A 70880-nucleotide genomic window follows, 5' to 3' on the forward strand; every position below is an offset into this window, starting at 1 on the left:
ATTAAATTATGGATCGAACAATTTAACATTTGATGATCGTTGGAATGCTTCTTGACTTCAATTCTTCTCAGTTTTGATCCTTTTTAGTCTTGAAATCACCAAAAGACTCCAAAGTCTTCTCTACGGTCCATTATCTACAAAATATGCACTAAACACATCAAACAACCAATTTCACAAGAAAACATAGCATAAAACTTAGGAAATATGGGCAATATAAATGTATAAATATTATGTTATCAAATACCCCTAAACCTATCTTTTGCTAGTCCTCGAGCAAAATTAAAACACGACACAACTAAAAACTAAAAAAATTAAAAAGAAAAAGTTATTCTAGGCCACTTTCGTAGGGAATCACGATGGCACTCAACATGTGCCACAAGCCTTTAAACCTCTAGGTGTCCCTAGTTGGAGGAGTTATGTCTCCTGAGGGTTTACCAGTTACGTTACGCACAAACGTTTTACTACAAAACAAAGTTGTTCAAGACATCACTTCCATAAATTAATGAAAACCAATGTATGCCCATCATACTTCCAAAACTAAATTTATGCCTTTAAAAGCCTGTACACCACATGGAAAAGTATGTAGCCAACATCTCAAGCACTCGAGCTTAAAAAAATCCACACTCGGTGTGTGTACAAATTCGCCTTGACTCTAATTCTCACTTGGATCTCTCTCAATTTTCTCTCAGAACCTAAGCTTTCACTCTTAACAAGCATATGTGATGAAGTTATGTAAAGGGAATCAAAATATAATCACATATGAGTAATATTAAAAAGAACGGCAATTTTTTAAAATAGATCTCATGAAAAGAATCAAATACTAAGAACATAGATATTTATCTTCACCATTAAGCAAGGTTTCCCCATAAATCCATTAGGTCTTTATTATGGTTGTAAAAGGCTAGGGTAAGGGCTATGAAAGAAGGGATAAGGAACAACTAGAACTTGAGATATACCAAGATTTTTTTCATATGTAGTTTAGCTAGCCCTCATTTGAAACTTGATGTGTGATTTTTGGCGTCCAGGACTCGTGTAATGAGAAAGGAACAACTTCTAGTCCATCTAATTTCTTTGATTTTTTTTTTTCTTTTCTCCTTTCCTTTTCTCGTTTCTTTTTTTTTTTCTTTTATTTTCTTCTTTTGAATGCTAGAAATTGCTAAATAATGATACGACACATGGTACCTCGGTACACGCCCCTTCCTTGATGTAGAGCTCAACCCTTATTTTTGTTTTCGTCATCTTTGTATCTCCCAAGCTATAGGGTATGGCTACAATCGTGCAAAATAGGTAGAGTTTAATGTGGGTGATGAGATGAAAGAATTGGCTAAGTGTTTGGCTTCAAATGGGATATTGGCACACACAAAAGGGAGGGAATAAGGCCATTTAGTGGTGGAAACATGCATAGCCTCACTTCATTTTTATAGTTCCATCTAATCCAATGGCAAGAATACCCAACATAGAGAAAAGTTCTTTAGTATCCAATGCAAATTAGTATTTATGAGATCGTAAAAATCAAAGAAAGAATTTGAAAAAGTGTTTAAGAGTAGAAACAATAAAACACTCAACAAAAGCGTAGGCTCAAAATCTCACAAGGGTAGTCTCCACTATTTCTCCACATCATCCGAACAGACACTTTATCCACCAAAACACTTGAGATATGGCATAAAGAATGAGTAAAAGTGTGATGCACAGACCTCCTAGGCAACCCTTTAGTCAAAGGTAGAATGATTTAGCACATCATATACATTGCCATTAATAAATTAAAGTGACACCTCTAACATCTCATGTTACCAATCCTTTTCTTTTTCTTCTTCTTTTTTTTTTTTTTTCGCTTTTCTTTAAACCCCACCCATGATTAATTTAATTGTAGGTCATCATCCTAAGCAATTTCTCATCTATGACTATAACAAGAAGACAACATAGAGCAATTATACAAAGGAAAATGATACACATGTCGTGGCTTCACATTGTGGAGGAATAATAGCTCCAATCTCTTTTGTATGATGGCACACACATGTAGCACAAAACCAGTAGAGTCGTAGCAACATTCCTTTGTTCTCTAACTCCAAAATAAAAAAACAAATAAAAATCAGAAAACAAATTTTTTTTCCACCCCCAAACCTAAACTAAACATTGTCCTCAATGTTTATGACAAGAAAATTATGCAATGAGCAGAGAAGGTATTGACAATATGGAAATACAAACAAATACAAAAACAAAAATAAAAGAACGAAGTTACCGAGGTGGGTTGCCTCCCATCAAGTGCTTTAGTTAATGTCTAGGCAAGACAGAATGCACGATCTAAGGCTTGATCAAGTCAAGGAAATCAACCACGTCAGCTATAGTAGTGTTGGCCAAATATGGTTTCTATCAATGGCCGTTCACCTTGAAAGTATTTCCACTCTTTGTGTTCTCAATTTCAACAGCTTCGTAAGGGAATACTTGGCTTACTTTAAAAGGTCCAAGCCACCGAGATTTCAATTTTCCTGGAAAAAGACGTAAACGTGAGTCATAAAGCAACACTTGCATACCTTGTTTGAACTCTTTCCTTTGCAGCATTTTGTCATGGTACAACTTGGTCTTTTCTTTGTAAATTTTTGCATTTTCATAAGCCTCGTTCCGAAGCTCGTCTAACTCATTTAGTTGCAACTTCCTAGCATCTCCGGCTTTACTCATGTCAAAATTTAATTTCTTAATTGCCTAGTATGCTCTATGCTCCAATTCCACTGGCAGGTGGCAAGCTTTTCCGAAAACAAACCTGTAAGGGCTCATTCCAATCGGAGTTTTGTACGTCGTTCGATATGCCCACAAGGCATCGTTCAATTTTAAGGCCCAATCTTTCCTTGTAATTTTCACATTCCTTTCCAAAATGTACTTAATTTGCCGATTACTGACCTCAACTTGTCCTGAAGTTTGAGGGTGATATGGTGTTGCTATTCGATGAGTGATGTTGTATTTCTTGAACAATGCTGCAAAAGCTTTGTTACAAAAGTGACTTCCCCCATCACTAATTATGGCTCTGGGGGTCCCAACTCTAGTAAATATCATGCCCTGCAAAAAGCCAAGCACAACCTTACTATCATTAGTTTTAGTTGCAATTGCCTCAATCCATTTAGACACATAGTCCACAGCAACAAGAATATAATTATAACCAAAAGATGTAGGAAAGGGACCCATAAAGTCTACACCCCACACATCAAATAATTCTACCACCAGATTGTTGGTTAGCGGCATCTCATTCCTTTTGCTTATATTTCTTGATCGTTGGCACCTGTCACACTTAACACAAAAATTATATGAATCTTTGAATAACATAGGCCAAAAGAAACCGGATTGCAAAACCTTAAGAGTTGTCTTTTTGGCACCAAAGTGTCCTTCGCAATTTAGTTCATGGCTGAATTGTAAGAGACTCTGCTGCTCACTTTCAGGAACACAACGCCTTATTATTTGATCAGGACAACGTTTAAATAAATAAAGGTCATCCCAAAAATAATGCTTAACCACAAACATAAATTTCTTCTTTTCCTGTGAGATTAGATTAGAACGGATAATATTACTCACTAAGTAATTAACAATATCTGCATACCAGGGCTCTTCCCCATGGATTGAGAAGAGTTGTTCATCAGGAAAAACTTCATGAATGGGTGGTACACCATCTTGATTTTGTACTTCATTGCCATCTACCTCCACTAGTCGAGAGAGGTGATCTGCCACGACATTTTCGCATCCTTTTTTGTCCCTGATTTCCAAATTAAACTCTTGTAACAATAAAATCCACCTAATCAATTGAGGCTTGGCATCCTTTTTGGTTAGTAAATACTTAAGAGCAGCATGATTGGAACAAACAATAACCTTTGACCCAATTAAATAAGAACGAAACTTTTCTAAGGTAAAGACAACAGCCAACAATTCTTTTTCAGTGGTGGAGTAATTTAACTAAGCATCATTCAATGTGCGACTAGCATAATAGGTAGCATGAGGCAAGTTACTTACATGTTGTCCAAGAACTGCACCTATAGCATAATCAAATGCATCACATATTAATTCAAAAGGAAGAGACCAATTTGGTGACATAATGATAGGTGTTGATGTTAATTTCTTTTTCAAAGTATCAAAAGCATCATGGCAGCTTTTATCAAAATTAAAAACATCCTTGGCTAAGAGATTACAGAGGGTACAACTAATTTTTGAGAAATCTTGGATGAAACGCCTATAGAAACCTGCATGACCAAGAAAGCTTCGCACACCCTTAATAGAAGTGAGAGGTGGCAACTTAGCAATTAAATCAATTTTTGCCTTGTCGACTTCAATACCTTTATTAGAAATCACATGGCCTAGAATAATACCTTTCTTTACCATGAAGTTGCTCTTTTCCCAGCTTAAGGTTAGATTTGTCTCAAAGCATCTTTTAAGCACCAAAGTTAAATTATCAAGGCAATTATCAAACGAAGTGCCAAAAATAGAAAAATCATCCATAAATACCTCGATACATTTTTCAATCATGTTAGAGAAAATTGACATCATACATCTTTGGAAAGTGGCAGGGGCATTACATAGGCCAAAGGGCATCCTATAATATGCGAAGGTACCAAATGGGCATGTAAAAGTCGTCTTCTCTTGATCTTCTGGTGAAATTGGTATTTGATTATACTCTGAAAAACCATCAAGAAAACAATAGTAAGAATGACCGGCTAGGCATTGAAGCATTTGATCAATAAAAGGTAAAGGAAAGTGATCTTTTCTAGTGACAAGTTTAAGCTTTCTATAATCAATGCAAACCCTCCAACCCGTAATCACTCTTGTCGGCACAAGCTAATTATTGTCATTCTTCACAACCGTAATTCCAGATTTTTTGGAACCACTTGAACCGGGCTCACTCACTAGCTATCTAAAATGGGATAAATAATTCCCACATCTGGTAGTTTAAGAACCTCTGTGTGGACCACCTCCTTCATATAGGGATTCAATCTTCTTTGAGCTTCACTTGTTGGCTTGGCACTTTCTTCCAATAAAATTTTATGCATGCAATTGGTTGGACTAATTCCTTTTATATCAGCGATGGTCCATCCTATGGCAGTTCTATGCTCCCTTAAGACTCGAAGTAATTTCTCCTCTTCTAATGAAGTAAGATCAGAGGCTATGATCACTAGAAGAGTCTCATGATCTCCAAGGTATATTTGAGGGTGGACGGAAGTGGTTTTAATTCTAACTTAGGTGGGGACATAATGAAAGGGACCAATTTGGGTTTGGAAGGCTCAAGAATCTCATTTGGGTTAGCATTAAGAGGGTATGGCAGTGCACTATTTAAGGTTGCCATGAACTCCCTTATATCTTTATCATCATGCCAATCTTCTTCTCTTAATGTTAAAGCTGCTTCCAATTTATCTTCCACTTTATTCTGCATAAAATTTGAAAAAAACAACCGAATCCAAAGTGTCAATCGAGAAACAATCATATGAATTAGAAGGATAAGATAGAGAATCAAACACTTTAAATTCCACGGTCTCATCAAGGACTGTCATGGTGAGCTTGCCATTTTGAACATCGATGATTGTCTTGGCAGTTGCCATGAATGGACATCCAAGTAAAATAGGCAATTCCTGATCATGAATTGGTGCGTCCTCCATATCTAAGACAACAAAATCTACAGGAATAATTAGTTTATCAACTTGTACTAAAATATCCTCTACAATACCTCTGGGATATTTAACTGAATGGTCAGCAAGTTGTAAAGACATTGTTGTAAGCTTCAACTCCCCTAATCCCAATTGAATGTATATTGAGTAAGGCATTAAATTTATGCTAGCCCCTAAATCTAGCATGGCTTTTTCAAGCTTCCAGGATCCTTCAATTTAGGTGGCAATTTCTTTTGAAGAATTGCACTTACCGTTTCCGATACCATTACCTTTTCATGCGGTTCAAACTTACACTTATAAGTATTAAGTTCCTTGAAATTTTTTGCATAGGCCGGCATATTCCTAATCATATCAAGCAAAGTTAAGTTCACGTTAACTTTAGATAATATATCATAAATTTTAGCAAAAGACTTATCCGCTTTTATTTAAGCGGCTTAGAAATGGAACAGGTGGAACATAAGGCTTTGATGCCTTGTGAAGATTGGATGCAGATAAAGGTGGCTGCTCATTGACTTGCAAGTCTACTTTTGGATTGCCACCCGTGAGTTTCTTTGATGGCTCCTCCTCCATTTCTTTTTCTTTAACTGTTTCACCTACATCATTGAGTAACACATCATTAGATTTAGAATTTCATTCAGTATTAATTACCTTACCACTTCGAAGTATTGTTATCGCCTTGGCTTGCTCCAGTTGGCTGGAGAATTTGCCAGGAACATGGCTTCGCATAGCATCTGCAATATGTTCAACTTGTACTTCTAGCTTCCTTAAAGAGGCCTCTTGTTGTTGAAATTTTTGTTCATTGTTTTGTTGGCTATTTTGGCATACTTGTATAAAATTATTCAAAGTGCCTTCTTATGAAGGCTTTCTTTGCTGGAAAGAAGAGCTAGCTTGATTTTGATTTTGGTTATTATTCCATGAAAATTAGGATGAAATCTGCAACCAGTATTATAAGTATTTGGAAAAGGATTAAATTTAGATTTCTGATTATAGGTGTTCATCATATTTGCTTCCTCTTGTAAATATTCTGGAAAAGCCTCTCTAAAAGGACAAACATTAGAGACATGACCAAAAATACCCCATATTGCACATACCTCACTAGGGGCCCATCCATTATTCATGACTACATTGCTCAATGTTTTGATTTGTTTGGTTAAGTCAGTCACCTGTATAGCAAGGTCATTATTAGGACTGATTTCATAAATGCCTGAATGCTTACCCCTAACACTTTTCTGCTGAGAATTTGCACCAAGCAACTCATATAGCTCATAAGTTTGTTGTGCAGTTTTTTCACCCATAGCACCACCTGCAGCATTATCAATAGTAACCTGACAGGTTGGGTTAATCCATCATAGAAAAATTGATTTTGTAATTCTAAAGGATAATGATGATGAGGACATTGGATTAAAAGCATTTTAAAGCGTTCCCATGCTTCATGGAACAGCTCACCCTCCATTTGGGAAAAAGTGGCGATCTTACTCCTGAGTTTAGTAGTCTTCTGACGTGAATAAAATTTTCCAACAAACTTATTATAAATTGCTTCCCATGTTGCAAGTAATCTAGGTGTCAAAGACATATGCCATTGCTTAGCTTTGTCCTTCAAAGTATATGGAAAACATCTCATCCGCAATTGATCTTCACTTAATCCCTGCAAAGAAAAAGTTTGAATTGTAGCATAAAAATCACGAATGAATGATAAAGGATCTTCAATAGCAACACCATAAAAAGAAGGAAGCATATTATAATGAATATTTTTCAACTCATAATTTCTAGCAATAGCATCTAATAAAATGCATGATGGTGATGTTTCAACAATTGGGCATACAAATTCTTTCATGGGGCGTGGATTTGCATCTGCCATCTCCTTTTGGATGTCTTCAACGTCCTCTTCTCTCTCCTCTAATTCTAATGTGGATGTTTGGCTATGACTAGAATCAACATCACGATCCAATGTTTCTCCTTCTCGGTGTTTATCACATCTCAACCCGAGGTCCACCATATCTCGGGCTCGACTCCACCGTAGCACGATATTGTCCACTTTGGGCCCCAACCACGCCCTCACGGTTTTGTTTCTGGGAACTCATGTGAGTAGAACTTCCTAGTGAGTCACCCATCCTATGACCAATCTCGCTCGAACTAACTTAACTTCGGAGTTCCGATGGAACCCGAAGCCAGTGAGTTCCCAAATGGCTTTATGCTACATGGAGGTAGGTATGTACATATAATGCATAGAGGATCCACTCCCCTGGGTGATGTGGGATCTAACAATCCACCCCCTCCCCGACGTCCTCGTGCCCCTAAGAGGGGTGGATTGTTAGATCCCACATCACCCAGGGAAGTGGATCCTCTATGCCTTATATGTACATACCTAAGGTCCTCGTCGGCACACTCGTACCGAACGGCATAGTGGCTCTAATACCATTCTGTCACATCCCGCGCTCAACTCTGTTGTAGCACGATATTGTCTGCTTTGGGCCCCGACCACGCCTTCACGGTTTTGTTTTTGGGAACTCACACGAGCAGAACTTTCTAGTGGACGACCCATCCTAGGACCGTTCTCACTCAAACTCGCTTAACTTTAGAGTTCTGATGGAACCCGAAGCCAGTGAGTTCCCAAAAGGCCTCATGCTACATGGACGTGGGTATGTACATATAAGGCATAGAGGATCCACTACCCTGGGCAATGTGGGATCTAACAGCGTTTTTTTGTATCTCTTCATATTCGATCAATGTTATCGTCAATGGGCAAGAGATCTCCATCTTGTTATCGACAACCTTGCATTCACTACCTACAAAAATAAATAAATTTTGAACAAATAAAATAAACAAATTCAGAGGATACACAACTAGAAATAATTAGATGGGACTTTAAAACAAATCCTCGAGAACGGTGCCAGAAACTTGATGAACAAATTATATTTCTCGCAAGTGCACGAATTGATATGATAGTATAGCAAGCAAATACGAGTGTCATACCCACAGGGATTTGTAAAGTCACCTAACTAAATCCAATTTTGTAGTACCCACTAGAATTAAAATAACGAAAACAACTAAACTACGAAATTCAAATAATTAACCAAAGAGAAGTTGATCAAGTAATCTTAAGTGTAGTAAATTAAAAAGAATTTAAGTAAATAATTTCTGAAAACAATGGTTGAAACACTAGGCATCCGACTTCACCATATCAATCCAATTCTATGTCATTACATAACTTAGTAAGAACAATTCAATTCAGGTTCTAGTGTTCGTCCACTCTTTATCATGATTATCCGTTAGGCATCCGGGTGTAACCAAGTATTCTTAATCATCAACTTAACCATGGCATCTAGTCTAAGTCAATAATCAAAAATCCATTAAGTGCAAAAAGAACAGAGAAAACCAAAAAGTGTCTTAGCATGGCTTCTGTGTCGCATCCCGACCCGGGCCCCCACCACATCCTGGGCTCGACTCCATCGTAGCATGATATTGTCCACTTTGGGCCCCGACCACCCCCTCACGGTTTTGTTTCTGGGAACTCACATAAGAACTTTCTAGTGGGTCACCCATCCTGGGAATGCTCTCGCGTGAACTCGCTTAACTTCGGAGTTCCTACGGAAACCGAAGTCAGTGAGCTCCTAAAAGGCCTCATGCTAGGTAGATATGAGAATATACATATAAGGCTTATAGGATCCTCACCCCTGGACGATGTGGGATCTTACAGTCTGCATCATCAACAATTCATTCATCCAAGAGAGCTATCTCAAAGCTAAGCATATGGTGTCTACTACAACCTTGCCTCATACATCTAAAAATTCATATGAAAGGTAGTTGATGAAGTGTTTTCCTCTCCCTTTCCACGTTGTTGCCCTCTCTTCAAGTTCATCCCCGCTTAAATAAACATCTAAGAAATATATTGGTAGGTTTTGGTTAGGCTTTGCTTTTCCGCAATTGTTGAATCCCAGACCAAACAGGAATCCCAACATTATCAGACTTCGGTTTCCTGATCCAAACTGGACTCCACTTCCGCGTAGAATTCCTGAGCTGACCTTCTCACGCTAAAACAGGTATAACTTCTTCTAGAAGCATCCAAATCATGATCTTGAACATTATGCCGAAACTAGACATCTAGAACTTTCCATACATACATGACACAACACCCAGTTCATCCTAATGAATTTTTTACGTCCCAATGAAAATGACAGTTCTTCGTAGTACCTTCCAACTCCAGTTATAATTTTCACACAGCAGCCATTAAATTGTGGATTGAACAATTTAACATTTGATGATCGTTGGAATGCTTCTTGACTTCAATTCTTCTCAGTTTTGATCCTTTTTAGTCTTGAAATCACCAAAAGACTCCAAAGTCTTCTTCTCTAAGGTCCATTATCTACAAAATATGCACTAAACACATCAAACAACCAATTTCACAAGAAAACATAGTATAAAACTTAGGAAATATGGGCAATATAAATGTATAAATATTTTGTTATCAAATACCCCCAAACCTATCTTTTGCTTGTCCTCGAGCAAAATTAAAAAACAACACAACTAAAAACTAAAAAAAAATAAAAACAAAAAGTTATTCTATGCCACTTTCATTGGGAATCACGATGGCACTCAGCATGTGCCACAAGCCTTTAAACCTCTAGGTGTCCCTAGTTGGAGGAGTTATGTATCCTGAGGGTTTACCAGTTACGTTACCCACAAACGCTTTACTACAAAACAAAGTTGTTAAAGACATCAATTCCATAAATTAATGAAAACAAATGTATCCCATCAAACAAACAACAATTTTCTTCTTCATTTCCCTTAGGGGTACGGCTTCAGCCCACTTGGAGAAGTAATCCATTGTGGCTAGGATGTAGGCCTCTATGGCAAATGATTTTGGTGCGATTGGTCCCACGACATCCAATCCCCATGCATCAAATGGCCATAAAGCAACCGTAGGGTGTAATGGCTTAGGCGGTTAATGTATAAAGTTGGTGTGGAACTGGAAGGCTTGGCACTTTCTGGCATGTTCCTTGCAATCATTCACCATGCTTGGCTAGTAGTAGCATATCCTTTTGAGCTAGAAGTGCAGCTTTGGTCCAGATTGTTGTGTTCTGCATACGCCTGAATGTGCTTCTTCCATGGCTTGATTAGCTTCTTCCTCACCTAGACATCTTCATTCAAAAGAGTGTCGGTAGAGTGTTCCTTTGTAGTAGAGAAAGCGCGGTGCTCGTCGACGTATTTTATAGCGGTGTCTAGGATCGTCTAGAAGCTTTCCATGCTCTAAGTAGTCGATTAGTGGTTATGTCCACTCTTTAGTGTCGCTTGGAAGTATTGAGATGACGTTTGTATCATCCAGTAGCATTTCAGTAACGAGTGGGATCACCCATCTTTGGCAAACTGGCACATCTGCATTTTTGTCTTCTCATAGTGCCATACTTGGTTAAGTTAGTGAGAGTGTCTGCCATTTGATTTTCTTTTCTTGGCACATGTTCTAGCGTCATGGCATCGAACTTTCGGAGTAGTTAAGTTGCTAGTCGGAAGTATGGGACAAGATCATCTTTCCTCTTTCCTTAATTCATATTCAATCAAGAGTTGATTGATTATGAGCTTGGAGTCACCATACACTTCTAGCGTTGTGATTTCCATGTCGATCACCATTTAGAGTCCGGTAATTAGTGCTTGGTATTCAGCGACGTTGTTAGAGCATAGCTCGCTTAGCCGGAAGGAATATGATAGTATTTGTCTTTGTGGTGACATGAATACTACTCTTGACCCCTCTCTGTCTGCTCATGTGGATCCGTTGAAGAACATTGTCCATGTCGGGAAGATGTTGACGTAGAACACCTCCTCATCAGGCAAGTCATTTGAGATTTTCCAATCGGCTAGGATTAGATGATCGGCAAGGAAGTTTGCTAGCACTTATCCCTTGATGGCTTTAGTTGGAACGTAGATGATTTCGTATTGATTGAGAAACAACTCCCATTCCACTAGTCGCCCTGTCAAAACTGGCTTGGACATGACGTATTTGATTGGGTCAGCTTTGGCAACCAAGTGGATGGTGTAAGCATGCATGTAGTGTCTAAGCTTTTGGATGGCAAAGACTAAGGCAAGGCATATCTTCTCGATCGGTGTGCAATTGAGCTCGGCACCAGTAAGGGTTCTACTTAGGTAGTAGGGTGTTTTTTCCTTTTGGTCTTCATTTTCATATGGTAAGAGTGCTCCAATGGAACATTCTTATGCAGCAATGTATAGGATGAGCGGTTTTCCAGGCATGAGAGCTCCTTAGACAGGTGGGTTTGCCAAGTACCTTTTTACACTTTCGAAGGTATTATGGCAGACGTCATCTCATACAAATGGAGCATTTTTTTTCATGAGTCAACTGAAGGGTTGACAGCATCCAGTGAGGTTGAAGATGAAACACCTGATGAAGGCAAGCCGTCATTGTAAACTTTTCAGCTCGTGTAGATTCATTGGCTTAGGCATGCTTTGAATGGCCTTAATCTTTTGATTGGTCCACTTCAATGCCATGATGCTTGATAATGAAGTCGAGGAACTTCCTAGAGATGACACCAAATGAACACTTCAACAGGTTTATTTTGAGGTTAAAATGCCATAGTTTATCGAACACCATTCGCAAATCCTTCAAGTGATCAGATCTCTTCTTGGTCTTGACAGCTATATCATCTGCATGGCGCATTGATATGTGGCTCCAGCGTTCTTCAAAGCAAAGGGCATTACCTTGTAGTAGTAGATACCTTTTGGAGTTCGGAAGGCTGTTAGTTCTTCGTCTTTAGGAGCCATGTAGATTTGATTGTACCCAGATAAGCCATCCACGAATGATAGGGCCTCATGGCCAGTGGTCGTGTCTATCATGATTTCGATGATTGGCAATGGAAAGTCATCATTTGGGCAAGCATCGTTGAGGTCTCGAAAATCCATGCAAATACGTATTTGTCCAGATGTTTTAAAGACAATGACGATGTCAGAGATCCACTTAGGGTATTACACATCTCAAATGAAGACTGCTTTGATTAGCTTGTCAATCTTGACCTCCATTTGTGGGATAAGATCAGATCGATAACGTCTTTGAGTTTGTTTTATCGGTGGCGTTCCAGGCTTGACTGTAAGACGATGCATGGCGATGGTGGGGTCAAGGCCAGCATTTCTTTGTAGGTCCAAGCAAAGACGTCTTTGTACTCTAAGAGCAATTGGTAGTACTCTTCGATCTTGTCCACACTCAGTGATGTATTTATGAAGATAGGCTTCGGTTCCTTGCTTGTTCCTAAGTTAAGCTCATTGAGATCATTAACCGTAGCTTGCCCCTCATCCTCAAGCTATGGTGGTGCAACAGTGATGTCCTCCTCGAGGATTTCTTCTTCTTTGTCTTCTTGGATCTTGATGTGGAAGACGTCTTTGATCTTTTTCTCAATGCTTTCCTCTTGGGCTTGTTGGCTTGAAGATTGGCCAGTATGGATGATAGTGCGCCTTCTTACCTTCAGTTGTCCTTTTGTGTCAACCTCCAAGGTTGCTTGGCATTTCATCCTTGAAGGAATCGAGCTTCGAACGTCGTCTTTTTCTGCTAGACTATCAAGCTTTTCCTCATTTGGCATTGTCTTTCTCTTTCTAGAAGGCTTCTTGGTTTCTTCAAATTTTCCCAAGGTAGATTGTCGCAGATGAGAGCTAGCCATGTTGCTTTGTTTCTTGGGTTTTGACAACCTTTCGAAAACAGAGATTTGGGGTGTTGGCGTGTTAAGCCTTTTGAAGACGGAGGTTCGATCTTGATCACTAATGTGATCAAGTGCCAAAATTCTGGGTTGAGAATGGTTCAACCTATCGAAAACTGATGTTCGAAGGGCGGGTTTAGGCTCATCTTGACTTTGTTCAATGCTCACGCTGATGTGTTGAACGTTAGCATTTTTTGCTTTTCTTGAAATCTTCATAAGCGTATTTGGTGTGAAGCCAGGCCCAGCTTTGTTATTGTCAACTCCGTAACCATGCTCCTTCAACTTCTTCTGAGTCTCAGTGAGGTCACGCTCTTGGTCATTAATGGTGCTTGAAACCTTATTTCTAAGATTTGAAGGGGAGGCGAAATCGTACCCAGCCTTTGACATGAATTTGTAGGCATTTAGGTTGAAGCCTTCTTCGGTCTTTTTAGCAGGGGTCTTACGAAACCTGGCGGTGGTTTTGAAATTTTAGCGTCGCCTAGCTGTGTCAGAGGTAAAACTGCTTTTATCTTGGGCAGCTTTATATCATCCTTGTGCAGCTATGTGTTAGCTTTGCTTGTTCTAGTTTCGAATGGGGATTGCCCATTCTTTCTTCTCGGCATTGGGATGTATTGGAAGACGGGTGTGCTTGATCCTTTTGAGGGTGTCGCACTTCCTTTGGTTGTTGCAGGCTTAGCAAGCTCATCGTCGTTTTTGCTTGAAGATGGCATGGCTTCCCCTTCTTGCTCTTTAGGCATGGCTCGCCACTCCTTTTTTTTTTTTGGTGAAGCTTTGCATGTGGACTTGATCTCTTTTGGAAGAGCTTCAGGCACCGTTTCTTGATCCATGTAAAACTTGGCGTCTGCAAAGTGTGATTCAACTTCGGTGAATGGCTTAGTGTTGCCGTGTATCACCTTCACCCCTTCTCGATATAACTTTAAGCATTGGTGGAGAGTGGACGGTACCACTCCATTCTCGTGGATCCAAAGCCTTCCCAAGAGCAAGCTACAGGAATTTCTCACGTCAATCATGTGGGATAGCGTGCTTGACTTGAATTCGCCAATGGTCGTTTTGACTCGAACCATGCCCATTGCTCTTTGTCATTTCGACTTGTACCTAGAGATGAAGAGAAAATGGTTGTAAGGCTTTGATCCCAGCAATAAGTCTTCGTCAATGAAGTTGATTGCGTCATGGGTGGCAAAGCATGTGTGGTCGAAGATTTAGGTCTTCGTCCTTGCTTTCTTGCACTTTGTGGACATTGGGACTCGCTAAGGCTACTATTAGTGCTCTTCGCATCTTTTTGGGCAACCACAACGCCTCTTGGATGCTAAAGTATGATGCCAAGATTTCTCTAGGCGTAGGAGTTTTCTCTTCCTCGATGGCGATAACTTTGCCTTTTGAAGGCTCTTTATCTCTACTTCAACCATGTGGTAGGCAGCGGTAGTGCACTATTGGAAGAAATCCTTCAGAAAGTACTCGTGCAAGGAGATAGGAATGAGTGGCTTTTACTCCATAGGTTCCCCAGCGTATGTCGACTTAGCAGCTCTTATGTTTCTTTTGGGCTTCCTATTGTTACGGTGGTGGTGCTTTCTCGCTTGTTCGACGTTTGTCTTTGTAGCTTGTGGTTTTGGCTTCCTTGTCTTTTTGTAGGTCACCAGTGTCCACCCCTCTTCATTATCGGTATGTGTATTTTGGTCACTTGCCCCCAGCGATGGTTGTGTAAAAGGTGTCATGTAGCTTGAGCATGGACGGGAATGAGCATGTGTTACTTAGAAAGGTACAAGATTGAACAAACCAAACATAGTTGCAGTAGTGTCTATTGCGGCTATGTCTTCAAGATCGAGTTTAATTTGCCCTTGTTGTGTCAGCTTCATGATGAGCTCCTTGAGGACGAAGCACTTGCCAACAGGATGCCTCATGATACGATGGTATTTGCTATACCTAGGATCATTAATGCAATTCATCTCTTTAGGGAGCTTGCATTTAGGTAGCTCGATCACTCTTTTCTCCAACAGGTTGTCTAGCATTACGGCCACATCAGAGTTCGAAAAAGGGTATGTCTTTTGTTCCAGCTCCCTCAAGGTGTTTTTTACCTATCTTGGGTGCGAGAAAGCTTACCTCTTTTTATCTCCTTCGCTTTGTTCTTGGAAAAGATCTTGATGGGGGTAGTGTTGATGGTAAAAGCTTCCTTTGTGGGCTTCTTCCCAGTCTTGTCTACCTTCGGAGTGAACACCTTGTCCTTCTTAAAGTTGGTGATTGGCTTCTTTTTTCTATGGTTGGAGATACTCAACTCCATGTCGTGGGAACGAGTTGCCAATTCCTCAAATGTCATCGGCTTTATGCCTTGGAGGATGTAGTGTAGGCCCTAATGCATGCCTTGAACGCACATCTCAATGGTGGAGGTTTCAAAAAGCTGATCCTTGTAATCCAGACTTAATGAACACCATATGTTGATGTAGTTGACGACCGGTTCATCCTTCCATTGTTTCGTACTCATCAGCTCCAACATGCTTACGGTGCGGCGAGTGTTGTAGAAGTGGTTAAGGAATTCCCTTTCAAACTGATCCCAGTTGTTGATGGATTCAGGCTCGAGGGCGGTGTACCAGTAAAAGGCATTACCTTTCAGCTAGCGCATGAACTGCTTAACAAGGTAATCTCCCTATGTCCCAGCATTGTTGCTTGTTTCAATGAAATGGGCAATATATTGTTTAGGATTGCCCTTTCCGTCGAATTGTATGAACTTTGGTGGCTGATAACCCTTTGGCATCCTCAAGGTGTCAATCTTCTTGGAATAGAGCTTTGAGTACAGTACAGAGTCATGTGAGCTTCCTTGGCACTGCGCCTTGACAGTATTACTGATCATCTTCTGCTGGATAGAGAGAGATCCCATGAATGTTGTCGCTTAGTCCAGCTTCTCATCCACTTTCTCCACCAGAAGTTCTTCCTTTTCGTCGATTTCTTCCTTTGGTGGATCAATCTTCAGCTCAGCTTTGTTGTCGTGATGCGCCTCCAAATTGTTGACAAATGTAGCAATTTACAAGTCGTTCTCTTCCACGGTCCTTGTTAGCCTTACAATTACTTCATTCATTTGAGCCAGCTGCTCCTCGATGGAAGTCACACCAGTAGTCATGACTTGCATGGCTACAGGACACAAGCTGCTTGAGTCGACATCAAAAGTCAAAGACTCAGAGTACTTCATCAGACTTTCTTCCCTTAGTGCCCTTAGTGAGGCCAAGGTAATCACACGCTCGTGCCTCGGGTGCTCTTGCTCCTTTGGCAAAGTTGATGGAGGGGTGGAAGGCACAACAGAGATAGTTATTGCCTTGCTTTGGGTTGTGACGCCCAAAATGCCACCACTTGCAGCAAGGATGCCCTTGTTCTTTGCATTGGTAGCGGGAATAACTTGATCCCTTCTTAATGCCATTTGTGCTTTTTGCAGATTTGAAGACAGAGATAAGAGGCAGAGATGTCCTGTTGGGCATGCCAAATTTCTAAACACGAAAATTCTATATCGAATAAAACAAGAACACGTGTACAAAGTAAATTTGTATTGATTTGAATTTGTAGGTTACAATCACTATTTACAACTTTTCCTTTGATTCAGTCTTCAATTTTGATGTAGATGGTTGATTGTTGATCCAAGGGACGCGATAACTTGATCTCAGACGAACGGTTGAATGATTGCTTCAAGTTTTAAGCTTGAAAACAACGCGTGGATGGTCTTCACCTCAAAGTTGCGGCAAAGGTAGTGTTTGATGCAAGATTTCATTACTTCAAGGGTCTTGGCAACTTGATCTTGAAACGAACATTTCTACAAGTTTATAAGCTTGCAACAAAGTCTTAAAGGAATCGACACGAGCGCTTGTTGATTCTTCAAGGAAGTACTTCAGCTTTGGTCAAGAAAAAGCTTTGGCTTTGGTTGAGTGTTCTTCAAAGAGAGCTTTGGTAGCGTATTAGTCTTCAATGGTTTGGCAGAGGTTCTTCTGTGTAGAGATTTTTTCTCCTTTATGCTTGTGGGAGGACCTTGTATTTATAGGCTTCTTAGGGCTTGCCATTGGATGGATTTGAACTTGATTTGTGTCTTGATTCGTCCATGGGAGAATTTAGGCATGTTTTGTGTCTTAATTTCAGCCACTTTACTCCTTTGGCTAAAATTATGAGGCCTTGTTGCCTATTTTGTGAGCAATCTTCAATTCTTGCTTGTTTTATGAAGATGCTTTAACTTTCTTTCTGATTTTGAGAGCAATTTGGGCCGTTTTGCCTAATTTAAAGGAGTTTTCTCCCTTTAGTCGAATTTTGGGAATATTTTATACTTCCCCTGCTTGATTTGTGCCACATGTCATTGATAACTTGTCCATTTGTGATGAGTTTGTCTACAACGAAATTTACACGTCTACAGCTACACCTTTGAGACTCCTCACTTTGTGCAATTATAAGTAATCATGAACAAATTTGGGTTCCGTCCAACTTAGGGACTTCTTTTGCATAGATTAGTGCAGACTCACATAAAATCTCTCTTGTTAATGCAAAATACCTCCAAAATAATTCCATAAGGAGCACCTATGTTTGTCAAAAGTAGGTGGGTTCTTTCAATTCCATATAAGGTAAATGTAAGTATATTTTCATCACTCTATTGAGAAAATATTTCAACCATGAGTAAACATGGAATTACTTGTACCTTGAACAATCATTTTTTCCACAAAGGATCTTATGTCAACACTATGATGATATAAGAACCAAATGATGTTTTGCTATACCATTTCAAGCATCAACTTCAGCCTTCACCAAGATGGAAACTGCAGTGCAAAGTGTGGCCGAATATGTTGTTGATTTCAAACAGCTAAAATAAATGAAAGAAGTAAAGAACCACTACACGTTCAGATAAACAAATTAAAAGGGAAATAAAATCATTAAATATAAACAAAAGCAATGCAAAGTAAACAAATGACTCTTCCCATTCACTTCTAATACAAATAAAACTTTGTAACCATTCCCTATAATCATCAACTTTTAAGATTACTGAGTCTTAAATCACCAAATTCCGTTGACAAGAACTGCATTCTGCCATCCAAAGAGCAAACCACTCGATAACTCCTCAACATTCACAGCCAGTAGATCTTTGCTGCCTCCCTCCGCCAGCAACGTCAATTGTGTCCGGAAGGTATCTTCATCATCCACAAACAAAATCCACAAGCATTCAATTAATACCCCGGTAGAAACTGAGTTCACCTACTAATTTAACATTTAAATTATGTGGAAAAGGTAAAAAGGAAGATAAGCTTATAATAAGTTCACGAAGTATAAAGAGTCGTGTGTTTTTCTTTTTGGCTTGTGGTGTTTGTTAAATTATTGCTATAACCTAAATTCTGGAGTTTTGGGGAGAACTGGAACTGAAGCCATAATACTCTATTTTACTTTTACCCTATTTGTCAACAAGAGCTGGGTTCTATCTTATTTGCCAACAAGAAATGTTATACTTGTAAAACTTGTGTATGACCATCATACAATGTCATCGTGCTGATGTGGTAGTAATTAGAGGCATTAATAATACATGGTGAGTACTTGAAATGAAAAACTTCCTTTTATTTCTAACAAATGACTTCCTTTGAGTAGTAAGACGCACTAAGTCAGTGTGATGACATTATACAATGGTCCACACACGTTTTTCTCTGGTTGGACACATATCCGGTTCTTTTATAATAGCTGTGCAATCAATACCAAACCATTACGCAATAATTTTTTATGTACCGCACTATTGATTAGACAGCTAATATCAAAGACCCTTCTTCTCCATTTCAAGTTAAAATGGAGAGGATTCTTGTCCAGAAACCATAGAGATAAAGGGAACCAGCTTTTAAGACCAGTTTCCTTTTCTTTACAGTTTACACACACACAGACGTAATATTTTGAAACAGAGAATACGAAACTTTAACAGAGAAGTTCTGTTTTACACTCCTTTGGTGTATGTTCTCTTAAAATTGAAGGGAGGTGGTGAGTATACACCTTGGGTTAAGGTGGTATTGAGCAAAAATGCTCCCTTAACTAGGCAAAAGTGTGTTAAACGATAAGGTAGCCTCTCTCCACATAAATCACATACCTCAAAGGGTTGAATGCAAGAACCCCTTGGAAAACTATTAAAAAGGTGAGGGAATACCACTTGACTGTAATTACTAATTACTAATTATGAAAAGCAACTACAACCAAGAGGTCTTTCTCCTCCTCTATAAAAGTAGGTATACATATCAACTTTTTGTGGACAGGAATAAATAAGAAGAATTGCTATCTATACCTACCATCACAATTTGATGGAAATTAATTGACTGGTAAATAAATTTTGTTGTCCAATTACTCTAAATTGATCAACATCACCTATTCAGATAATTACCTCAAATTAGGGTCCCAGATGTATAAGATATTTCTTAAAATAATTGGAGAGGGCCTAAATTCAATGCTGAAAAAGAAAACTTTTGGGGAAAAGTGACTGGAAAACAAAATGATAAATAGGCTACGCAAAAAATACTTACATTTCTTCTTCAGGTTCATTCTTCAGTGCGTTTTTGGCTATGCACTGGAAAGCATCATCCACATTGAAGCCCTCTTTTGCAGAAGTCTCAAAGTACGGTATGTTTCCCTTGGAAGCGCACCAGGCCTTTGCTTTCTTTTCAGACACCTACAGCCAAAAGAGTAGAAGGATATGCACACACTATAAGAGAGGAACAGCTGATGTACACACATTCTAGAGCAACAACATAGAACCTCCATATTCTAGAATCTAGACAACTTACCACTCGACTATTTCCGCCATCAACATCAATCTTGTTTCCCAACACAACAAATGGGAAGTTCTCAGGGTCAGATGGACTGGCCTAAACATCAAATACACACAACATAACCATCAGTCAACACTTCATATGTGTGACTATCTACAGAGATAATCAAATGGTAATTACCTGAATCAGAAATTCTTCCCTCCAGTTGTTAAGATTATCAAATGATTTCATGACATTCACATCATACACGAGGACACAGCAATCTGCACCACGATAGAAAGCCACACCAAGACTCTGAAACCTTTCTTGACCAGCAGTATCCCAAATCTGTACACAGGAATAAACGGTGTAAACCTTCTAATTTGCAAGTGCATGTATATCGACATTTTCTCTTACAAATGATTTCATGACAATCACATCAATAGTTGCTTCATATCACTTCCCATTACATGTTGAGCGTGATAGATAGGGGTGTCAATACTACAAATGAGATAGATGATAATCTCAAACATGAAGAAAATATGTTTCTTTCTATTATAAGTTGGTGTGTGTATGGAAAGCAATAGTTTCTGAAACTGATATAAAGCATAGATTTCACCTTCCATTCTTTTTTCATTTTCAAAACTACTACTTATCTAAGTAACTTTCACAGCCATTACTAAATTTATGTAACACTTTTCAGCATCAATAACATTATAACAAAGACAGAAATAGCGGCAATTTTTCTCTTGACTCTAGACCCCCACAATGTTCAGCTGTCTATACAAGCAGTGGTGGATCCAGGAAATAATATTAGGGGGGTCAGTAAAAATAGCGCGTGCAGCGCGCAAATTTTTTTATACCAAAAATAGCATGCATATCACCATTTCATCAAGTCTTGGTAGGCTTGAAGTCATTTGGAAATGCATACTACACACATGTTAATGTATGCAAGGGGCAACACCCAAGGTATTCATGGACATTCATCAGGTTTTGGTAGGCCTGAAGTCGGTTGGAGGGCATGTATGAAGCCAACTCTAATCTTCAAAAGGGCAGCACTCAAGGTATCCATGGACATTCATCGAAGATCGGAGGGTCAGCACCTAAGATATCTACGAACATTCATCCAAGTTTGGGGGGTCAGACCCCCCTTGCCCCTTGATGGATCCGCCAGTGTATACAAGTATCATAAGCTGTCCAGAATCCACCAGAAAACATTCTTGATCTTGAGAAATATAAAGTCTGAATCTTCAACTTGGAATTTCAAGGGAGCAGCCTCTCTATAAATGGGGGTAAGGCTAGCCGACATTCACCTCTCCCAGACCCTGCGTAAAGCGGGAGCCTTGTGCACTGGGTACGACCTTTTTCTTGGTAAATTAAAGTAGATAAACGGCACCCACATCTTACAACAACAACATAAACGAAGGAAAGCAACTATTTTTTTTAAAAGAGTAACAAATGGGTTTTTCAATCAGAAACAAAACGTATAAGAATACATAATCTACGTGACAACGAGTTAACGACAGCTAAACGAACTAGGCAACAGAGTTACGGGTTCAATCACGATTGTTCAACGTTGCTTCATATAGCATTTTACTTTCTTTGAATATGAATGCTCAGAGATCTCTAACCTGCAGCGTGAACAACCTATCCTCAAACTGAACCTCCTTGGTCAGAAAATCGGCTCCAATTGTCGCCTTGTACTGATTGCTAAACTTGCGATTCACATACCTACAGTTCAAAAATCAAAATACAAACAATGAATTACAAAACCACCATATATGAATCCAAATCTCAGAAAGTTTGAATATTATCAATAATTAAAAAAAAAAAAAAATCCATGATCTAAGGTTGAGGACAGTACTGATTCATCAGCGACGTCTTCCCCACCCTGCCAAATCAAAATAAATAAGCAAACAGATATCAGTTCAGAAACACATTTTTAGAATTAACAAACAATTGCATAAATTACCAGAAATTTGAACTTTTATAAAAGAAAAAACTTTATATATCAAAACATGCAACAAGTTGATCAGGCTGGGTTTCCATTTCTATAAAATAAGACACAAGATTTAGAACTTTTCCGGGTCCTTTCATCATATTCCTCCATTTTCTCAGCAACCAAACAAATAATTATGAAAATTATGGAAAAATAATTCAACAATTTTTCTCATATTTAAAGCGAGCTTACCCGCTGTCACCGAGGATAATGACCTTCAGAAGCATGCGCCTACGAGAAGCCATGGATCACAGGATTGAAGATTCGAAATCAGAATTTCCCAGAAGAAAAAAAAAGTAAAATAATTAGTGACAATTTTCGAACTTCGAATTTGGTGTTTGAAACTTTCAGAGAGATTTGTAACAAAAAATGAAGAAAATATGAGAGAGAGGAATATTCCTCCTGGGGCTGGTATTGGCGTTTGGAAGCAGAGATTAGTTTTCCCTTTCTTACCAATTGAACTAGGACAGGCTGGACAATGATCCCACTACTCCTACAGTTTTGAACTTTTTATTATTCCTAAAGTGCCCCAACTTTTTTTGTTGATTTTACACTTTTTTGTCCTTCCAAAGTTTGGACTTTCTATAAAAAGGATTTTTTTTTTTTTCTGAACTTTAACTAAAATCTTCCGATAATATTCATTTTAACGAAAAATCATATTTTTATACTAAAAAGTTAATTCTGATACTATTTACTTTACCCTTTATTTTGTCCTTATCGTTAAAACTCAAAGTTTTCAAGTCATTTTCATTAATTTTCCTTTTTTTAAAAAAAAAATGATCTGCTAGATAGTTTCGCCACAACATTCCACCCTTTTGAAGGTTGGGAAGATTCACAAATGAATTTCGGCCTCTTCTGGCCATCTTGTGCGATTCACCAGAACTAAAAATCTAACCCAAAATATACTGTGTGAAATATGAGCCTGAAATTCATCTATAACTACTGGATAACCCTGTGATGGTTATTCTATAAAAAGGATTGGAAACTTGAGAATATCCCATTTTTGTCAATCGAGTCAATCCACCAAACTTTCTTTCGTTCTTTGTTGGTTGGGAATAATAAGACTTCATTCATTGAGATATTTCCTTTCTTCTTTCTTTTTCCACTTTTGATAAGGACTCCTTCAAGGCCGACATACAAAGTCTTTAAAGGAAGGGATTTCCAATTTTTATTAAAAAATTGAGCTTGTTTGTAAAGCTCATATCATATCAAACTTCAACGATATGAATGGTCTATTTTTTAAGTTGCACCTTATAGATCATCTTGCAAAATATTTGAAGCATCTAAATGAGTTCTTAGAAATTGATGAACACTAACATTGAAATTTTATTGTAACAATTAAATAGGCATATAGTTTCAGATTAAATTGAAATTTTTGCAAGAATGATCTATATATCGAGATTTATAAAATTAGATAGTTCGGATCGTGAAGTTCTATGTAGAGTGAGTCCAACAACTAATCTCCATTTTTCGGAAGAAAAACAAAAGGAAATCTTTCCTTAAAGGGAATGCATGCCAATATATATATGTATGTATGTATGTATTGGACTGCAACCTGCTCAATCGAATTTGATATACAATTTACAAGCAAATAACACAACTTGTACAGACACAAAAGGCATCAACAACTTCAAGAAATGTAAAATATATGACCAACTGTTTAATATAACAATGAAAAAATCCGCCAAAATACATACAGAATTATTCCTCCTCCTAATTCTTCCCAACTTCAATAAACAATGTCAAACTTTGTTCCATTGTTAAATCCATCTGGAACACATTGTTGGACGGCCACGAAAGATGTATTGATATCGACATTCCAGGCGTCTGATTTCATTCAAACTCCTGGGCGGTATAGAAACACTCGAATTCTTCAAACAACTCTGCATGCAGCTCCCGCAGAAATCATTAATCTAGCTGAAGACTCGTACATTCAGTCTATCAAATGTACCGTAGAGAATGGTGTCTTTTCATGTTAGCAGGTGTGTGATTCTTTGTTGGGTATCAGTTGTCAAGGGCTTTCACTCAAGATCTTGGGTGTTTTTCTTTGTTTTCCCGAGTTCCAGCTCTCGGGTGGTTTGTGGGCCTTCACCACTTGAGGTAGACTGGAGCAGGCCAAAATCACTGCTAGGTCCACTGTTCTCACTGGTCCCTTGCTCTTGGCTTTCTAGTGCTAGTTTTCTGAATTTATTCAAATCTTCCTTGTACTCACTAGCATTGTACTCTGAGCTTCCATAACTGAATACCGTACTTTGACCCGGTATAATTCCCTCATTTAACTCATCTGGAGAAAGATTTCCTTCCAATGCTCGAACCACCTGATTTCAATCAAATATTAAGAATCAAATGGCACATGCAGAACACTGTTTACATGGATCGGTTTAAAAAGGAAAATCAGTACACAGTCAAATTGGAATTATTACGTATACTGACAACCTTAACATGTGCGAGGTAATAGGAAAGATCAATGAAACGGAAAATCTAAAGTAACCGGCCACAAAATCTTACATGACTAGGTTGGTTCAACCTTTGAACTGTCTGTCTGCTTGGGTTTATCAAACCAATAACTTAACATTGCGGGAGTTCGGGTTAAAACCTCCCACCAGGAGGTCTAAAGCTCCGTTGGGTCATGGAATGGAAAAGGAAAATGGATTTTTCCCATTAGTGTTTGGTAAAGTTGAGAGTAACTAGGAAATATAGGGACCAAATTGGTATTTGAATTTCAATAGTTCCGTACTCACATAAAGAATTTATATAAACAGAGCAATAGACTACTTTTGAGGGATCAACTTGAGAACTTCGAAATATTACCTGGCTCATTCGCGGCCGACGTCGGCCAGAATGACGCACGCAAGCAGCAGCGCAAGCAAGCATAGAGGCCATTTCACTGGTGTTGTAATCATTCTGCAACCTTACGTCAACAAGAGCATCAAAGTTGCCTGTTTCCAATGCTTGCGCAAGCAAAGGCCTCGCCTGAAATTCAATGGCATAATCTATCAGTTTTTTCATGCCATTCAAGCTTTCTAATGAAAAACAAATGCCATTCTAATAGGCGAAGACAAGAAGAAAAGAAGACAAGAACAGTTAGCCACACAGAAGACTTGGCCATTGCCATATACTAAAGAAATGTCCAGCAGAACAACAGAACTTGGTAACAGATCAAAACAAAAGTGTGCTTAATAGTTTTGTTCTCTACAAAAATATGATGGTAAAGTACAGGTGTTAAATTGGCAGTGAGAATATTGTATACACACCCACTCGACCATGCTATCATCAGTGAAGGTTTGAGTTTTATCAATGGGTTGGCGTCCAGTTATCAACTCCAAAAGTACAACCCCATACGAAAAGACATCTGACTTCTCAGTGAGCTTTCCGCTAGATGCATATTCAGGAGCTAAGTAACTGCATTTGGTAGGTTTGTGAGAAAGAAATGGAACTATATTAGAAAATCAACCATTACAAGTTTATAGCCTAAACAATAGATGTTTTTTATTTCACTCCAAGCTAGACAGCATGGAACCAGTAAAGCTATGAGTAAAAGTAAAGCAGACAATTAAACTTACCCAAAAGTTCCCATGACCCTTGTGGAAACATGAGTATCTGTATCTAAAGACAACTTGGCAAGTCCAAAATCTGCAACCTGAACAAAGATCACATGCAATACAAAACTGAGTCAATGTTAGAAGAACTTGAAACCAAATTGACAAAAATATTCGGCGGTTCCGTCTTAATGATGGATTTGCTTCGTCAAATGATAAGCATAGCTGATTGTAATGTTTGAGTCAAAGTTATCCACATAGCCAACATTCAAGTAAAATGTATGCCTTTACTTTGGCATGGAGAATCAGAAGGGAGGAAAAGAATCAAGGTTTTGGCGAGATAGTTATGATACTAGCCCAATACTATTCATTTTTTTCAATGCAACTTTTGCAATTCTACCTTTGTAAATAAGGACTAACAAGTCTACCTTTGCCTCAAAGTGATGATCAAGAAGAATATTAGCTGCCTTGATGTCACGGTGTATGATCTTGGGTTGACCTGGAGATATAGCTCAAGAGTGGGTGAATTCCAAAGCAAACAACACAGACCAGAATTTTTTTTTATGGTTGTCAACAAAAAAGCTAGCACGCAAAGAAGCTTACAGTCCTCATGGAGATATGCCAATCCTTTTGCAGAACCTAGGGCGATTTTCAATCTAGTTGGCCAATCCATAGTTGGTCTCCCCTTTCCTGTAATTTTTCTATTTGATAAGATTCCAATCATTGATATGAAAAGCAGAAGATTAACCAACGAAATACTTACCATGCAGATGAAATTCCAGGGTATTGTTTGGAACGAACTCGTAAACAAGCAACCTCTGGACCCCACTAATGCAGTATCCAACCAGTGAAACAAGATGTCTATGATGGACACGACTAATAACTTCAATCTCTGCTTGGAATTCACGCTCCCCTTGCCCACTCCCAGCTTTCAGCTGCTTAATTGCAACCACTTTCCCATTTGGTAGGACTCCTTTATGAACATATCCAAATCCTCCTTGACCAAGGAGATTGACATTGGAGAAACCATTTGTTGCCATCGCCAATTCTTCGTATGTAAATGTGATTTGTGACGATCCAAAGGCAAAGCCAGATGATGCTACTGAGGGTGGTTTCTCAGAGCCCAAGCTGCTACTAGTTGAACTTGAAGATGGTACTGGGGGATGAGTAGGCTTTGGAAACAGTTCTACTTTTTGTGCTGGTGGAGGAACATAATTATGTTGCGAATGCTGAGGTGGACCACCAAAATCATCTGGAGAAATCAAAGAATAGTACTTATACAAATTTAATTAGAGGCAACGATCAGATGTCAGGAATAGTGGGAGTTTCACACATTATAGAGATTTCAGAAATCTGAGGTGGCCCCACCTAGGCGTGAGGCGTGAGGCTTCGCCTCACGGTACCTAAATTTTTAATATATATTACATATATAATTATATTTTATGGATATAATACTTTGTAAAACAAATATAATTATAACTAAATCAAAGATAATATCATCTTCTTCATTACTAAGTCTAGTTGTACTTAGAAACTATGTCATAAAGTCATAAAATGTTGTAACTAATTATTTTATTGTAAGCAATTATAGAGAACTTTAAGAGAAAAAAGGGTGAGTGGCCACAATTATAGGGAATTGCAAGGAAAATAAAGGCTGAATGTCACAATTATAGCGAATTTCAAAAGGAATGAGTGGAGAAATTATAGGGAATTTAAATGAAAAAAGGTAGACTTGTTAGACTTGCTAAAACTAAATTCGTTAATGCTATTTCGTATAAATAATAAAATCAAGTAGAATAAAACAACCACTTTTCGATTAAAGTTAAGCCTTTCAAAACACGGAAGACCGGCATTGTCTCTAAATCTCAACTTTTGCTCTCCTTAATTTGAACCACATGATAGCTTCTACGGTTCGACCTAATACTTATTTCAGTGGGAGATGCACGGAGCACTGAACGTTCAAAACAATTAAACCATCATCCTAATAAATATTGTACAGCAAATGAATCCCATATAGAAGACTACGGTCACTACACAAACTCACTTCCTGATGCTTTACGGTGGCATTCGCTCAATCATTTAATTTTGCATATTCAATTCACCAGAGAAACCAGTCCAAACAAGATTTCGGTTTAAAAAGAAGTGAAAACTGAAGGCAAACAAAAAAGTGAACTGAAAATCAAAGCAGCACAAAATTCAGTTCAACTCACGCAATGCCAATGAGGCATCTTAAGCAGCACAAAATTCATCACAACAAAATCCAAGCTTTTAATGAAACAGAGCTCACTTTTGGGTTCTTCTGGATAGTTGCCCGACTCCTGCGCTCTCGCCTGCCGCCTCTTTCGCCTTCTGTAGAAAAGGAAGAAAATGCCCACCACAAGTAGCGTACAAAACCCTCCAATCACAACCCCCAATATAACCCCCAAGTTTGGGTTCGTCGGCAATCCCGGCGAATTAGACGCAGGTTGCGGAGGTGGCGGAGACGCGGTCGGCGCTGACGCTGTCACTGTTGGAGGAGGTGGAGAAGGTGTGGAGTCGTTGGTCGTCGAAGGAGGAGTTGGCGCGGTGGCGTTGGTCGTAGGAGGAGTTGGTGAGGTGGCGGTAGTCGCAGGTGAAGGAGGAGGAGGCGACGTGGACTTGGTCGCCGGAGACGGCGCCGACATCGCCGCCGAGATTAAAAGTCTGCGAGGGAAGGAGGAGCTGCAATTTGAGAAGAGAATCTGACTGAAAGAAAGGAGAAAAGAATATAGTCACATGGGTTGGCGGTGGCACTGGCAGGGAAGAAGACATAACGCGGTGGGACCCATTTGAGTACGAAAAATATTTGGTGATTAACGTGATTGAAAATGTCCCCCCATTTTTGCACCAAAAAAAATATTTTCTTACCAAACGTAACTACATTGACGATCCTGTGTTAATTTCCTCTCCCAACATGCTTAATGAGTTGTGTTTTTAATCAAAGTTTTAATTAAGAATAAGTCACAAACCATATTGTGTGAGAAAGCCTCGAGTAGGGAGGAGCGGTAAGGCAAGTAAGCAATGACATGAAAAGCATTGAATCTCCAAAAAATCACGCTAGCACCAAAGTGTATTTCAGGGCCTAATGCTGGAAATGAACCATAAAAAAGTCTCCATCAACGAGATTTGAAACAATTTTCAAAACTAAACCGGGTTTAAACCGGGTCTCTCAAGCTTGCTCATCCTTCACCATACTATCTTAGTCAAGGAGGTGTCGAGAGTTGGAACATCTCTTCCTTGAGGTCTTCTCGATGAGTGTATCTAGGTGGATAGAAACAATTTTTCTCGAGTAATGATAGAGAAACAAACTTTACAAACCAAATAATGTGTCACAAATAAAAAATAAGCACGTGTATCAATGTTGAAGTAATAATTCAATCATCAACTTACACATGATTTAGTTTACAAAATTTTGTCTATAAATTTAATCTCCCTAACATTACTCATCTTTCGCCGCCGAGTAGGAGAAAGGAGATTTTCATAAACCATAAAGTGAAAGGGGTGAGAATTATTTATGAGTCGAAGAAGTAAAGATTAGTTTATGGCTAAGGCTTGCTAGAATTCTTGAAGGAGAATTCTAGAGCTCCAAAAGTTTGAAAGAGTGAAGAAGGTTTCTCGAAACCCTATTCAAATGTGAAATTTCCTTTGGTGAAGTTTTAATTCTACAAGGGAAAATGCACAGAACTTCGGTTTGGGGTCTTCGTACCGCCACAACTTTCCGATGGGATTGTTCTTCTTGGTGACTAAGTTTCGATCTGAAAGCTCCTTGGGTGATGATGCTTTGACTTTGTGTGGAGTTTATCAAGATGACTCAAACTGTGCACAAATTGGGGTGATTTTGGCAACCTTGGGTTTGGATGACTGATTGCCATGGGGTTCCGACATCTGCTGCAGATGGTTTTCTAATTGGGATTTTTTTGTTTTTCTGCCTTTTTGTGTTAGGGTTTGTATGGGGCAGAGCTTATGCCTTTTGTTTGGGTCTTTAGGGGTGCGTTTGGTACGTGGGACGGGACGGGACGGAACGGGACGAGGCGTTCCGTCCCGCATTTGGTGAGCCAAAAATGGGTGGAACGGGCTGTTCCACGGGATAGATTTTTGGTGTTTTTGTGTCCCACCTCCCCCCGGGAACGGGTTTGTTCCACGTCTGTGGAACACAATGTTTTACCATTTTAAGACAAATATACCCCATGTCTTTTTCAAAAATTACATCTTCGTTCCGTCCCGTCTGCGTACCAAACGCACCCTAGAGGAGGGATTTGTGTATATTGAGGGATTTGTGTATATTTTAGTTTTTTGGATCAACTTTGCTTTATCCAAAAAAAAAAAACAATCAAAACAGTTTTTCCTTTGTTTTCATAGCGCGCCCAAATGATGACACGTACTTAATATGCACTAAGGCACAACTCCAAATGTATGGAACTCGAGAATCTGAAACATTTTCATCAACTGAACACGGTGTCAGATTCAAAGTGCGTGACAAAAATATTATACTCTCTCAGATCTTAGAAACCATTCCGAGATGAACATGGCATAGTCTGAAGGTAACTACCGGTTAAGCCCTGAACCTGGGATCGATAGAAAAATTCAAAACGGAATCTGAAACATGAGTTAAAAACTAAATAAATAAAAGGAAATTGAAACCGGTTGGAAAATAAATTTTTTCTTATAAAATAACTTATGATTCATAAACAAATCAAGAACTCTTTACAATTCTAAAGTAAAAAAAATGAATAAAAATTCTATTCTCACGTCTAATCTGATCTCATCTTAAACCTACATAATAATAGAGGGATGAGCTTCAACAGCTTAGTAGGGACATAACTTTACCACAACAAATTGACAACACTAAATCAAGTGCCATGAAATCATATATCAAAATATCAAATCATTATTGATAACAATGCATGAACACAGTGCAACTTCTTCGGCTACCCCCGTTAATATATATAATAAAACACACGGACCTGCACGTCCCATATCATGCATTTTACCATTGTAGTGGCGGTTTGAATGTTCTATTATAGAAACTAACCCCCATACGATATCCCAAGTTCATAAACCCCTTTTGCTAGTCATCTTATCTAATTCATTGATCTCTAGCCCAAATCACCCACATCGACAATTTATCCCACCGATATCCTATTCTAATGTGCACACCGAGCTCACCTGGAACTGGTTTCACAAAAAATAGATTCAACTACACAAAAGATCATTTCCAACTACCCTCATTTCCCGAATTCCAATCTCAAAACTGAAGTTCCAACCACATCTCACAACATGAGTGATGCACAAATAATGTCATTTCACCTTTCGCATGTATCACAGTATATTCTTAACGAATAGCATTCCAACAATAACAAGTAAACACTTAACTGAAGCAATTAGCCAATTAATATCCAACCACATTAATCAACCAAAAAGATCAAGAATATTATAACACTTCACGAAATTTAATATAAAATCAATTTCTGTAAAGATCTGTCTTATTTCCCCTACCTAGATTCCAAAGCAAAACCGAAGATGCACGTCACTACCATAATAACTAAGTTCCATGTACTTGAGCAATCTTCTTGATCACTCCTAACGCCATGCATTTCTTTCACTCTCTTTGCTTTCCTAATTTCTCTCTATTTATACATATATATTATATAATATATTATACAAACCAACGTACTCTGCATGGAAACCACATGCAATGAACAAGATATAAAGATTTGGAGGAATTGTACGAATAAAAGTGAAAGGTGGGGTGATATTTACCGATGTAGAAAGTCGGCAAGTATAGCAGGAGGTGTCCAATATCATTGGATGGTAAGGTATGAGAGATTGACACTTGTTAGGGTAGTAGAGTTGATTGCCAAGTGAATAAATAGGTGTCACTTTAAAGAGGATGAATGGTACACACGGACCAACCTCAAGCTCCAATGTAATGACTATGCAAATAAGATTGGAATGAATGATTGGATGGTGTTATCTCTAACTTGCCAAAGACATCTGTTGCATTTGTGTCCTCCTAATATGAAAGCCACCAAGATAGGATATGTATGCCTATATCAACTATTCTAAATTTGACAACATTGGTAAGTTAAAATATGGGGCCGGGTAGTCTCACTAGAATGAATGCATGTAAATTAAAAAAATATACATTGGAAATACTATATGAAACAAAATAACTATCTTAATACCAAATAAATAAGGTACATAATATATATATATTTTAAAAAATACGGGTTCTCACACTACCTTTCTTCAATGGAATGCCTCCTATAGAGGATAGTTAGGGCAATTGTGGGAATGTGATTTTTGGCCAAACAACTTCGAATGAGTGGCTTGGAGTATATCACAGCTCTCGGACTTAGTCACTCGGGTTTTGGAACTGGTCCTTCTAATATCCTCGGAATGGTAGTTGGGTTCATTCCCATCGAGAATGACTGACTTGTTCCTTAAGAAAGGGGAACCTAATTGGAACTCAATTACGAATGTATCCAGTATATCTTGGAAATCCGTGTATACACGGAATTTAGCTTGCACCGCAAGTAATCACAATCCTAAGAGGCCTAAGAGGAAATAAACTACTTTCAAGATTCCCTCTAGGATTCTTCCGGGCTTACAAGGATTCCTATCCTTATAAAGACTCTTCTAACTAGTATAAATACACTACCATAGTTCATATCAAAGGTATCAAATCCTAGCCTATCGCTTGAGTTCTATCACTGATTATTGACATGATCGTCAGAGAGTTCTTGACCGGTACGACACTGGTGCTTAGGTTCTTTTGCGGTATCTCTATGTTATAGGTTTTCGACAATTGCTAAACTATGCAAGGAGGTGCAAAATTTTGGTTTCAACAATGAGCGCCAATAAACCATAAGTGCCAATCTGGAAGCACAAGTATGACATCTTATTCACATGCATGCATAAGGATGGGTTTCTTAGTTAGTACGTAATAATATTTTAACACATGTTTTATTGTTCTAAAAAATAATGAATATGTTATTTATTTTTTCTTCTAAGTGTCATTTTTTTATTGGGCCAAATCAGAAGCTGGGCACATAAAGTACTCACTAGTGAATACCCAAACATGTTCATTATTTTTTAAAGCAATAAAACAAGTGTTAAAATATCATTGAACAAAATCAAAAGATGAGTACTCACTAATGAGTACCCAAACACTATCCTTTCCAAAAATACACTAATGCAGTTGGGTTGAAATCTACTTTTCTATAATATTATTTACTCATATTTCTTCAAGAACAAAAACAAGAGCATATTCAGTAAAGCTAAACTAAAATTTGATTAAATTTGATCAAATTTTGATAATGCTACTCTAAGTTTTCACTAACAATGAATATTTGATTACGTTTTTTTTAATAAACGATATTATCTACACTAAGGGGACGGGGGAGTGGCTAAAGCTTCACAATGAACTAAAAATAATGTGATTGAAATTGCATTTGACGAAAATCGGACCTAAAACCTCTTAACAAAGATGGCAAAATAGAGAAAATTTAACTAGAATCATTTTTTTTCTTTTGAGAGTTTTAATAAACTAAATTCGAGTTTACTTAAAATTAAATAGTAAAAAATCCAAACCTTGATAGTAGGACCCACAAAAAAATTGTTTATAGATAGATATGCAAATTATGCATGGGAATTACTCACTATAGTCAAATTATCCACCTCATCTGTACGTTATGGACAGATAGTGACATATACTTTGAAAAGTAAAGATGACAAATGTGCAAAGACTTCGTGTTTAATTTGCTGCAAATTGGAAATTTATTTCGAATGGACATTTGAACCACTATTTTTAAATAACACCAAAAAGGTTTTTTATTTTTATCTCCTATATGGAAGTTTATAAATTATAAATCTCAATATAACTAAATGTATTTTATCATTCTCTTTGTTATGGTAAATAATCGACATTTTTCTGATTTTTTATACAAAAAAATAAATTTATTTAAAGAGAAAATCTCGAGTACAATTGCTTCGAGTACAATAAAAAAGAAGGGCATTTCTAATAATAAGACTTGCTCCAAATAAAAGTATTTACAACTGCTTTGAGTACAATAAAAAGGAAAAGCATTTCTAATAATAATGAGTAAAGACCTGTTCCAAATAAAAATATTATAAATAGAGTGCCTATATAAACAACAACTGCTTAATCCTCATTGGAATTGAATAAGAGATTAAGAAGCAGACAAAAATGATTAGGGATTGTCGGATTGAGCGGAAGGGTATTAGCCCGTGAAGTTTGGTCAGAAAAATACATTTAATTAATACAAACAAAACTTGGACTAATTTGCTTGTAAGTTGTATTATTATTGTTGATTAGTTGTCATGGTTTTATTCTTTGGAAAATTTTATACTATATTTGGATGAGGAAAATAAATTTGAAATTTGAATAAAAGTAAGAATTTATTAATTAACATACATCAATTCTCTTGTTTGGATTCATAAACATAGAAATTTAGAATTTCCGCATTGAAAATAAACTTGAAATTTGGAACCTCAAATTTCCAAATTTAAATTCCATGTAAATATGTGTCATTTCCCAATTTTTGTGATTGAGAGTTTAAAAATAACAAATTATGTATCCAATTTCATTGTTCTTTTTAAGTTAACCAAACTAGAAAATTTACAAATTCTAAAAAACAAAATCTCATTATTTCAATTTCCGTCATTTTAAAATTCCTTAGTAATCTTACAATATGTTTGGAAGAAAAAATTTAAGATTGCTAATGAATTTTAAAATGACGGAAATTGAAATGACGCGATTTTATTTTATAGAATTTGTGAGTTTCTTGTTTGGTTAACCTAAAAGAACAATGAAATTGAATACAAAATTTGTTATTTTTAAACTCTCTATCATAGAAATTAGGAAATGACATCTCTTTATATGAAATTTAAACTTGGGAATTGGAGATCCCAAATTCCAAGTTTTTTTTTTCCACGCAGAAATTCTAAATTTCTATGTTTATGAATCCAAAAAAGGGAATTGGTGCATGTCTCATAAATTCTGACTTTTAACCAAATTCCAAGTTTATTTTTTCTCATCCAAACATAATGTTAAATTTCTTTAGCCAAACTTAATGTTAGAGAAGAAAGGAGTACGAGCAACATATATCCAAGCTTTAAATGATATGTATAATAGAGCAAGGACCGTCGTAAAAACTCATGAAGGACAAACCGAAAGCTTCCCCATAACTGTAGGGTTACATTAAGGCTCATTTTAAGTCCTTATCTTTTTGCATTAGTGATGGATGAGTTAACAAACATATTCAAGATGATATTCCTTGGTGTATGTTTTCCGTAGATGACAAAGACAAAGTATATGAAGTGCAAGTTCAATGCGAATGAAGGCTCAAACGAGTTAGGGGTGAGGATTGAAGATCAGGAAGTACCAAAGAGCGACCGCTTTCGCTACCTAAGATTTATACAGCTGATCCTACTTAGGGGCAAAAGACTTTATTGTTGTTGTTATATGAGTTGCCATGGTACTTTTAAATAGTATAATATTCTCTTTGCTTATATCTCTTTTATCATTAAAAACACAAATGTCACTACACTAATAGCTAATTGATATGATACACAAATGTTCGTATTTTTTTTTCTTCTGAACAATGATATTCATTCTTAATACACTCTAAATTCGTCTAGCTAGTGGTGAATCAAATGAAGGGAGGGGGCATGTGCCCCCTCTCAATATGTGTAAGTCATTTGACAAAATTACCACCAAAACCTGAACAACATCAACATCTCTTCAATGTAACTCTATCACTCGATCCTCGTCCAAGGTCACTGAGAAGCAGATTTCATAGTTGGTTATGGCAACTCACGCCACTGTTTTTGGAAAATCATTTTCAGTTAACATAATAAAAGGCTCTTTAACTCTTCCTCCTCTCAATCGTGTTATAAATTGAAACTCTCGGCTCTATACATATTTGACTTATAGACACAAATAAAAGAGTAGTAAAGGGCGGGGATGTATGCTAAAAACACAATGCCTAAATGCTCAACGAAATGCCTCACCAAAAAAAATTGAAATTTGTTTTTGGTGCTACGCGCACTATTGTTGGAATGCAACGAGAATAGAGTCTTGCATCTGTTGTGGGCGGGGACGTACGCTAAAAACACAATGCCTAAATGCTCAACGAAATGCCTCACCAAAAAAAAATTAAAATTTGTTTTTGGTGCTACGCGCACTATTGTTGAAATGCAACGAAAATAGAGTCTTGCATCTGTTGTGACCCCGTGAGCTAACTTTCTAACTTCACCCCTCCGTTTAATCTACTTGCGCTCCAAAACAATTGATGGATGTGGTTTTTTTTTTTTTTAAATCTAAGGTTCAAGCACTCTCTTAATGTAACTGAGAATAGTAAAAAGTTATATTAAAAAAATTATTCTTCTAAATTTATTCCCATTTCACCGATTAGCTTTGTTCACTTTTATCTTCAACAAACTTCGAATATCTAATTTAAGGGATCGAAAATAGTTCTTGGTCTAATATTGTTCCTTTTGATATTCTCATTTCTTCTTAGTACTAATTCTCGTCACGAGTTTAAAACCCAAATTCTGAATAAGAAGTGATGTTATTTGGACACACAAAACAAATCGTTTTGCTAATAAACTCTCTTATACATGTGCGTCCCATTTGTGTTTATTTGGAGAGTTAAAATCAAATTAAAATTGTCCCCTACGGTTTGTCCTCAACTGCAAATACTTTAGGTAAAGAACACATAAAATTTAACAACAATTGACATCTGCATTATTCTCATCTAATGTATTAGTTGGAGACTTGTAGGAATTTCATTTTCTTATTGCTTCTCTTTTTCTTAAAAAAATAAATAAATTGTTAGCCAAAAAGAAAAAAGCAATTTCCATTTATGTTTTGAACCCGTCAAGAAATCGGAAATTGACAACAGTGGCGTGTCGTGGTAGTTGAATTTCCAAAACCCAGAAATCCAAACACATCTTCTTCTCTCAGACTCCGATATACATCAAACCAAACAGCAGAAAGTGACACAAACACGAGATAAAAAAAAGCCCCACGCAAGCAGAAGCGGCAGAAGCAAAGGCGAACATCCATACCTAACGGTCCTTGCGTTGAACCCAAGCACCGCCTTACGCCAATCCTCTCGTTTTCCTTGCAACTAAGCAGACAACAATTCCTCACTCATCAAACACGGCGTCGTCGCTATGCATTTCGCTCGATTCGATTCGTTCTGGGCGTTGGAGACGATTTTCGGTGTGATCCGCGGGACTAGGATTGGTTAATCGCCGGATTGGTTTTGGGTATTCTGGGTTTGGTTGGAAATGAGCACGCAGAGGCAGCAGGTGGCCGTCCGGGACCTCGTTGAGGAAGCCAAGAAGCGGATTGTTTTTCTCGCCATTTGCGTCGTTGGCTTGTCGTATCTTATGTCCTGTAAGCTCTTCTTCTTTGGGGTTACTTTTTTCTTTTGTTTGGAAATTTCAAATTTTGGTATTTGGCTTTTGATTTAATTTAATTTCTGATCAAATTTGGATTGATTTGTATTGTTGAATAGCTGTCGGTGTGATGATTACCGTGTGAATGTGCATTGCAAGGAATCTAATTTCTTGCTCCTCCTTTTTAATTTTGTGGGAAATGTTTTGAGTAAAAAAATACTTCAATTCGAATAAGAAAGTGGTCGCCTTTTCCTTGTGTATGCCATTTCTTGAGCTAATTAGTTAATCCTATTCATCTCCCAGTATTACCCATTTAATGATTATCCAGTTTTCGGTTGGAGTTTACATTATCGGTACCGGAAATCTATCTTGGGTTCTGGTTCATTATAGTTGTAGATTGCATGCTTCAGCTTCATATTGTCCGACTGTTTAAGGGCATGCTTTGAAATTTTGATTACTTGTGTTAGAAGCCAGCATTTTGATTACTCGAGGTGTGGCTTATTGTTATTTTAATTTCAGTGACGAGCTCCTCTGTCTGGGTGAACTTGCCTGCTGCTGCCTCGTTGATTGTCATCGTTCGTTATTTGTCACTAGATTATGACATGCGAAGAAAAGCTGCAGCATACAACAGCAAGCCTCCCTCGGCAAATACTACTTCTCAAAACAAACCTATTCAGTGGCCTAAAACTAGTCAAAAGTCTGAGTGGAGAAGGAAAGTTAATTCTCCTGTTGTCGAAGAAGCTATTGATCACTTCACCCGGCATCTAGTTTCTGAGTTTGTGACCGATCTATGGTATTCTCAACTAACACCGGATAGACAAGGTCCAGAAGAACTGGCGTGCATTGTGAATGGTGTTCTTGGGGAACTTTCAGCACGCATGAGGAATATAAATCTAATTGATCTTCTCACAAGGTTCTTTTTATTAACCATGTACAACAGGGTGCTATATAAGACTAACTAAATGGTTACTGAAGATCTAATGTTTATATGATGGTGCAGGGATCTTATTAATCTCATATGCTCTCACTTGGAGCTTTTCCGCGTAGCTCAAGCAAAGGTTCAAAAGCAACATTCGGGATTCCTTACAGTTGAAAAACGAGATATGGAAATAAGACTCGTCTTGGCTGCTGAAAACAAATTGCACCCTGCTTTATTTTCTGCAGAAGCTGAGCACAAGGTTTTTTTTTCTTTTTTCCTCTTTCTCTCTGATACTTTGCTTTGTCAATCTGTAAATTTGACCTGAAGGACTGAGGTATGGTCATTTATAATCTGCTTTCTCAATTGTGATGAACATGTTTTCTTTACTATTCATCTGCAGGTTTTGCAGCATCTGATGGATGGCCTTATCTCTTTCTCGTTCAGGCCTGAAGATCTGCAATGCGCTCTATTCCGTTATATTGTCAGAGAACTACTTGCTTGTGCAGTAATGCGACCTGTATTAAACTTGGCTAGTCCCAGGTATTCATTGGTTTCGTTTGAGTTATTTTTATATACAAACTGCTGTTGTTAACTCTTCAACTTTTTGGTGACAGGTTTATTAATGAAAGAATTGAATTGTTGGTCATTAAAATGACCGAGGCTAAAGGTGTTACTGTGGAACAAGAGGCATCTCAATCCAAACAAGAGGGGCCCTCAAAAATATCATCTAATCACTTTTCTAGGTTCTTAGATCCTTCTGTTACTGGTGTTGAACTTGTGCAACTCAAAAATGGCCAGTCCAAAACTGCTGTGGAGACACCTGCAACAGCAAATGTAAATGGATCAAAAGATCCATTGCTCTCGGTTGATACTCAATCTTCCCGTTCGTGGAGCACATTGCGAATGAACTCCCTCACTAGCAATGAAAGAGTTACAGAACATAACCAATCGGGAGGAGAATGGGGAGATATGTTAGATCTGATGTCTCGCAGAAAGACTGAAGCCCTTGCTCCTGAAAATTTTGAAAACATGTGGGCAAAAGGGAGAAATTTCAGAAAGAAGGAAGGTGAAATAATTGAGCATTCTTCTGGTGGGAAGTCAGTTACGGTAGATCATTTTATGGAAAAATCTAGGCCCAAAGATAAGGAAAATGTTTCGAAGTTCAATTATTCTGACAGAGGCACTTGTCAAAACAATTTCCGCCCTGGAGATCAAAACATACCGAATCGCTATCGAGGTTTTTCATATCAGGATGATGATGAAGACGACCACATGCGGTTGGATGAGTTTGATACAGGAAGCAGTACTTCTTATACTTCTGAAGGCGAAGAAACAGACAGTGTTACAGGTCTTGATTCTCCTGGAACTAAAGTTTGGGATGGTAGAAGTAATAGAAATATGGCAATGTCTCACATTCATCACCCACTTGAAAATTCTGGACGCCATATCAGGAAACGGACTGTTAAAGGGAATCTTCACCTTAACAGATTGTCTAAAACCCAGTCTTTCCACAAAAGATCTAGACCAAGCAACAAGAAAGTGCCGGTTTGGCAAGAGGTAGAGAGAACAAGCTTCTTGTCTGGAGATGGACAGGACATACTTAATTCTCCAAATCGAGATGCAAATATTGACTCTAGTGATGATTCTGACATTGAAGGTTTGGGTAGAATTAACAGTGGGGCAGCCACTTCTTCATCTGCAACTTTACCTTTTGCGGATAGTCATAGCCTGAATTTTAATTCCCTGAAAAATTCTACAGTAGTGGATTCTTTTTTCAAGTTGAATTGTGAGGTACTTACTTAAATCTTAATACTTTGGCTTCGGTCTGCAGGCTGAATGTTGTTCTGATACATTGATAGATAAAAAATAAAAATAAAAAACTGAACTCGTTTTTGGTTGCAGGTATTGGGTGCAAATATTGTGAAGAGTGACTCAAAAACATTTGCTGTTTACTCCATAGCTGTTACGGATGTAAATAATAATAGTTGGTCAATCAAAAGAAGGTGCTACGATTTTTCTCTAATTTTTTTCTTTCATCCTTCAATTCTAAATGTAGTTTTTATAATGTTAGAAGAAGATGATGTATACTTCTCCCTTGTACCTTTGCTTTCGTAACTCATCATTATTGTGTTTCTCCCTACAGGTTTCGTCATTTTGAGGAGCTACATCGGCGTCTAAAAGAGTTTCCCGAGTACAACCTACACTTGCCACCAAAGCATTTTCTGTCAACTGGTTTGGATTTAGCTGTCATTCAAGAACGATGTAAAGCACTTGACCAGTATGTAAAGGTTAACAACTCAATCCCACTCTTCTTGCTCATTATTGTTTTTCATAAGTTATTTGAATGTAAATTAAAATTTGGATATCCAACCCAACACTAATTAAGATTCTCTCTGGTCCCTCTATATTCCTATTTTGTTGTCAATGTTCTTTTGGTGCTTGGCCCCGAACTTCTAGGTCACCTTTGGCTGATTAAAACTCATTCAGCTGTACGTTGAGTGGATTGAGAACATGCACATATACATGAGTATTTAGTGATTGGAACATTAATTTGGGTTCTGGATGGTAGGATCAACATAGAAGCTTTTGGGGAAAATATAATTCCCAGAAGTTTTGGAATTTCAAAAGACATTTAAATTCCAATTTCAAAGTTAACATTCCATTTCCAGAATTTTGGAAAATTCTTTAGGATCGTGATATTTTTTTTGTTTTCTGGGAGTGTTGGAATGTATGAAAACTCTATGGAAAATTCATGGAATTGTTATAAGTTGAAACCACTTTGGCAAAGACATTAAACAATTCTCAACAGTACTAAAACAAAATTATTACAAAATGGAAAAAAAACAACTCAATTATAACAAAAAATACAACTCATAATTGTAGACTAGAGAAAGTGACGTAATTCATGCAAGATAGTGAGAGAAAGGACTGGTAATGTAGTCAAAACATTAATTCATCCTAATTACTGAAAAAAAAAGGCCATTAGAAGAATAGAAACTCAAACACAGGCAGGCACAAAGTTGAGAAATTGAGAATTGGACAAGATAGAAATTGAGAATTGGACAAGATAGAAAGAGTCCCTACACTTCTCAGTAATTAAAATCAGGGATGATTGGGTGTATAAAAGTTGTTAAAACATGCACATGAAATTAGGACATATAGAGTAAACATGTTACACATGAAGAATGTTTTGAATTACTCAGATCGAGGGTGTTTGGAATTTCAGATTTTGAGTTTCATTTTGTGATGGTAAATTGGAATTTTAAGACTGATTGCGGATGGAATCAAAATGTTCAATCTGGCTTGGAGCTTTAAACATGACCGTTAAATATGAGAGTTTAAGGCAACTAAATTATGTGGAATAATTCCACTCTATTTAACAATTTTTGCTCTGGATAAAAATATTCATGCCTTAAGCTTTTAATTGCTCATAAACTCTCATCTGTTGTTTTCAGAAACTTATGCAGCTTCCAAGAGTTTCAGGATCCATTGAAGTTTGGGACTTTCTAAGTGTTGACTCCCAGGTTCAGTAATCTCTTACTGATTTTAATAACAGGGGAGGCAGTTGATCTTTGAAAATTTACGAGAAAAGCTTACCTGTTTTATCTTTCAAATGCAGACTTATCTATTTACAAATTCCTTTTCTATAATCGAAACACTGTCAGGTAAATCAGTTACATGCATAATTTGAATTCATTAGTCTTGTTTCCTTATTCTTTCTCACTCTGATATTCCTTATTCATTTGGGAATCTTCTAGTTGACCTAGATGATAAGCCATCTGGAAAAAGCAAAAAGGTTTCAAATTTTGGTGGGCCAGTGACTGATCTGTATTCCTTGAAGAGGGAACAGGGTACTGGAGTCAAGGGTTCTGCTTTACAACTGAAGAACAACGCTGTGGCAGATGGGTTAAGAGTGAACACAAAAGTTTCTGATTCTCAGGTAAAAAGTCCTGGTAAAGAATTTGGAAAGTCACTCTTTAATTCTGGCACTGATTCAGGTGCTAGAGCAAAAAAAGATTTATCTTCTGTCACAAACTTGGGTAAGACCATAAAAGGAAGAGAGGAACAAGAATCTGAATTGTTTCTTGATGCTGATAGAGACCCTACACTTCCTACAGAGGTAAAACTTTAAGCGCTATTTGTTTTATTATGTTTTCCTTTGCTATATATTGTGAAACCCATTTTTAGCTGTACTTTTAGAATAATTCTACCGAATCATGATAAGATGTCTTTTTGGATGTAGTGGGTACCTCCAAATTTAAGTGCTCCCATATTAGATTTGGTAGATGTCATTTTTCAGCTCCAAGATGGTGGATGGATCAGGTATTTTGTGTATATGGTTTCAGAATCATGCCCTCTTGTCGTATTATGATATTAATTGGACAAGTTGAGGTGGTAATATCATTTCTATCTTATGAAATGATAGGCGGAAAGCTTTTTGGGTGGCCAAACAAATACTACAGCTAGGGATGGGTGATGCCTTCGATGACTGGTTAATAGAGAAAATACAGCTTCTGCGCAAGGGATTGGTGGTTGCTTCTGGGATCAAGCGTGTTGAGCAGGTACTTTTTGACGCCATTCGCTTCCTAGGTGTCCAATGAGTATCGAAAGCTCACATCAGAGTTCTATTAAATTCACTCCAATTTCTTCATCATGTATGTTTGATAGATTGAGTCTTTGAAATTTGGTGCTTTGGAAGGTTTACAATATTTTTGCATATTATGACTTTATTCAGTTTGCAGTTATTCTCATGGTGACCGTTAAAATTTTTTTCTTAGGACTACATAGTTCAAATGCAAAGCAACTGGTGACAGCATTTGTTGCATGGCCAACATTGCATAATTTGTCGCTTTAGGAGTGAGATAAGATTTGCTGAATATACGATGCTAACTTATGATGTAGGCTCACATGGAATCTCGTGGGTTCTATCAATAACATTCTTGCTTTTTATATTCAGTTAAAGAAAGAGAGGGGAAAGATATTGAAGGGACAAATAAAGAGGAGAGGTGACGTGAGAGAGATGAATAAGAAAACAAGCATAGTACATAAAACTAAAAGTGGAAAATTATTTAAAACTATTTTGAGTTTTATTTTACAAACCACACTGTATATGTATTTACACCTATCTTCCTCACTCACCTCGTCTTTGTTTTTCCTTTTTCTTCTATGTTTTTTTTTTAAATTTAAAAGTGTTACTAAAAGGACCTGTAACAAGCTGATTTTTAATTATTTATGATTTAATAAGAGCCCATATGATAACTTTGTGTTTTCAGTTTTTAGTTATTTTTAAGTTAAAGAGATAGAGGGCAAAATATATGGTGGGACAAAAGAGGGAGGTGAGGTATGAGAGTTGTGAAGAAGAAATGAGGGAAAATACATGAAACTAAAGCTGAATACATCAAATGGTTTTGCTTATGATTTTGTAGAATGATCCATATCCATTTTTCCTAATCCCTTCCTCACATTATCATCTTTTATTATTATTTTTATTATTTTTTATTTTTCTTTGTCTCTAACCGAAAATAAAATCCCAAAACCAGAATATTACCATGTGCGATATTTCTTCATGCATCTTCAGGATTTGGGTTGATGTACTTTAGAGTTCCTTTCTCTATAGGTTAAAGGCTAATACATCTTTATTGCGTTCTCTTTAAGGCTTAGTACTAGTGGTAATCTAAATTGTCCCTACTCTCAAGAGTAGCAAGGGAAAAAATGAAACAACCTAACTGATGCGGGAGCCAAGTCCAGAGAATATAAGTAACCCCATCTAGGTATCAAGCACCACATGATTGAGTCTCTATAGTTTTCGTGTAGTTAATGCAATTTTTGCTTGGTGGACGGAAACTATAGTAATGCAATTTAACCTTGTATTATTAGTCTAGGAGCCTTATGCTCATTGTCTATGGATCTTTTTCTGTCACCTGTTCCACGTCAAGTTTTTACTTTTAGAATCTTTCAACTCTTAGTTTGTGTCTTTCGATGTTGCAAATATGTATGAGCCCTATAAAAAGGGTACCTTGTGCACTTTATAGTAGTAAACAGTAGAAGACATTAAAAGTTCTTGTGAGTCCAAGACACCTTTGGTGCAAGGCTGTAGTTTCTCTACCTTCTGTCCTGGACTGGTTCCAAGAAACCATGGTGCGATGTATGAGATCGCAGCAAGTCAGATCTCTTCTTTTCTTCTATTGCTTACTCTTTGCCCTGAGTTTTTGAAAATGTTTGCAGCTTCAGTTAGTTCTCGTTATGACGATAATTTTTAATATGGAGGACTTCGATACTGGTGTTAATTCACTGTTAACTTGATTTTAACAGATACTGTGGCCTGATGGAATATTTATAACCAAGCATCCAAAGCGAAAACCACCACCACCTACCAACTTATCGCAAAATTCACCTCAGGGTCAGAAGCCTTCTGCAATTTCATCACCTAGACTTGACGAGCGGCAGCAACAGGAGGCAGATCGACGCGCAAAGTTTGTATATGAACTAATGATTGGTATTGTTTTGTTCTGAAAACCCACCCCCTAGTTATTTTCTGCACTTGCCCTCAGTATATTACATCTTGTGTCTCATAAAGGAAATGCGGGTGGCGTACTATAATTTTCTGGTTATAAATGTAGATCATGCACCTGCCGCTATTGTCGGACTTGTTGGTAGTAAGGAATATGACAAATGTGCCAAGGATCTCTATTACTTTCTCCAGGTAATTATTGTTTTAAACAAAGCTAACAACGCTGGCGTGTTCTTTCCAACCGTTCTGTCATGTTTGGATTCTTTTAGACAGTTTTAACACTTCTTTTTCCTTGCATAGTCATCTGTTTGTTTGAAGCAACTGGGTTTTGACCTTCTGGAGCTGCTGCTTCTGTCGACATTTCCGGAGATGGATTATGTTTTTAAGCAGTTGCATGAAGAAAAATATCGATTTGGCGAGTTTAGGGCACAATAGTCGGTCCTAATATTAGAAGGTAAATTTTCTGAGGATGATACACAGGAACATGATTGTGTTGCCTGCTTTGCCTTTTTTGTAACCGATATTCATTTGTATTGGCGTCAAGGGTATCAAGTCATTCTTTACCTGAATTTTGTAAAGTAGCTTTTGAGTTAGAAACTTGAGGAAACTCAATGTAAAGCTTGAGATTAGTGCATATATACAACACACCTTATTCAGAGAAACTACTCATTTGCTCTATTCATGTCCCTCGACTTTAATCCAATTGAAGTAATGGTTCATCAACTAAAAATTTGTGACTATTGGTCCCTTAACTCAGTTATGATCATTTTCATCTTTTTTGTTAGAATTTTCGTCAAAATGAGTCACGGGCAACACATGTGAGGCTGAAATATGGAAAATAAAATGAGAAATGTAGTAATGGTCACTCAACTTTAACCAAATTAGAGAAATAATCCCTCAACTTTAATCCAAATGGAGCAATGGTCCCTCAATTTCAACACAATTGTAGTAATGATTCTTTTAACATGACTCATTCTAACGGAATTCTAATGAAGTAGACAAAAATGACCACAACTACACATTTTGATGAGTTAAGAGGCCAATTGTCATGGATTTTAGTTGAGGAATTATTACTTCAATTAAGTTAAGGAACCATTTTTACAATTTTCTCAAATGAAATTTATTTACGATTAAATCGACGATTAACCACTAACAAGGGCGAAGCACCACTTCGGTTCTTGTATTTTGCAATTTTAACGAGACTGTTTACTCGATGTTGCAATATAAAAACAATGCACTAATTTTTCAAAATTCGAATAATGAGTTAATTTGTCAATTTTCAACGAACATATAAAATTGATAAAAAGATGCTTAATCATTTCCACAGGCCCAAAGGTAGCAATTAAGATACTTCATCATTTACATGTTGGAGAAAATGTGGTTTACCAATGGCCAGACTAATACTTGTCAGAACAACATTTTTCTCAGATTTTACAAAAACTAGAAGCTCATTTGGATGTGCTTTTAAAATGACTAAGAACATTTTTGGTGAAAATATTTTTATAACCAATATTTAATAAAGATACAAGTGAATCCTAAAAGCACTTTAAGTGCTTTTAGAACCCAAAAAGCTCATAACTAGTGTTTCTTGCAAAAAGCACTTTAAGTGCTTTTAAAACCCAAAAACATTTTCTTTAAAAACACTTTCAGCTATTTTAAAAGCACATCCAAACAAATCCTAGAATATCAAACAAAACTCAAAAGCACTTATACGAATTCTCATACAACTTGAAAGACAAATCACACTAGAGTCCCCAAACAACCTATTGGTTTAGGATGTTGATCTTCTAGCAAATGCAAGGACATGCCGATTAACCATGAGCATCCGCATCCTGAGAGCAGATAAGAGTAATGAAGGGGGGGGGGGGGGGGGTGTGTGTGTTTACAGTTCAAGACGGCGGTTGAGACTAACTAAAAACCTTCGATGGAATTCTAGTAGAAACACTAGATAAACTACATATGGAAAAAGATGGGCGCAAAACCTACATGACACTCCATCTGAATCATATTCAATTCCTATCGACTATTACATCAAACTATTATCCTGTCAACACAATTTCCCAATCTCAATAGCATTTCAGGCTCACTAGACGACTGGAAACAAATGACCAGCATTCAGACACGCAACTGAATTACTCATACGCTCAGTAACAGCCAAACCAAATATTGAAAATGCAGTTAGATTATACAATCATACAAAACTGTTCTCAGATCCTAACCCTCAGCGCAATATCGCTCAAACGTATACCAAAAAGCACCAAAACGCAACAAGCAAAAAGACATCGCACATCTTCAAAACATTAGACAATTATGAAAGGCAAGTGACATTAGTCTCATCCATTCTTGTCCAACGCGGAAAGAAAGATCAAAACTAAAGCAATAAAAGTTATAACATCCATCAAAAACAATAACAGCATTCATACAGAACTTGTCCAGAGTCATAATCGCTTTCTAAAGCTGTAGTTGAGTACCCCAAATCGCAATCAAAATGAGCACTGGGAAGGCTTAAGCAGTTGCGGCTGCTCCCTTCTTCCTTGGTGCAGCTTCGGTACCTGTTCAAAACAAAATACCCAATACAAAAATCGATATAAGCACAAAACTCAAACCAAGGAACCAAATAAAGAACTAAAAAAGCAACAACCTAAAAATCCCACAAAATGATCTGATTAATACCTTCTCTGAAGCCGCTCTTGAATCTGCGAGGCACATTGCGAAGATACCTCATCCTTCCAGTTCCAGTCGTCTTCCTTCGGATTGCCTTTTCACTCCAGTTGTCTATTTTAAAACATACCAAAATTATAACAATTAAACCCTAAAACAAATAATACTAAAAAAACACCCGTCTGCTGAACTGACCATTAAAATCAATAATTCATTTTCTGGGTAATCATATATCTTAGCAAAAATGCAAAATATAACTTCAAATCATCGACCCAGATTCATAGGAAGATCAACAGAGATCCATACATACATACATACATATGTATATATATATATATATATATATATATATATATATAAATGTATACGTATAGAGAGAGAGGGTGGTGAGACTACATACACTTCCTCTTGCGGGCAGCAGGAAAGGCACAAGCAGAGCACCTACTCTTCTGAAGATGGAAGCTGCGACGGCCACACCTGACGCAGAGGGTGTGGGTCTTGTTCCTCCTCTTACCGAAACTCCCTGTTCCCTTCCCCTGTTTTCGAATTACGCACACAGATAAACAAACGCAATCAGCTCACTACGAGATCTGCCATAACGGAGTAAATTGGAATACACAGAGACAGTGAGAGAGAGAGATACCATGGCTGTGCGCAGAGAGAGAAACCCTAGCTGGTGAGATGGAGGTCTTCAGGCTAAAGAAGTGAGCGGCGGAATGAGGAGGCTTTATATGTGGTGTGAAAGATGACGAGGGTTTTAGGGTAGCCGATGGCCTGCTCAGCCTGGGCCGCTGTGTGCCTCTAGCCTGAGGCCCGTTTGTGTTGTTTCGGCTATTTTGGGCTTTGCCTTCCATTGTACACCCAAAATTAGGGGTGCGCGCTTGAAAACGAAAACTGGAATCGAAAGATGGATCAAACCGGATCGCATTGAATGATTTGGTTTTCATGATTTTGAAACATTTTTGGTTTCAAAACTAAACTGCAGTCTAAAAAAAAAAACAATTTGGTTCCGGTTTTGAACATTTGGAACCGAACCAGAACCGAAGCGCACCATAAAAATTAACAAAAAATTACAAGTAATCATGTTATTTCAAAGTGTCTAATCTCTTTTGGGGTAAATTTGCAACAGTTAAATATTAATTTCCAGATTAATTGAATTGTCTAATTTAAGTAACACCATTTTGATGCATTAATAGTAACATATATAGTTGTTGCCTTCCCAGGTCCTTATCATATAGAGTTGTGTTTAGGTTCTGGATTTCTAGCAAGCACATATAAATAATCATACATAGAAGTTGATATATTCCTTTCAGTAGGGTAATGAATTTTTTTTTCAATTGGGCTTGTATTAATGGCATAGAGCATTTAGTTAGTTTTCAAATGGTTTGAAACCGAAATCAAAACCGTTCTAATGATCTAATTTGGTTGTCATAGAAATCAAAACCATTTGACGACTCAAATGGCATAGATATATCTAATGATCTAGTTTCGGTGACAATCTTTCTCCCAGCAAGGATCTAAAATATGGCACTAAACATATTTGATAAAATAAATTATGGCTGTTTGTTAAGAGTACTTAACTTTGTTCCCAAATCCTAAGGTCGATACTCTCTGAATAAACCCTAAAGGGTCGGCGTGGTTTAGTTTAATTCAGGTTCGGACCAAAAATATAATCAAACGGATTAGCATTCAACGATTTGGTTTGACTTCGACCAATATTACCATTGAAACCGAACCAAACCAAATCATAGTTAATTGGTTTGGTTCGGTTTGTTTAAGCCTATTCCCCACACATCAATATAAAAATTTCCAATATTTCAAGAGTTGAATTTTCTAAACCTCTATAAATCTCACACATTCCAATTCCATTAAAATATTAAGCTTTTGGAACATAAAATGTCATTTTGTGAACTAGGACTAAATTTCAATTAAAATAAATCCCTTGTTAGCAAATTTTATTATTACAATCTCACATAAGCCTAAAATACAAAACAAATCTCCTAATTGTTAATAGTCATTACAACTTATAATATGTTAACACTTCTAATATATGTATGGTTAGACATCCAGATAACTTGTAATATGTTGATATATGTAAAATAATTAAAATTAAAAAATAGTTGATTCGGTTTAGTTTAGTCGGTTTTAAAAGGATCAAAATCGAACCAAACCAACATAAAATAAGTTATGTTCGGTTTTTAAATTCTTTTAACTTTTTTCTTAATCAAAATCTAACCAAACCAACCAAAACGGTTTGAATTGACTGGTTTGGACAGTTCAGTAGGTTTGATGCACACCCCTACTAAACATATACAATCGCATGCTTTTGGGACTTGGCAGCCAGATTCTGTGTCATTCCAAAGTCACAACTTGTGCGTTTAGCTTCTAAAGAAGGCCTACACCATTTACTATTTCCTCTGCAAACTGCAACAGATTTTGAAGTGTGGGGGTGGAAAGGTTTTGGTTATAAAGAATTGCAACCGTGAGAAAATGACCTGAGTCTGCATAATTCCAAATGCCATCCTATCTTCATATCACCACATCATGATACCAACTTGCAAAGGGGACCATGCACCACCTCATGCTTATATAATTGGAACAAGGATTACTCCAAATTGTGGTGCTAATTGGTTGTTAAGGGGCACCGAATCCCGGATTAATTTGCTAATCAGAACTAATCGATTCTTGATCTAGGAGAAATGCTAGGATTAGTTGCGCATGAGTTGATCTTAATCTTTCATACTTGTGTACCATGAAATAGGAATGGCCATGAGTTTCATATGTGCACATACGACTGATTCTAACATTCCTCTATATAGAAAGACTCTGTGCAAAAATATACAACAATAACAATAAAGTATTTTCTCACTAAATGGGGTCGGCAAAGGCAAAGATGGAGATGCATCTTAATCAAATGTAAAAGTGTTCTGGCAGCAATGCTATATATGTTATGAGCGTGGGACAGACCTCTGTGATGATGAACAAGGACCACGTAGGTAAAAAAGAAATCTCCTAAATTTGTGCAACAAACAAAGAATAATTAAATAACAGTTTAACTTTAGGCTTTAGGCTTTAGCTTTGCATCTTAATCAATGCCACTGCACTTTATACAACAGGGAGTCAAAACCAACAAAAATCAAGACCTCCATTCCGGTAAATCCCACTTTTTGTTATCTTTTGAATAACCTATTTTTCCATCACCAAATAAAATGCCAAACTTGAATTTTTCAATCTCTAAGAAAGCAAGACCTTCTCATCTCTCATCTTATATCTTCAGTTAGTCAATAGTTTTAGAGAGAGAGAGAGAGAGAGAGAGAGAGAGAGAGAGAGAATGAGGGCAACCGAGATTAGAGAGTTGTCTTTCTTTGTAGACTTGAGAGAGTGAGGCAAAAGAGAGGAACAAGCATTTCTGTACCCCAGTAGAGCCAGAAATGGTGCTAGAGAAAACCATTGACAGAAGCGAAAAATTCTTTCGAAAAACTCTCGGAAACCTCAAGTCCTTCTTCTTTGGAGGGTACAAGAAACTGCCCAAAGCCATTTCCTTCAATCCCTTCTACTGTGGGAGAGACCTCAAATATCAGCAAACAGATCACTTCTATCCCGGTTTTTATGAGGAGTGGGAGTCCACTCTAGGTAAGGCGACGAAGATAGATAGCGAGGCGAAAGAACCAACAAAGGAAGAAGATCAATGTAGTCCTAAGAAGATCAAACAAGAAGGGGGGTTAAAGCAGAAGAAGCAGACTGGGTGTTCTCATCTACGAAAAGGAGACGCTAGGGCATCTTCGCAGAATGCAAATGCAGAAAGCTATACTTTAGCAAGGAGGATGAAGGAATTTGAAATGGTGGATTCAGGTGATGTGGAACAAGTGTTGGATGTAGAAGAGGCGCTTCACTACTACTCCCGCCTCAAAAGTCCGGCCTACCTTGATATCGTGGACAAGTTCTTCTTGGATATGTACGCAGACTTCTCCATTCCACCGGCATCTATCAGCGTGAACAATTCAAAGCGGAGACTTGGATCAAAGAGACTTGGCTCGATTAGGTTGTAGACAAATATGTTGTGAGTTTTTCCATTGTGCAGATAGATATGTTGTTCTTTCCCACATTATGTTTCCATTTCCGCTTTGCGTGCGATTACTGTGTGTATTCGGTTTTGGTTTTCACTTTTTCAGCCTTCCATCACTTTTCTGAATCAATACTGTTTGTTTGATGAATTCTTATCAATGAAAACCTGCATTAATAAGATTTACTGCAGAACAATATGAATGCAACTTAGTTAATCAGTTTCAGGAATTAAACAAACTTTTTACATAATTCAGAACAATTTCTAGAGCCTGAACAAGTATCCATGCTTCATAACTCCTATCATACCGCTTTTGAACAATTGAGCCGGATCTGACCCATTGGTGTTATCAACACTTGGAGCTCTAAGAGCTTCATCATTGCCATGGCAAAGTCTCAACGGAATAAGTAGGCATCAAAAGCACATGCTCTAACCCAATTCCAAGTTTTTTCCCTAACCGTCAGCTGCTGATCAGCATAGAGGATTCCTTTACCTTGCATAAGATTCCGGTAGTACAGGGTGCCTAAAGCTGATCTAGGTCACTCATTGTCCATTGCCAATCATGCCTCCTCGAATGAGGATCGCTGCAGGTCTTTGTGGAATCGAAATGGTGCTCTTCGTGATGACACAAAGCCGTAAGCACGAGGTTTTTATGCGGAAGCAGGTGTTGAGTGACTGTAGTTGCATCTTGATCTCATGAGGTGAAGGAACTCAACATCCAAAGATGGGTCAGGCTTACGAGACCCACTGAAGTTGTAGAGATGGTTTTCAAAGAATTTGCAGTGGATCACTCCAATGCTGTGAGCACCTGAAGACAGATAGATGAAACAAAGACTTGATATCTCTTACTTAGAGATGCAGCTATTCCTTTCAAAAACAAAGAAGGGAAACGACCACACTATTGTTGAAGTATAAGTCCAAAATCTGATTAGAAATAAGTTGTGATGTTAATATGTGTATGCACTTATGTTAAATACTAAGTGAGAGGGTATATAGGTATAAAAGGCCATGAGTGCCATGTGTGATGATCTTAGCTATTAGCTGAATGTGTGGCTGAGATCTATTTCAAATTGTACTGATCCAGCTCAGTTTTGTAAAAGGCATTATATCTCTCTTTGCACGTTGTGTGCAAGAGAGTGAGAGACAATTAATGAAATCAATTATTCCTCTGTAACTTTGCAGAGAAAAAGAACAACCTCATTCTTCTCTCCCTGTTTCATTCCAAAAAAAAAAACTATTCATCTTCTCTTCTTCCATAGAATTAACCTTACCAAATTGTAACATGGCCTCAGAGCCGATTTTCGATCAATTGAATCTGGGCGTGAAGCTGTGAAGTCACTAAGCTAAGTCAAAGCTCGGTGAAAGTCGCCGGAGTTTTCATTTGAGGCGAGAAAGCAACAGACGGATCAAGATGTCTGGATCTGGAAGCTCGGAGGTGAGAACCCCAATCTTCTCCGGTGAGAACTACGAGTTCTGGCGGATTAAGATGGTAACGATATTCAAATCGCTTGGGTTATGGAAGCTGGTGGACAAAGGGATTACAACCCCTGACTCGAAGAAGAAGGAAGTTGAAGGGTCATCGGACGATGCAGTCGATGAAGAAATGGCTGCTGTGTTCATGAAGGATGTGAAGGCTCTAGGAATCATTCAAAATGCAGTCTCGGATCAGATCTTCCCACGAATCGCCAATGCCGAATCGGCTAAGATGGCATGGGATTTGTTATACGGGGAGTATCATGGTGGTGATCAGGTACGATCTGTGAAATTGCAGAATCTTAGGAGAGAGTTTGAATATGCTAGGATGAGAGATGATGAGTCTTTATCTAGCTATCTTACACGGCTGAATGAGCTAATTAATCAAATGAGAACATTTGGTGAATCTCTGTCGAATGAGAGACTTGTGCAGAAGGTTCTGATTAGTCTTAGTAAACCTTATGATTCTATCTGTTTGGTTATAGAAAACACAAAGTGTCTAGAGACTGTAGAATTGCAGGAAGTAGTTGCAATCTTGAAGAGTCAAGAACAACGGTTTGATCTGCATACTATTGATACTACTGGTAAAGCATTCTCATCTTTCTCAGTGAATTCAAAAGAGCAGAATAGGGGTGAAGGTCAATCTGGTTCATCTCAGTTCCAGAAAAATTGGAATAATAAGGGCAAGAAATGGGGTTCAAAACCTAAGTTTCAGCAGAAATTTCCTGCTAGTCCTGCACATAATGCACAGTCAATGGGGCAGATAGGTACAAAACCACAGTGCAGGGTATGTTCTAAGTTTCACTTTGGAGAGTGTAGGTATAAAGGGAAACCTAAATGCTATAACTGTGAAAAGTTTGGTCACTGGGCTAGAGAGTGCACAGTAGGTAAATTAGTGCAAAAGGCAAATAGTGCTAATCAGGTAGAGGTGACAGGGAACCTGTTTTATGCAAATAGCACAATCACTGAATCAAAAGTGAATGGAGAATGGTATGTAGACAGTGGTTGTAGCAACCATATGACAGGGGATTCTAATTTGTTAATAGACATGAAGACAAATGTGGTTGGCAAGGTTCAAATGCCCACAGGGGAACTCATGAATGTGGCAGGTTTTGGAACACTTATGATAGATACTAGCAAAGGCAGAAAATATGTCAAAGATGTAATGTATCTACCTGGGTTGAAGGAAAATCTGTTAAGTGTGGGGCAGATGGATGAACACGGTTACTATCTGTTATTTGGGGGAAAGATGTGCAGTATTTTTGATGGACCTTCATTGGATTGTCTTGTACTCAAAGTTGAAATGAAAAAGAACAGGTGTTACCCCTTGACACTGATACCAAATGATCAGGTTGTACTGAGGGCAGGTATTTCTAAGTCTACTTGGATATGGCACAAGAGACTAGGCCATCTGCATGTTAGGGGTCTTCAGCAGCTTAAAAACAAAGAAATGGTGCATGGTCTCCCAGTTTTAGAAGAAATGGATGAAGTTTGTGAAGGTTGTCAGTTTGGGAAACAACATAGAGAGTGGTTTCCAAAGAATCAAGCATGGAGAGCAAGTAAACCTCTAGAACTGGTGCATGTGGATTTGTGTGGTCCTATGCAGAATGATTCACTTGCGGGCAACAAATATTTCATGCTTCTTGTAGATGACTGTACAAGAATGATGTGGGTTTATTTTCTGAAATACAAGTCAGATGCATTGATATGTTTTAGAAAATTCAAGTCCATGGTGGAATTACAATGTGACTTTAAGATAAAATGTTTGAGGAGTGACAGAGGGGGAGAATTCACATCTTGTGAATTCAACAAACTGTGTGAAGATGCAGGGATTCAAAGACAGTTATCTATGGCCTACACTCCACAACAAAATGGAGTAGTGGAGAGGAAGAATAGATCAGTTGTAGAAATGGCTAAGGCAATGCTTCATGATAAAAGCATGCCATACTTTCTGTGGGCAGAAGCAGTACACACAGCTGTGTACATTTTGAACAGATCACCTACAAAGGCACTCAATAATTTAACACCATTTGAGGCTTACAGTGGCAGAAAACCAGGGGTTGGCCATTTAAAGGTGTTTGGATCAGTATGCTATGTGCATATACCATCTGAAATAAGACAGAAGCTAGATGCTAAGAGTGTCAAAGGTGTGTTTGTTGGATATGCTACATGTGAGAAGGGATACATAGTGTTTGATCCATGCACTAAGAAGTTAATTCTTTCAAGAGATGTAGTTTTTGATGAAACTATAACCTGGAATTGGAAGAAACATTCAGAGAATTCTGTTGCTGTGACTCACATTCAGAATTCACATGAGTTGGATGAGATTCAAGACAGTGCCTCCAGTTCCTATACCTCCTCTCATACTGAAGAACAAGAAAGCAGCATTCAAGAATCTGTTGAGATCCATCAGTCTTATGATCATACTCCAGTGAAATGGAGAAACATAAATGATATTATGGCACAGTGCAATCTCTGTATTGTGGAACCTGAAAAATTCGAAGAAGCTGCACAAGATCAGGCTTGGATAAAGGCAATGGAAGAAGAACTGCAAATGATTGAGAAGAATGGAACTTGGGAGCTTGTTGACAGACCAAGTGATAAGCAGGTGATTGGAGTTAAATGGGTGTTCAAAACTAAGTTGAACTTAGATGGTTCAGTCCAAAAGAACAAGGCAAGACTAGTTGCCAAGGGGTATGTGCAGAAACCAGGAATTGACTACAATGAGACTTTTGCCCCGGTTGCAAGATTGGACACAATCCGAACCTTGATAGCTCTTGCTGCACAGAGAAGTTGGAAATTATATCAACTAGATGTTAAATCTGCTTTTCTGAATGGAGAATTGCAGGAAGAAGTATATGTAGATCAACCTGAGGGGTTTGTAGTTAATGGCAGGGAGGACAAGGTCTACAAATTGCATAAGGCTCTTTATGGGTTAAAACAGGCACCTAGAGCCTGGTATGGAGAGATTGACAGTTATTTTACTAAGTGTGGGTTTGAGAAAAGCTTAAGTGAAGCAACTCTCTACACTAAGACAAGGGGAGAAAAGGATATACTAATAGTCTCCATATATGTGGATGATATTGTGTATACTGGAAACAATCAAGACATGCTGGATGAGTTCAAAGAAGATATGAAGGAGAAGTATGAGATGTCAGACTTGGGCCTTCTTCATCATTTTCTGGGAATGGGGATAATTCAAACAGAATCTAGCATCTTCATTCATCAAAAGAAGTATGCCGCTTCTCTGTTGGATAAGTTTGGATTGAAAGAATGTAAATCTGTCTCTATACCTCTTGTGGCTACTGAAAAGTTGAGTAAAGAAGATGGCAGTGGTGCAGCAGATGAAGAGAAATACAGAAAGCTTGTAGGCAGTTTACTGTATCTTACTGCTACAAGACCAGATATAATGTATGCAGCTAGTTTATTAGCTCGATATATGCATTGTCCTACCAATAAACACTATGGAACAGCTAAGAGAGTGCTCAGATATGTTAGGGGCACATTGGACTATGGTTTGAAGTATGAGAAAGGCAAGAAGGCAGTCTTAATTGGTTTTTGCGATAGTGACTGGGGAGGATCTCCATTTCCTAAGCAGACGTACGTCTTACAAAGCAAAGAAAATTTAGCTAAGGCAGATATATGAAAACATAAAACTGAGCCAACGAAACAGTCATAACCAGTACAGAAGAGCACAAGAACGATGAATACGAAGAGGCTAACAGTTTCTATTTCATCAAATGCCCTTGATGCAAAGGATGCAAATGATGCAAGCGTCTGCCGTAAGTTATCTTCTGGAGAAGGAAGTTCATAAGTTGCAAGGTCACAGAAAGAAAGGGTGATGTCTCTCTTTCCAGTATACAAAGGATAGAAGGGGCCACCAGCCTGAAATTCATGAACTCAGTAAACTACATTTAATACATTTCTCTGTGGTTGCTAAGGTTGAAAGTAGAAGTGGGAGTCTTCTACTTTCAGCAACCGGAAGTGTTCCAGCAATAATACGGGTTACTCGAATGAAACGTATAGTCTATAAAAAGTAGGGACTGCCTATATAGGGGTTACTTGGAATTGAACGTATAGTCTTTGAAAGTAGGGACTACCTATATATAATGATAAGACTCCCATTAATCCAAGCTATTACTGATTAGTAGGGATTTGTCAAATCATATTATGATAACATTATAGTTCTAATTGATATTGATTTCTTGTCTAACCACATAATATCTCTTGATTAGTTGCACAGAATAAGGACTCTAAATATTAATTAACATGAGACTCCAAAATTTCCTCAACACCAATTAACTCGTTGACCAAGTTAATTAATTGACAAGAAATCAATAAATCATATTCATTGGCACTCACATGCTTACATTCTCCTACTTAAGTATCAAAGAATATAGTACCCATGTTAATTAGGAAAGGTGAGCACTGAGTCCTATAAGATTTGCAACTATGCCTTTAAACAACTTGTCACTGTTAAGATAAATGTTGAACTATAGAAAATGAAGATGCAATTCCTTCAGCATTTGCACTCTATAATCACAAATACTTAATTTGCAAGCACCATGTTGTAGACAATATTTCAATGTATTTCAAGTTGATGAAACCAGCCGTCAACTCATTTCAGGAAATGATCCTCATGAAAATTCATGGCTCATAGATTTTTGTCAATTAAAATACTGATATAAATTTTGTCTCTTCTCAAAACTTATGAACAAAAGGTTACTTTCAATTATTTACCACTTACACTTCACTTTAATAATACATAAGCAATTTCAACCTCTCACTTATTAAAAGTGATAAAACTACATAGATAGTGTTGCGGGACTTTTAGGTCGATGTGGACTTGGACTTTGAGAACGTCCTCTTGTCTCCCTTGGCGCATGTGCAACAAGTCATAGGATATCTCGAAAGAGATAGCTTGTCTTAAGAAATACCCCGGTAACATCAACGGCTCGAAAACAGCATAAAAGATCAAGATAATGACTTGCTCAAGTGAAGCGTGGTGTGGAAGCTAGAAGATTATCAGTTTACATGAGAGAGAAGGTTGGCATGCTTGCATGGCATTCTTAGCTGCATGTTTTGGGCTTTCCTAGGGTGATAGCAAGGCTTCTAATGGTTGAGATGTTTGATAGAAGGCTGTGGAAATTGCTAAAGCTGTATGAATGGTGATGCTTGAGGATTAGAGTATGCTCCTGGACTAAATGGAACTCTATGGGCTTCTTCCTGGGTGGTTTTATCTTACTGTGTTTTCTCCATTTCTTTGTTTGTGTTACTCTGAAATCCCCCATGTAATGGCTTCTCCATCTCCTTACGTAGATGAATGGTTTTTTTTCTAGATTTCAAGGGAATATCCCTTTGTGGCTTGGTCTTCCTTCCCTTTCTCCCTAGCTATCCTATTATTCCCCTTTTGGGATAAATTAGATGCACTGTCAAGACCTGCAAATTGTTTCTTCCCGAGACGTGGCTTTCTCGGGATGGCTTCCGTAGGCACTAAAACTAATAATGCATTTCACGGCTTTTGCTCGCTGGCTGTCTGTGCAAGCTGGGAAGGGAAAGTCAGCATTAAATGCCTGACTTGCTAGGCTTAACATGGATTTAATGCAAGAATCTAGTTTAATCCTAACTACAGGGGTTAGCTTGCTAGGGAAAGGGATAAACTAGACTAGTTCTCTCTCAATGATGCCTGCGTGGAATACAAATGGTATGAGCTTAGATCTTTGGGCCCCCAAGCAACCCAAAGTCTTCCATGACCCCGATTTCACATAGGCCCAATAACCTTCCATAACCATCCACACCACAATCCTAACTACGAGGGTTAGCTTGCTAGGGAAATGGATAAACTAGGCTCGTTCTCTCTCAATGATGCCTGCGTGGAATACAAAAGGTATAAGCTTGGATCTTTAGGCTCCTAAGCAACCCAAAGTCTTCCATGACCCCTGTTTGTACCATACTTGACCAATCCCGAAACTACTGAGCACCGGTCAACATTATACTGTCAAGGACCCAGAAGAGTTTTCTCTCCAACCAAGAGGCCAATCATAGCGCGACACGTTTCGACATCAGAAGCCAATCATAGCGCAACACATGTCAACATCAGAAGCCAATCACAACACGACACATGTTAATGTCAGAATGAAACTAGAAACTATCTTCTATAAATAGAGATCATTCTCTCACAATATTTCCTAATGTCATTTGTACTAAATCATTCACTAGTACTCGCTAAAGGAAAGCTTGAACCTATGTACTTGTGTAAACCCTTCACAATTAATGAGAACTCCTCTACTCCGTGGACGTAGCTAATTTGGATGAACCACGTACATCTTGTGTTTGCTTCCCTGTCTCTATCCATTTACATACTTATCCACACTAGTGACCGGAGCAATCTAGCGAAGGTCACAAACTTAACACTTTCTGTTGTACCAAAGTCCTCATTGATTTTGTGCATCAATATGTGGCGCCGTCTGTGGGAACGACATTTATTCCCACTTTCTTCAGCTTTGCCAAGCTAGTTTCCACCATCCGTACACTCTCTTTTGACCAGGCATCCCTCTTCAGCATGGGGAGCGAAGGAAGCCATAACACACAGAATAACACCCCTCTTGTACCTAGTGCAAAGCAACGAAAGAATGAAGGAAAAAGGGTTGCTCTTTAAGCTAAAGTCGATGAGCTAGAAGCTTAGAACAACAAGATAGCAATGAAGAATGAGGTCCTCCAGGAGCAATATGAAAAGCTCTTTGAGACGCTCTATGAAACTAGGCGTACTCAAACACGCGAGCTCATTGCCCCTGTGGACATCAACTATCATCTGGGTGACATGGGTATCCTTGATGAGAAACGAGCTAATCATCAAAACATTGATCAACATAAGACTTCTCTCAACCGAGCTGCTTCGACCTGAAGCAGGAGAAGTGGAGGAATACACCTCCTTGCAGAAGGGTTGGAAGGATCGAAAGCCGTTTATCATAACTGCCGAGACTTCCTAAAGCAACGTCGAGAGAATCCCTTCCACATATACTCGAAGGTCAATGACCCAAGGGTTTATGAAAGACTCGGTCCTCTTCCATGACCCAGGCCAGCTGCCAATCTAGGGAAAGAACGACAGGTCCTAGAGGAACATGAAAGTACACGAGACTCTGAGGTATTCTAACAGACTCGCCCTAGAAGTCAGTACGGCGAGTCTAAGGAAAAACCACACGCCCTTGCTCAAACTTTCCTACTTCCAAGAAGCAATGGAGACTTACGAAAGAAAATTTCAGTGGTACTTGACTCCACTCATGACCCCATTGTCTTATAGCTTCTTGAGGAAGTAAACAAGTTGAAGGCTGAACGTCAGACCGAGATACCTGACTAGAACCAACCCAGGCCTAGCCCTCTCACAAGGAGGATCCTCGACACCAATTTCAAGTGAAGACAAGACAAAAGCTTAGTTTCCAACTCTATACTGGAAGGGAGGACCCAATTGAACATCTTAACCTTTTTGAGTCCACCATGGCATATCGGATGCACACCGACGAAGAGCGATGTCTTCTCTTCCCCACCACCCTCTCTGGTGGAGCTCTAAACTGGTATTGCCGTCTTCCACTTGAGACAGTAGACTCATTTAAGGAACTGAGGAAACTGTTTGTCTCTCAACACATCTTTCAAACCGATCGCTTGCATTCTGTAGATGACTTATACACTATTCGCCAGAAGTCGGACGAGTCACTACGAGAGTATACCGGTCGTTTCAGCCATGAGTATTCTCGCTGTGCTGAGGCAGATGACAAGACTGCCCTCAAGGCCTTCACGGCATGCTTACGTGATTGTTTTTTCAAGTACATAATCAATGCCAACACTTGGAAGACTTACTCTGAGGTGATGGCACAAGCTTACAACCATGCCTCCGCCGAGGCAAGGACATATCAAGGGAAACCCCCCACAGCCACCCCTTATCAGCATGTAGGGAATGGAAGCCAGATCCAACCAAATGAGAAGACCTAGACCTTCCAAAATAGCAGCGATGCCTCCCCCTGCCTTACTTAATACTTTGCCAAGTCAACAGACATATCAATCTCAGGGCAAAAGGAAAGATTTCCATCCTCATCAGTCTCATTTTAGTAAAAGGAGTAAGGGACACTACTGCGATAACTAAGGGTATCACCACGATAATCCCCGACCCCAGGCAGTCAACACAGTGGATCAAGCACGTGTCAGGACAACCCCTACCCCGAGGTATGAGGCATACACACCTTTGAACGCCATATGCGTGGCCATTTACCCTAGCATAACACACCTGATATTGAAGCCAAAACTGAGGCACTCGGATTACAAGCCCACGAAGAATACGGGCACGTTTTGTTGCTACCACAAGCATAACGGCCATGACGGCAAGAAGTGTATCACCCTTCGTGATCATATTGAAGCTTTGGCACGTGAAGGAAAAATTGATCAATTCCTCATTCACCCTCAAAGGGGTAACCTTAACCAACGCCAGGTGAATGTGATATATTCCATAAGTGGTGGCACACCCATATCTAAATCTTCCAACAGGGCCATGAAAAATAGTGAATGAGCTTTAAGGTCTGGCCACCAAGTGTTTCACGTGGAAAACATTAGGGGAGGCAAGTATCAAAAGCCTAACTGGGATCCAATATGTTTCTACCCTAAGGAAGAAAGAGGTATTATCTACCCTCACAACGACCCACTAATCGGGGAAGCTTACATAGCCAACTTTGAAGTACGATGAATCCTGGTAGACACGGGAGCTTCGGTCAATATAATGTTTGTTGAAGCTTTCAGGCACTTAATGTAGCTGAACACTTGCTCAATTGCTCGATTTCTCCTCTGATAAGCTTCTCCGGTGATATCGTGTAACCTTTGGGGAGCATACACTTACCTTTCACCATTAGTACAAGCCCTTACACAGCTACCATTACCATTAACTTCTTGGTGGTTGATTGCCCAATGGCATACAATGTCATATTCGGACGCACATGCATCAATGATCTCAAGGCCAGGGTATCCACACATATGTTTTTGATGAAATTTCCAACCCCCTATGGCAATGGTTACATCAGAGGAGATCAACTTAGTGCACGATCATGTTACAACACTTCGGTCAAGCAACAACACCTATCTATGCCCAAGGAAACCCTTTCTATACATGACCAAGTCATAAAACTAGCCCAGATGAAGCTAACTTGGATTTTCACGGTGGCAATAGTCAACCCGACGATCATCGAGATGACTCTTTCACCCTGCAAGCACAACCCACTAAAGAGTTGGAAAAGGTCTCTATCTTAAAAGATTATCTGGATCGCATTGTGAAGATTGGCACCACCTTGTCACCACCCATTCGGTTGACATTGATCTTTTTTTTACAAGAGAACACTGAGGTCTTCGCTTGGTCATACGAGGACATGCCAGGCATCTTTCCCGATATTATCTATCATCGCTTAAGTATTGACCCCAAGACCAAGCTAGTGAGACATAAGCGAAGATCTTATGACGCTGAACAGTACGAGGCAATGAAGGCAGAAGTTGAAAAACTCAAAAGCAAAGGCTTCATCCGCGAAGTCAATTATCTAACGTGGGTAGCAAATGTTGTCCTTGTTAAGAAGAATTCGACCAAGGAAAGTCTCCTGCTCCAAAAGGTCTTGTGGAGAATATGTGTCGATTACACCGACCTAAACAAAGGATGCCCGAATGATGGCTTTCCTCTTCCTCTCAAAGACAGACTTATAGACTCTACGGCAGAGTGTGAACTCCTGAGCTTTATGGATGCTTACTCAGGATACAACCAAATCCTCATGAACCCTCCGGACCAAGAACACACAGCCTTCACCACTGACAGGGGACTATATTGCTATAAAGTCATGCCCTTCGGCCTAAAGAATGTAGGGACGACTTATCAGAGACTAGTCAATTCGATGTTTGCCGAACAGATTGGGAAGAGCATGGAAGTTTACGTTGATGATATGCTAGTCAAGAGTAAACATGCTGACCAACACATCACTAACCTATCTGAAACTTTCATCATTCTGAAGAGGTATCGGATGAGGTTGAACCCTAACAAATGTGCCTTTGACGTAGGCTCTGGCAAATTCTTAGGCTTCATGATAAGCCAACGAGGCATTGAGGCTAATCCCGAGAAAATCAAAGCAATCCTCAACATGAAGAAACCGGTAATTTCAAAAGACATCTAGAACCTTACCGGCAAGGTGGCAGTTTTAACTAGGTTCATCTCTAAGGCCACATACATATGTGCTCATTTCTTCAAATCACTTAATGGAAGTAAGAAGTACATTACATGGACTGATGAATGTGCCGAGGCATTTAAGAACCTCAAAGACTACATGAGTAAAGCCCCTCTACTCTTCAAACCTGAGGTTGGTGACACTTTCATTATCTATCTATCAGTATCGACTTTAGCAGTAAGTTATGTTCTAATACAAAATGATGGTAATGTCGAACGACCTATCTACTACGCTAGCAAGGCTTTACAAGATGCGGAGACACGATACTCCAACATTGAGAAATTGGCTCTAGCATTGGTCATGTCTGCTCGAAAACTTCGCCCTTACTTCCAAGCGCACTTCATCATCGTGCTTACCAATCATCCTCTTCGACAGATACTCCAAAATCTTGACACTTCAGGGCGAATGATTAAATGGGCAATAGCATTAGGTGAGTTTGATATCTTCTACCAACTAAAGCCAGCTAAAAAGGGCCAAACAATGGCAGACTTCATTGCCAACTTCACATATCATGTTGACATTGTTTATATGCCTAAAGAAGTGATTTCATTACCCTCGAAAGCTCAGAAAATAGAACCAACAGATCCAACATGGAGTCTATATGTTGCTGGCTCGTCCAACCAACAGGGTTGTGAAGCAGGACTAGTCCTTACGACCCCTGACAAAGTGGCGATGAAATATGCTCTTCGTTTCAAATACAAAGCGTCGAACAATGAGGCCGAATATGAAGCCCTCCTAGCAAGCTTACATTTGGCCAAACACCTTGGGGTTAAACGAATTGATATCTTCAGTGACTCCCAATTGGTGGTTAACCAGGTCACCAACAACTTTGACACTAAAGATAGTTCCATGGTAGCATATCTGGCATAAACACAATTGTTGCTCAAGCACTTCAACTACCAAATCACCCAAATTCCACGAACGGCAAACAGTCATGCAAATGCTTTGGCTCGCCTCGCCTCAGCGGTGAAAGACAACATTAGGAGAAAAATTCAGGTCGAATTGTTGGCAGCACCAAACACCATGGCTGCGAAAGTGTGCAACTTACAACATGGGGATAGTTGGATTACCCCGATTTATAGAAGAGGTAATTGGGCTTGGGCTTGAATGTAAGCTTTGCATGAGTATGGCATGAACATCCGGCTTAATCACCACGGCATGGCATGCTTGTAAATATATTTGTTGATGCACAAAATCGGAGGTCTTGGAACAACGTAAATCCGACCGTCAATCTGCAAGAGTAAATAACACAAGATGTATCGTGGTTCACCCCAATGTTTAGGCTACGTCCACACTGATTATTGTATTTCTGAAAGGATTGTGGGGGAGAGAGTGTGAGAGCCTCTGTAATAAGAGTGAGGCTTTGAGAGGGGTGAAAAGGCTTAAGAAATGGCCCCCTCTAATTGTGAGGGTGATGAGTCATTTTATAGAATAAGGGCTCCTCACTTATTCCATATTTGCCTCTTCCTTAATTACATAATTACATTTAAGTTCCCCGAGTATTTGTACGAGATCTAAATATGGAGGCTCTAAGTATGGTATAAACAATATTCTTTGTCGATCTCATGCCTTGGCATGTGCTTGGGCTTGAATGTAGGCTTTGCATAACAATTAGACCTTAAAACTTGATTGGATTGGTGTGTGACATTTATGGGCCCCAACATTAGCCCCCTTGATTATTTGGGCTATGAGATACTTTAAGTGGGCTAAATAATCAACCCTAGGCCCAAGGGATTCCCTTTTTGAATGTGGGCTTCCTAATAGGACTCTTCCTCTTCCCATGTAGCAGCTAATCACTTCCTGCAGTTGTGCTCCCTTGCTTCCCGTGCACATCCAATCATACAAAAAAACTCTGGGTATTCCCCCACCTCCACTTGGTAACCGTTTCAAACTGCTTTTCTCTATAGGACAAGTATTTAATTTATCTTTGCTCTCATTCTCTTCCTTTAATTCTTATTCCTTCTTCAAATTTTCATAACTGCTTTTTTTTTCTCAAAATTTTTCTCTGATTTCTACGCTGGGTTGTGCCCTCCCGTTCATATTCCTTCAAGTTTTGTGACAAGGTTTTATCCAAGTAAGGAAAATTTTCCCTTGACCCCCTTTCAGATTTTTCTTCCCATTTTTATCTTCTGCATTTACCATGTGATGAAATTAGGCATGCATATTTCCTCTTTTGATTATGTGTTTCAAAGATTATGGGGTTTCACCATGGACACGCAAGGGGTGTGGATCTTTCCTTCGGGAAATCGAACTCGACTTCTTAAGTAACCTTATTGATTCAAAATTATGTGTGTTTGCCCTCTGTGATCTCTCTCTTGCTTTCCATGTATGTTGTGCAATTGTCATTTATCCTTGCCTTTTTGCATGTTGGTGCACGCTTGAGCGGGATTGACTGACCAATTGCATTGATTAGCTTGGTTATGATTAGCTTGACTACATGTATAACTTGTATTTTGCTTGGGTGCACTATGGAACATTTTCCTTGGCTAGATCTTTTAGAACTTTGATAGTATGACATGTGTAAGGAAAGATGTATGTGCTTTGCATGATAGCATGTAGGGAAAATAGTGCCATATTAAAGTCCTAGAATTTTGCATTAAGGGCTTTGAATTTATGAACGTACCCTTTTGCTTTCTTAGGGTGCATTTGTTTTCTTTTCCGAGGTAGATTCGTTATCGTGTTTTGCTTTGTATACTTGCATGTTTCCTCTTACATGCTGCACTGGCTTGTGATATCTATGGTTTAATGTTTGCCTTCCATATATGCATTATGGTTGCAGAGTCACCAATGTACCTAACTACTATTGATTCACTACTGAGGTTTGACTTCGACGAGGCAAGCCACTGCTTCCTCTTGGTTATCAAAGCAAGGCTTTCAAGGAGGAAGAGCCTTCCTTAGATTCGGTTTCTCCTATTGATCCCAGACATATTTCTCGATGATGCATCAAGAGTGGGTTATTTCCCATTGTGTCGATCCACTTTGAGTTCTCTTGTGGTAAGGCCACTAGTTGGGTAGATTGGGTGGATACCGAGCTTAGCTTTACGAACCAGTGCACGACCTTGATAAGGGTCAAGGTTTTGGACGCTGTCTTCATGACCAAAAAGTAGGTTGTTCATCTTGAGCCTGAATTTCTTCACCACGTGGTTAGGCGGTGGAGTACAGAGACCCATACTTTTGTTTGTGCTTGGGGAGAATTTACCCCTACTCTGGAAGATGTTGCCAATATTATGCATGTTCCAATTGTGGGTAACGTGGATCCTTTCCGTTACGTCATTCCTTCTGCAGACACCAACATTTTTTATGTTTTAAATAAAGGTGCTTCTACTTCTCTAAGCAAGGCTTTGCGCTTCAATGAGTGGATCAAACACTTTTGGCAGAACAAACAAGAGCCGATGTCCTACTACAGCAGAGGAAATCAATTATTCAGGTGACTCTTCTCGCAGCACTAAGAAGAATGGGTCGTCTTGTGTTGGCAAAAGAAAGTTTGCAGGTTAAGGGAAGAAAGCGACTTCGGGTATATTTCTTGGCTTGACTTCTCTTGCTAATCTTCATCTTGCATGTTTTTCCTAAGTGTTTTATATGTTATGTCTCAAATGATGCAGTGAAACATTTCAGGCTTCGCGTGGTAAAGGACGATCTTCCCAGCAGTAAGCCTGATGTTTCCCCTACTTTAAAGAAATCGAAGAGTTCCTCGAGAAAGCCAAAGCTTGGTAATGAGTCATATTCCCTTGTTTCTTGCTTCTATTGCTTTGTGGTTATGTGCTGATTATAAATTTTGTTATAGTCAAAACTTCTGCCAATGAAGTAGCCCCCGCTAGCCTTGCAAGTAGAACCAGGAGTGCCTAAGTGTCTGCCTTTTCTGACACTCCCAAGCCTCTTGAGTTCCTTGATATTATTGAGGCAAGAAAGGAAGAGCGGAGCGTTGGGGAAATTAAAGGTGATGAGGCAGCTGGAGAGGGTTTGGCTACCAAAGAAAGCAATAATACAAGTGTCGAGTCCGACCCTAGAAGTAGGGAACATCCTCAGGCTTCCTTAGGGAAGGACGAAAACAGCGGTAGAGAACCAAGCAGTAAGGATGATAGCAAGGCAGCAGAGGATACAAAGGTATGCCTCCCTATTCTTCGTTGATGCTTGCCTTTGCATGAATTTGCTATTGTCATCTTTCCTTTTAAGCCTTTGAATATTTTGCTTAAGCTTGCATGTGCGTGTAGAAAGTAACTAAACTTCTTCTAACATGTTTGCTTTGTGTTTTTGCATGTGCATGTATAAGCATGTTAATCTGTTTGAATTCTGCCTTGGATACCTCTTGCAAGCCGTGCTACTTTGCATCTTTGCTTGTTGATATGTTTCCTTACTTATGTGTGTTTTCTTTGCTTTCTTTGTAGGTGAAAGATGGTGCTGCAGAAGCTACAAAAAATGTTCAAGCCCCTAGTTGCGTTCTTCCCGAGCTTACAGTTTTTCCTGAAAAAGTTCTTTCCCCTGAAGATCGAACTTCGGTTGAAGAATGGGCATCATGGCATGAAGCCCTCGATAAGCTCAAGCATAGTATTACCAATGAAGCCAGGGTATTAAGTTTGATTGAGGAATTGATTCCTTTCGGCGAGGCTTTCTCTTCCCGGGTCGACTTTAGGGGAATGAATGTTCGTTTCGAACTAGTTGAGGTGTAAGTTCTTTAAGCGTGTTGGTGATACAGATGTGAGCTTGGTAGGCTTATCTCCCTTTATGCATAGGATGATATTCGAAGAACTCGAGCTTTTGCTTTATGATATGGAATACACTTCCCTATTGGAACTCACCGAGCATATACTCGTTTTCTTCACTCCACTTTTACTTTTAATTGTGATTTCCATTTGGACAACTAGTTTATTGTTTTTCGAACAATGGTTATGGGGCCGCTTTACTTTGTATTTTGCTTATTTGCCTTTGACTTCTTCCTTTGGCTTTGGATACTGATACTGATCTTCGCATAGTGCTTGCAATGACATTGGCTTTTTCTTACTTTGGGTACATGAGAATTTGCTGGATGAAATTATGTTTAGGTTTTGAGACACAGACTTGAGCTTCTACTTACTTGCCTGGGGGAAATAGCTGATCTTATCGCTTGGCACTTTGCCAGTGAGTTTCCCTGAGGAAAGATGGAAAATATGTCGCAGCTTCCGTAAGGAAGCAGAGCATGTCAGGAAAGCTTGACTTGCTAAGCATTAATTTGCATTGGTAGACTTAAGCTTAGCATTAATTTGCATTGATAAGCTTAGCATTGATTTACATCGATAGGCTTGGAATCGATTTGCATCGATATGCTTAGCATTGATTTGCATCGATAGGCTTAGCATTGATTTGCATCGACAGGCTTTGGCATATTGCATAAGTATAGCTTTTGAAAAAGCTTTAGTTGCTTGACTCAATGGTTTTGCATGGCGTGTTGGCTTGGTATATTACATAAGCATTGAACCATTGAGCAACTTGCATGGCATTTATAGGTTTGGCATGTTATATAAGTATAGCTTTAAGAAAAGCTTATGTTGCTTGACTCAATGGTTTTGCATGGCGTGTTGGCTTGGCATGTTGCATAAGCATTGAACCATTGAGCAGCTTTCATGGCATTGATAGGCTTGGCATGTTGCATACAGCTTTAGGAAAAGCTTAAGTTGCTTGACTCAATGGTTTTGCATGGCGTGTTGGCTTGGCATGTTGCATAAGCATTGAACCATTGAGCAGCTTGTATGGCATTGATAGGTTTGGCATGGGCTTTTATTATAGCCTTGACATGATTACTGCTTTAGCTTGTTTAGAAGAAATCCTTCTAGTTACCTTTGTCAATGTAAAAAAACAAATGTACCAAAGATTTTGACAAAATGCTTCTTCATTTCATTAAAATTTGGGGTACATCAATTATTGCATGGCTTTACAAGGTCTCATAGAGTAAGCAAAATGATCATTGCATAGAATGAACTTGTTCTTCTAAAATAAGCATAAGCGTTTTAGCAATAATACTACTTTAGCCACTTTGCATTGATAGGCTTTGTTAACGTACCTTCCTTGACCGAGATCAAGTAGTAATAGCCACTCTGATAGGCTTCATTGATCACAAAAGGTCATTCCCAGTATGGGGCTAACTTCGAAAGTTCGAATATCTGCCTCCTTATATGCTTGGCTGTCCTGAGGACAAGATCTCTTTCCTTGAAGTTGTGTGGCTTGACTGCGAAGTTATAGGCTTTGGTAACGTGTTGGTGGTATAAGGCTGTTTTCCCAGTTGCTTCTGCCCTCTTTTCCTCGAGTAACTCAAGGTCTTTCCACCTCCAGCTTACACATGCTGCATCATCCAATTCCACATCGTTGAATGTTGAAACTCTTGTCGTGGGCATCATCATTTTCACAGGGGAAATAGCTTTGGACCCATACACCAAGGAGCAGGGAGAGAAACCTGTAACGTTCCTTGGGGACGTACGATAGGCCCATAGGACGTCTAGAAGATGTGTGCTCCAACCCCCAGCGTACTTGTGTACCATCTTGCTTAGGATTTTCAACAGTGACTTGTTTATGACTTTGGCTTGACCATTTCCCAAGGCATAGGCAGCATGGGGTGGTGGTGCTTGATCATGTATGCATTAAGTGTGGCACTTACTTATTTGTTCACAAAAGATGTGTCGTTGTCTCTTACTATTTTGTAAGGTATACCAAATCGGCAAATGATGCATTCCTTGATGAAATTGGATACTGCTACTCATGTTGTTGTCCTTAAAGGGATTGCCTTTACCTATTTTATAAAGTACTCAATGGTTATTAGGATCCATATGTGGCATTCGGAAGTTGGATTGATTATTCATATCAAATCAAGCCCCCAAGTATGGAATGGTCACGAAGTACGCATGTCCTGTAGTAGCGTTGGAGGCTTGTGGATTAAGTTTCCATGAACTTGGCATGCATGGCATCTTTTGACCATGTTATGCGTGTTTTCCCTCATGGTTGGCCAATAGTATCCTAGGCTCAGTAATTGCTTGTGTAGTTTCTTTCTTCCTTGGTGCTTGCCGCACTCTACAGCTTGTACCTCATGCATGACTTGTGATGATTTGGATGGACCAAGGCATCTCAACGATTCCCCTTTGAATCCCTTTCAGTATAGAGTTGCCACATCCACGAAGTACCTCTTAGTTGTCTCTTTTAGCTTGCGTGTGTCTTTAACATTACTTGGCAGTGTTCCATCGATGAAGAATGTCAGGTATGGGGACCTCTAATCCTCAGTGATGGAAACTACAAATGCATCTTCTAGGGAAAGTTTGTTTTGTTGCATTTTGGACATTCGACTTGAATGCATGTGGTTTGTTGCTTTTGTCATAGTGTTGTATGATGCCAAAGTTATTTCCTTCACAACGAAGCTTCCTTGGACTTGGCTCAGGACCAAATTTGAATCCCCTACGACTCGTATTTTCCTTGTGCACATTTCTCTGGTTGTGGAAGGCCCATAATGAAAGCTTCGTACTTTGCTATGTTGTTTATGCATGGAAAGTTAAGCTTAAAGGATAAGGCAGTAGTTTGGCCCTCTGGATTGACAAGTACAACGCCAGCTCCTCCTCCTATGCTTATAGAAGAACCATTAAAATGCATGACCCATGGCTCTTCTTCCACAATGGCAGCAATTATCTCTAGTAGTGCACCAAGGACTTCCTTGGAGATGGTGGCCACTTCTTCAATGAATAATGCTAGCATGTCTGTCATAGCTTAGCCTTAATAGCCTTAGGCATCACACATATAATATCAAATTTGGAAAGTTGGAGTAACCAACGAGCCAAACGGCCAAATAGTATAGGTCTAGTGAGCAAGTATGTCACAGCCCATCCCGAGATTTTCTTATTAAGGACGTAAAAGGACAAAAGTACCCTTGACGTTACTAAGGTGTGTGTGTGATATGTTTTGAATATTTCATATTTTCCTAAACTATTGCAAATATTATTTAAGTTGGATATAAAATTG

At 38.6% G+C, this 70880-nt stretch overlaps 6 protein-coding genes and 1 pseudogene across 7 annotated transcripts; 3 read left to right on the forward strand and 4 right to left on the reverse strand.

The window, feature by feature from the left end:
* The first annotated feature begins 7015 nt into the window (after positions 1-7015).
* On the forward strand, positions 7016-7122 carry LOC126612701 (small nucleolar RNA R71; annotated as a pseudogene).
* Positions 7123-18196: 11074 nt separating this feature from the next.
* Positions 18197-22517, reverse strand: LOC126610832 (ras-related protein Rab7). Its single transcript, XM_050278974.1, has 7 exons — positions 22247-22517; positions 21920-21946; positions 21687-21786; positions 20257-20403; positions 20092-20172; positions 19831-19976; positions 18197-18471 (listed from the first exon to the last, which is right to left on the reverse strand). The coding sequence occupies exons 1-7, from the start codon at positions 22297-22299 to the stop codon at positions 18402-18404; spliced, it is 624 nt and encodes a 207-aa protein (XP_050134931.1). The 5' UTR covers positions 22300-22517; the 3' UTR covers positions 18197-18401.
* Positions 22518-23548: 1031 nt separating this feature from the next.
* LOC126610831 (proline-rich receptor-like protein kinase PERK1) lies at positions 23549-28347 on the reverse strand. Of its 2 annotated transcripts, XM_050278973.1 has the most exons (9): positions 28189-28347; positions 27881-28158; positions 26357-26845; positions 26197-26283; positions 26022-26092; positions 25618-25694; positions 25309-25456; positions 24866-25027; positions 23549-24372 (listed from the first exon to the last, which is right to left on the reverse strand). In XM_050278973.1, exons 1-9 carry the CDS (start codon positions 28254-28256, stop codon positions 24076-24078), a joined length of 1677 nt encoding a protein of 558 aa, XP_050134930.1. In that variant the 5' UTR covers positions 28257-28347; the 3' UTR covers positions 23549-24075. The 2 variants fall into 2 exon arrangements, with proteins under 2 accessions (XP_050134930.1, XP_050134929.1); XM_050278972.1 differs by having other exon boundaries at positions 27881-28347.
* Positions 28348-36461: 8114 nt separating this feature from the next.
* Positions 36462-45133, forward strand: LOC126610707 (uncharacterized). The gene is made up of 15 exons (XM_050278817.1): positions 36462-37039; positions 37561-37954; positions 38042-38219; positions 38361-38500; positions 38575-39751; positions 39863-39963; positions 40104-40248; positions 41416-41484; positions 41580-41625; positions 41719-42080; positions 42204-42283; positions 42387-42522; positions 44273-44456; positions 44581-44663; positions 44772-45133. The coding sequence occupies exons 1-15, from the start codon at positions 36931-36933 to the stop codon at positions 44904-44906; spliced, it is 3339 nt and encodes a 1112-aa protein (XP_050134774.1). The 5' UTR covers positions 36462-36930; the 3' UTR covers positions 44907-45133.
* Positions 45134-46760: 1627 nt separating this feature from the next.
* LOC126610708 (60S ribosomal protein L37-3) lies at positions 46761-47934 on the reverse strand. Its single transcript, XM_050278819.1, has 4 exons — positions 47776-47934; positions 47533-47668; positions 47145-47246; positions 46761-47023 (listed from the first exon to the last, which is right to left on the reverse strand). The coding sequence occupies exons 1-4, from the start codon at positions 47776-47778 to the stop codon at positions 46977-46979; spliced, it is 288 nt and encodes a 95-aa protein (XP_050134776.1). The 5' UTR covers positions 47779-47934; the 3' UTR covers positions 46761-46976.
* A 2388-nt stretch (positions 47935-50322) lies between these two features.
* Positions 50323-51375, forward strand: LOC126609598 (uncharacterized). Its single transcript, XM_050277451.1, has one exon. The coding sequence runs from the start codon at positions 50564-50566 to the stop codon at positions 51179-51181; it is 618 nt and encodes a 205-aa protein (XP_050133408.1). The 5' UTR covers positions 50323-50563; the 3' UTR covers positions 51182-51375.
* Positions 51376-69004: 17629 nt separating this feature from the next.
* On the reverse strand, positions 69005-69418 carry LOC126611890 (uncharacterized). Its single transcript, XM_050280209.1, has one exon. It carries the CDS (start codon positions 69416-69418, stop codon positions 69005-69007), a length of 414 nt encoding a protein of 137 aa, XP_050136166.1.
* Positions 69419-70880: the final 1462 nt, after the last annotated feature.

This window comes from Malus sylvestris, chromosome 17 (assembly GCF_916048215.2).
Source record: "Malus sylvestris chromosome 17, drMalSylv7.2, whole genome shotgun sequence".
Taxonomy (NCBI): Eukaryota; Viridiplantae; Streptophyta; class Magnoliopsida; order Rosales; family Rosaceae; genus Malus; species Malus sylvestris.

Excerpts from the sequence above, each read along its gene's own strand:
- LOC126610832 (XM_050278974.1), bottom strand. The coding sequence starts at position 22,299 with ATGGCTTCTCGTAGGCGCATGCTTCTGAAGGTCATTATCCTCGGTGAC. Across the intron at positions 21,787-21,919 it reads AAGACGTCGCTGATGAATCA|GTATGTGAATCGCAAGTTTA; the intron begins GTACTGTCCTCA and ends TTTGAACTGTAG. Across the intron at positions 18,472-19,830 it reads AATGAACCTGAAGAAGAAAT|ATACCTTCCGGACACAATTG; the intron begins GTAAGTATTTTT and ends TGGATGATGAAG.
- LOC126610831 (XM_050278972.1), bottom strand. The coding sequence starts at position 28,256 with ATGTCGGCGCCGTCTCCGGCGACCAAGTCCACGTCGCCTCCTCCTCCT. Across the intron at positions 26,093-26,196 it reads GGCATATCTCCATGAGGACT|GTCAACCCAAGATCATACAC; the intron begins GTAAGCTTCTTT and ends CTATATCTCCAG. Across the intron at positions 24,373-24,865 it reads GTCGGCCGCGAATGAGCCAG|GTGGTTCGAGCATTGGAAGG; the intron begins GTAATATTTCGA and ends GATTGAAATCAG.
- LOC126610707 (XM_050278817.1), top strand. The coding sequence starts at position 36,931 with ATGAGCACGCAGAGGCAGCAGGTGGCCGTCCGGGACCTCGTTGAGGAA. Across the intron at positions 37,040-37,560 it reads CTTGTCGTATCTTATGTCCT|TGACGAGCTCCTCTGTCTGG; the intron begins GTAAGCTCTTCT and ends TTTTAATTTCAG. Across the intron at positions 42,284-42,386 it reads CAAGATGGTGGATGGATCAG|GCGGAAAGCTTTTTGGGTGG; the intron begins GTATTTTGTGTA and ends ATGAAATGATAG.
- LOC126610708 (XM_050278819.1), bottom strand. Across the intron at positions 47,247-47,532 it reads TGCTGCCCGCAAGAGGAAGT|ACAACTGGAGTGAAAAGGCA; the intron begins GTATGTAGTCTC and ends GTTTTAAAATAG. Across the intron at positions 47,024-47,144 it reads CAAGAGCGGCTTCAGAGAAG|GTACCGAAGCTGCACCAAGG; the intron begins GTATTAATCAGA and ends TGTTTTGAACAG.
- LOC126609598 (XM_050277451.1), top strand. The coding sequence starts at position 50,564 with ATGGTGCTAGAGAAAACCATTGACAGAAGCGAAAAATTCTTTCGAAAA.
- LOC126611890 (XM_050280209.1), bottom strand. The coding sequence starts at position 69,418 with ATGGTACACAAGTACGCTGGGGGTTGGAGCACACATCTTCTAGACGTC.